The 51,032-nt window shown below is 49.6% G+C and overlaps 2 protein-coding genes across 2 annotated transcripts in view; both read left to right on the forward strand.

Moving 5' to 3' along the window:
- Nucleotides 1-204: 204 nt before the first annotated feature.
- Mroh7 (maestro heat like repeat family member 7) lies at nucleotides 205-45,445 on the forward strand. The gene is made up of 24 exons (XM_032901088.1): nucleotides 205-247; nucleotides 5,443-5,477; nucleotides 6,659-7,837; nucleotides 12,823-12,887; nucleotides 15,767-15,850; nucleotides 17,038-17,117; nucleotides 17,349-17,478; nucleotides 19,227-19,322; nucleotides 19,947-20,051; nucleotides 20,180-20,315; nucleotides 23,342-23,454; nucleotides 24,196-24,372; nucleotides 24,746-24,900; nucleotides 27,246-27,384; nucleotides 27,599-27,789; nucleotides 32,646-32,783; nucleotides 33,558-33,672; nucleotides 35,624-35,764; nucleotides 36,410-36,589; nucleotides 37,044-37,199; nucleotides 37,860-37,982; nucleotides 42,324-42,426; nucleotides 44,462-44,524; nucleotides 45,044-45,445. The coding sequence occupies exons 3-24, from the start codon at nucleotides 6,733-6,735 to the stop codon at nucleotides 45,286-45,288; spliced, it is 3,840 nt and encodes a 1,279-aa protein (XP_032756979.1). The 5' UTR covers nucleotides 205-247; nucleotides 5,443-5,477; nucleotides 6,659-6,732; the 3' UTR covers nucleotides 45,289-45,445.
- A 1,432-nt stretch (nucleotides 45,446-46,877) lies between these two features.
- Ttc4 (tetratricopeptide repeat domain 4) overlaps nucleotides 46,878-51,032 on the forward strand; it is a 16,160-nt gene continuing 12,005 nt past the window's right edge. Inside the window, exons 1-4 of the mRNA XM_032901099.1 lie at nucleotides 46,878-47,104; nucleotides 47,624-47,741; nucleotides 49,160-49,321; nucleotides 50,822-50,899. Of these exons, the coding sequence (XP_032756990.1) occupies nucleotides 46,994-47,104; nucleotides 47,624-47,741; nucleotides 49,160-49,321; nucleotides 50,822-50,899 (469 nt within the window). The 5' untranslated portion in view covers nucleotides 46,878-46,993. The remainder of the gene's footprint in view (nucleotides 47,105-47,623; nucleotides 47,742-49,159; nucleotides 49,322-50,821; nucleotides 50,900-51,032) is intronic.

Here is a 51,032-nt window from a genome sequence, read left to right on the forward strand (position 1 = left end):
GTATAAGGTCACGGGAGCTGTCCTGGGGTTCTTTGAAGCCCCCCCAACCCCGAGAAGCAGCTTTCATTTGAGTCAGGTCCTGTCTAAGTGTAATTGGGGAGCTCTGAAGACACATTTCTCTTTTTAAAGATTCCTTTGTTCCTCTGCATTGTGTGGGCAGGAGCAGGAGTCTTATTGGCTGGGGGACTTCCGGATCATGGTGACCTCACAAAGACTATAAGCCCAGCCTGGGCTGGGGGGAGCCCAGGTAAGTTGAAGGGTGGCTTTGGGACAGTACCAAGGGTAGGGCCAGCCTTCCCAGCCTCCACAAGGCAGTCACTACCTAGACCCCAAGCCCCTGCTAGGTAAAAGTCTCCCCGTCTGGCTCTAATTCCACAGTTCTTACTCCACACCTTTGGATTAAAGTTGAATTTTCTGTTGCCATGTGGATGCCCCAGGTGGAGGTAACACACCAGCAGCTCAAGGCTCACAGAAAGCTATTTGTCTTGAGAGCGGAGCGCGGGAGAGTAGAGAAGGTGAGGGGCAGACTAGGAAGAACCAGAGGGGGCGCCACAGACCAGGGGTGGGGTGAGGGTGCAGAGGGCCCGGGACCAGAGCGCCCCCTTCACTTGCCCAGGCTTCGAAGGATGGGGGTGTGGATGGACGTTTGTGGAAGGCAGGGTGTGTCCTGAGTGGCCGAGGAAATGATAATCAAGAAGGTGCTGTTCCCACTGAGGGGTCCCTAAAAATCTCTGTGGTACTGTCAGGATGGGGCTGGTGAGTGAGGGTTGAGAAGCCACTTGCTGGGTACTTACACAAATCACCAGCTCCCTGAACAGTCTCAGTGTGCAGGTAAATGAGGGCATTCATCCATCCATCCATCCATCCTTTCATTCATCCATCCATTCATCCATCCATTCATTCATCCATCCATCCATCCATCCATCCATCCATTCATCCATCCATTCATCCATCCATCCATTCATCCATCCATCCATCCATTCATCCATCCACCCATCCATCCATTCATCCATCCATCCATCCATCCATCCATCCATCCATCCATCCATCCATCCATCCATCCATCCATCCATCCATCCATCCATCCATCCATCCATCCATCCATCCATCCATCCATCCATCCATCCATCCATCCATCCATCCATCCATCCATCCATCCATCTCCTGATCCATCCATCCATCCATTCATCTGAATGGTTTCTGAAGACCTCTCTGTGCCAGGCACCGTGTTGTGTTACGGAAAAACCAGGAGTAACAAGATGGACAACCGGTTCATTTTCTAGGATGGAGACTTAGAAAACAGAGATCCACCTCCATAGAGGGATTGGTCACAGAAGAAGGTTCCTCAGTAGCACTTGGGATCTCAGGAGGATTTTCTGGGGGAGGGAGGCATCGAGCTGGTCTAAAATGTGGCTGTGTTAGGCTGGAGGCAGATGAAGGGCTTGAAGGTGAAGTGGGGAGCTGGGGGGACCTCGTGGGAAGGAGAAAGACATTGAAAGGTTCTGTGGCAAGAGAGAAGCCAACACACTGAGACACCAGAGAAGTTGAGAATGGCTGACAAGTGGGTTTAAGGCCAGGACAGGGGCTGGATGGGTGCTGGAGAGGTGGAATCTCCTGTGTTCTCAAGGCCCTGCTAAAAGAAACCCAGAGACCCATGTGCAGACTCCTCCCTGCCGTCAAATTGCTGTGCACCCATAGGTAATAATACTGTCAAGGTATTTCCTTTTTAATGGTGGCCGGGCTTGGTGATGCATACTTTCAATCTCAACTCTCAGGTGCTCAGGCAGGGGGATAGCCTGTTCAAGGACAATCTAAGCTACATAGTTTTAAAGGCAGCCTGGCTTGCATTGTGAAACCCTGTCTCAAAATAAAAAAAAAAAATCAAACCAACTAAACAAACATAAAAAATAAGAAAGCAGTAACTTTCCTTTGGCTGTTGTCTTTAGTATTTTGGGCATGGACTTCTTTAGGCCTGTCCCAGGTTTGCTCCCTCTTTATGAGTCTAGATGCCTGTGTTGTCTACTTGGAATATTTTCAGCCATTATTACTTGAAATACTTTTCAATGTCCTTTCTCCTCCTGGGACTCCTGAGTGTAGAGTGCTAGACACTTGTTATTAACCTCAAGAGTCTGCTGTTTCCTCTGTGGCTTATTTAAGTGGATTTTTTATATTTCTTATAGATTATTGTTTATTGGGAAATGGTCTCACTATTTAGTTCTAGCTGGTCTGGAGCTCTCTAGGTAGAGAAGGCTGGCCCCAAACGCACTGAGATCTGACTGCCTCTGTCTCCTGAGTGCTGGGTGTGCACCACCGTGACCGGCACATTGTTTTTACTTTGTATGTGTGTATGTTTGACCTGCATGCCCATGGAGGATGAGGGAGTCGGAGCTTCTAGGGTTGGAGTTACAGATGGTTGTGGTCACGTGGTGCTGGGAAGCAAATATGGATCCTCTGAACAACAGTCAGTGCTCTTAATTGTCCAGCCACTGCTCCAGTTCGCAGACATTTGTTTGCTTGTTTGTTTGTTTGTTTGTTTGAGTTATGTAATCCAGGAACTTGCTGTGTATCAGAGGGTGACAATCTGGCCCCTCTGGTTCAGCGCTGGCATACAGGCCTGCACCACCACGCCTTCATGGATTAAGCAGGTCTTAGGGATTTGTCCTTGGGTTCAGGATTCTGTCTTCTGTCTCTATGGACTACTGACTTCATCAGACAAACTTTTCAAATTTGGTTACTGGGAAGGAAGAAGTGGGAGACACTAGAAGATGTGTTTCAGTGATACTGGAAGAGCACAGGCGAAGGAGATGCACAGTGTATTTTATTTTATTTATTTTTTTGAGATAGGGTCATACTCTCTATCATAGGGTAGCCTGGAACACATTATGTAGCTCAGGCTGGACTCGAACTCACAGTACTTCTACTTTTGCCTTCCAAGTATAGGTGTGGGCCACCACGCCCGACTTTGTTGTTGTTTGCAACCAGGTCTTAGTAGCCCAATGTGGCCTTGAACTTGTGATCTTCTGTTCTCTTCCTCCTGAGCATGGGAATCACAGTGCTGTGCCAGTACTCCAAGCTCTAAGAAGCTAGATCTTAGACGAAGTTTTGTTTGTTTTTAGACAAGGTCTCTCGATGTAGCCCAGCCTATCTAGGGACTCACTGGGTATTACAGGTTGGCTTTGAACTCAAGTTGATCATTCTACCTCGGTCAACTAGTTCTGGGATTACGGGTGTGCCCTAACGTGCCCAGCTTTTTATTAAACGTTCTCTCTCTCACGCACACACAGTAGCACACTCATATAGAGATCGCTGAAACAGGAACATTCTGGAAGGCTACGTTAGGACTTTGGTTGTGGTGCTGGTGTTGCATACACATGAATATATCCAAACTCATCAAAATATGCACGTGAAACAAACACCACATTTCTTTTTGTAAAGCAAGGTCTTGTGTAGCCCATACTGGCTTTGAAGTCCAATCTTCTGCCTCTGCACCTCTCAAGTGCTGGGATTACAGATGTGTGACTGTCTCTGCTCCTCTTTCTGTTAAAGACTAATTTAAAAAATATTTTACGCAAATGGATGTGTTGCCTGAATTTTGTTTGTACCGTGTGTGTGTGAAGTGTGTGAAGTTTGTATCGAGGCCAGAGGAGGGTGTCCGATCATCTGGAACTGGAGTTAGAGATGGTTCTGAGCCGCCATGAGGGCACTGAGAATCAACCCTTTGGAAGATATCCAGTCAGTCTCTTGACTGCTGAGCTGTGTCTCTAGCACTGCTGTCCTCCCCCTCCCCGCACACCCCCTCTCCCCGCTGCTGCCCAGATGTTTTTGAGGAGGGGTTTCTCTAAGATGCTTGTGACTGGCCTGGAACTTGCTTATGTAGACCAGGCTGGCCTGGAACTCACTGAGACCGCCTGCCTTTGCTTCCCAGATGCCAGGATTAAAGGCATGGGCATCACACCCTGTTTCCCTCCGCTCCTCTCGATGAGCAATTCAGTGTAGTGGAGGGCAAGCCTTACACTCTCAGGACTCTCTGAAGACGTGTTTTCCTGTGGCAGGATGGAAGAGGAGGGCTGAGGGAGTAGAAATATGTCAGTGAGCGTTGATCTGTCCTGTCAACCTGGTCTTTGGAAAAGGGAGGGAAAGCCAGGCTTGAGACTGTCTGTCTGCTGGGCCCAGGTCCTACTTACTGCCTTACAGGTCATACTAGTCTGTATTACTCCAGGTCAAAAATGCCTCCCTTTGATAACTATGGTGTGCACATGCATTCGCGTGCACACACACACACACACACACACACACACACACACACACATGCACGCACGCACTCACGTGCAATGTGATTATGAGATAGAAAAAAAAGGTGCCGAGCGAAGTGTAGGTCTCTCATCAAGTAAAAGGAGGAAAAGTTATAAGTACAAAATCAAGACCAGGGCTTTGGCAAGGGACTTAACATCCAGGAGCCCAAACGTTTTCAACTCCTTGGTTACAGGTGAAACAGATTTTGGAGGCAACGGTAAGGCTATTCTTCCTGCTTTGCAGGCATCAGACTGACATTGAAAGGAGTTAACATGGCTCCCCCTGGCACCAAGGTCCTGACTGTCACAGCTTTTAGCAAAGGGGAATAGAAATATTCCTTTTAATAAAAGAAAGCCTTCTGCAGGCTCACACGCCCTGCCAGAAACCATAAGGTCTCTACAAGACAGGGAACTATTGAAGGGCACGGGGCTGCTGGGGAAAAGCCTCCTGCCCAAACCATTCGCTCACACTAGTAAGAGGAGCTGATCTGTTAACTTGGGACCGCATGACATCAGGTGTATATGGCCCTTCCAAAGCCAAGCCATTTAGACACAGGTTGGTGGAATGAACAAATGATCCAGGAGCCAGTATGTGAGTGAATAAGAAGTGAATGGGGAAGAAAGGGAGCTAGTGAAGGAGTGGACGAGTGCAGCAACGTTGAAGAAGGCAAACTGAGAACTCAAGCTGGATCGCGTGCTCTCTGTGTGCAGGCGCTATGCCAGACACCACAGAAGCCAGCAGTGAGCAAGGCAGAGATGGTGCTTGTGGGCATCGAGTGTCTTGCCTGGTAGGGAAGCCAAGATGTGTGTGCTAGGAGAGGAGAAGCCAGCGGGATGGTCTGAGCGCTGACAGGCAGCCCCCACCTGTTTAGGGAACCTTCAAGATTTAAGTGGTAGATGGGGTGGGGAAATGGAAGAGAGGAGCCCAGCCTGTGAGAGACCCAGACCTGCAGTGGTGGAGTGGGAGATGAGGAGGGTTTTTAAGGAGGGCCCTGCAGGGTGATACAGAGGACCCCTTTAGGTGCTAACAACTGGGGACTCTGTTCTAAGGACAATAGGAAGCCATAGTTTAGCCAGTGGGTGGGTGGCATAGAGATGGTCTTAGTCTCTCTTGCCCTGACAGGATTTCTTTTTTTTTATGCCTTTCTAGGGGCCCACTCCTGCTTAAGAACACCATGCTGTCTGGTGAGCTGCTCTTACAGATCCTATGGGGGAGGGTGGCCGGGAGGTGGGATCAGATGCCAGGAGATTGGGGAATTCACCCACAGTTAGATTGGTGGGCAAGTAGGTTCCGTTTTCCTGACTGTTGCACGTTCTCTTGCCAGGTTGTAGGATGGATGTTCTGCTTTTGAGACTCTAGGCTGTGATCACATGCAGAATGGTTTACTTATGGATTTGTCCCAAGACTCAGGGATCCTTGTCGGTACTGAGGTCACATGAGGTTGGCTGAGAATCAGATAACCCATACTGAAGGGTTTTTTTTTTTTTTTCTGATTTAATTTTTACTTTTTTTCCCCTCAGAGCTGAGGACCAAACCCAGGGCCTTGCACTTCCTAGGCAAGAGCTCTACCACTGAGCTAAATCCCCAACCCCCTAATTTTTACTTATATGAGTACACTGTAACCGTCTTCAGACACACCAGAAGAGGGCACCAGATCTCATTACAGATGGGTGTGAGCCACCATGTGGTTGCTGGGAATTGAACTCAGGACCTCTGGAAGAGTAGTCCTGGAACTATCTCTCCAACTCCCCCATAACAAAGTTTCTTATTCTCATTCAACCTGTAAGCGGGGGAGATTGCTCATTGGCCCGTTTATTGTGACCAGCTTGTGTGCTTGGCACTATCTGGGAGTTAGAGATGCTCCAGAATCCAGGATACCCATAGTTCCCTCCTCCTCTCACCTCGTTCTTTCTCTTCCCATTCTCTCCGTTTGCCCCTCTCTTCCCCTTCCTTATGTTCTGTTCTCACTTACACTTTTGGAGATGGGATCACACTGATAGCCCAGGCTGGCCTTAGACTATCCTCCTGCTTCAGCCTCCCAAATGCTGGGGTTATAGGTAGGAACCACCATGTCTGGCTAGAATAACTGCAGCTTTTGACACCGAGAGCTTGTCTCTGACAGGGCTCAGTCAGTCATTAGTATGAAGGGGTAAGAATTATGGTAGGAGAGCTGAGCTTGGCAAGGGATAGCGGGAGGTACCAAGCCACAGGCCATGCATGTGTTCAGGACATGAGGTGGTGGGGGGCAGGATGTGGTAGGTGGTCCACGCCAGGGAACGAAGAGAGAGGGAGGGGACTGGAGAGGCCCTCATCTATGACAGGCACAGGACAGGTGCTAGCAGGCTGTGTTCATTTTCTCTCTCAGGAGTGCTACAGGGAGCCCCACAGTCAGCAGCTGGAGAAAAGGGACAGTGGCCTTGAGAGGCCTCCAGACTGGACATGGCCCTGAGTCGGGGTACTAGTCTCATTCTCCATGAAGACCCCGAGAAGACACCAAGTCCTAACTCCTGTGAGGTTCCAGGAATAATGTCCAACACCACACCTAGGCCCGCCCCAGACCTGACCCTTGCTCCTCTCCCAGCACATGGCGTGGCTCTCACTGCAGCCCTTCATCCAGCCCTAAGTCCTGACCCAGAGGGAGTCTCTGGCCCAGTGCCTAATGACATCTCCAGCCCCAATGCCAGTGGAGCTGTGACCCCATCCTCCATCCAGATCAACACTGCAGACACTGATGACCAGAGTTTGGACCACACCCCCAAGCCCAACTTGGCAGGCACTCTCTGCCCAGACTCACAACCAGTTCCAAGCCTCAGCTCTACCCAGGCCACTGTTTTGAGTCCAGAGAATTCTATTAAGCCATTGTCTGAGGATGTCCCCAAGTCCTTCTCAAGCAAGGTTTTTGGTTTGGGTCAGAGTAACTCTAATCCTTCCAGGCCTGAGCCAAACCTATATATCAGGGCTCTTTCCAGAGAAGCCTTGGTCCGGAGTCACACTATCTCCAGGCAGAACTCACAGACGCCTCTTCTTCTCCCCTCTAACACGTCTTTGGATCGTGTGCACTCTGGGAACATCTCCAAGGTGAACTTGGGCAGAGCTCAAAACTCAAATGAGGCCATCACGTTGACTTCACACACTATTTTTGCATCTGTTTCTAAAGAAGCCTTGAGTGCGTCCTGGAACACAGGTTCCAAGGGGTCCGTCAATGTGACTTCCAACAGCCAACCCAGGTCTGGCTTAAATGTGACAGTCACCCATGCTTCACATGTCAGCCTGATTCCTGGATCCAGCGAAGGTCTCAGCCTGCACTCCAGTGCCCAAGTACCCAACTCCACCCTCTCTCCATCTTCCTGCATGACACTGATCATGGGCTCTGAGTCTCTGAGCATGGACTCCAGCTTCGTGGTGACTGACACCTCCACCCTGACCCTAAGCAGCCATCGGGATTATTCTGAGGACAACAGCATCCGCACCATGCCCCTGGAGGAAAATCTGGGAAAGTGGGACAGCCTGCAGGGTGTCACAGCTTTCCGAAGCCCCCCTGAGGGTGAGTAAGGAAAAGGAGGTAGCCTTGAAGGACTATAATTCAGAACCATGTGAGTGTGGGGAGGGCAGTGGAGAGGAATAAGAAGGGAGCCTCTGGCTGTTATAGCACAGTGGTAATCACCATGCCCTCTAGCCAGCATCTTGGCCAACTGCATGACTTGGGAGTTACTCAGACTTCTTGGGTGTCAATTTCTTTAACTGTAATATGATAATCCTTTTTTTTTTTTTTTTGGACAAGGTCTCACTGTGTAGCTCTGAGTGACCTGGAACTCATAGAGATGCTCGGCTTCTGTCACCTCAGTGCTGGGATCAAACATGTGTGCCACTGGGCAATGGTCCTTCCAGTCTATCCAAATCCTGAGCCCACTCACTGGTCATATGCCCCATTTAAAATGTCTTCCATTTTCTTTATAAATGTCAACCCTTACTCCTAGGCTAAAGTTTGACCAGAGGAGCAGGGAGACTCTGGGCTCTGCTCTGTCGCCTGTGTAGAGATTTGAGGAGTCTGCTCAGGCCCTGGCCTCAGAGCCTACAGCTCCCTGCTGATATGCAGGAGGTCTGTGCTGTACAATCTCGCAGTTGGTAGTTCTCTCAGTTCTCTCATATTTTATGGAGACAGGGTCACATGTAGCCCAGGCTGGCCTGAAACTTGCTACATTCTGGAGGATGAACCTGAGCTCCCGATTCTCCTGTCTCCACATTTCAAGTGGAGCGATTACAGGTGTGGCCACCACATCTGGAGTAATCAATAATTTTTTATGTTTCTGCACCAATGCCATATTGTGATGTGATGTGTGTGTGCGTGTGTGTGTACAGAGGTCAACCTCAGGGGTCTCTCCTTATGAGCCATTCACCTTGTGTTTTGAGACCACCAGGGTCCCTTGGCCCGGAGCTCACTGAGTAGGCTAGGGGCTGGCTGGCTAGGCAGCTCCAGGGATTGACCTGTTTCTGACTCCCCAGCACTGAGATTACACACACAGACTACCATATCGACTTTTTACATGGTCCTGACGATTGAACCCAGGTCCTCATGGTTGTACGATGAGCGCTTTACTGACTAAGCTATCTCCCCAAACCCCATATTGTGATTCGAAGAAATTGACTTCTAGGCCTCATGGTCCAAGGCCGTGATCTTGGCACTTAAGAGGTAAAGGTGGAGAGAGCAGGAGTGTGTGGCCTGCCTGCGTTATATAGCAAGTTCAGGGTTTCTAAGTTGAACACATTGCCTATGTGGCCAGGAATCCCCTTCTACCAGCTGAGGCTGAGGTTACTGGCAGGCCACCTTAGTCTCCTTGTATGCATGTGCTAGGGATCTGAACCCAGCAAGTGCTCTATCCATGAAGCCATCTCCAGCCCCTTAATGTGTTTAAAACGATTTTTTGAAAGCTTACAGAACAGTTGAAGACACATTAAAATCTTTCTTTTTGAATCACTTGTTTGTAAGCTGCCAAATGACGCCCATCACCCCTAAATGTTCAGCACGTTTCTTACCAAAAAGCACACGACGTGAAGACCGTAAACAAGGCATTGATGTTATGTCGCTCCGCTGAATTCTCACACCTTACTGAAGTGGCCACTCTCCCGTACTTAGCCCATGTTCCAGTTCAGAGTCTCGAGATCCTGTCTGGCCTGCCCCATCTCCCTGGTCTACCCTGCCGTTCATTTCCTCGATGCATGTAGGGTCGTGGCTAGCTCCTCCTAAGATGCTGGTCCTGGGCCAGGTCATTTGGTAGAAATGGCCGTGTGACACATTGGCTTTTCTCACTGGGACACCTCTGGCGGCTCATGGTCTTGATTTTTTTTTAACTCTGAAAAGTGAATTTATTTTAAAAAGTTTTGCTAACACTTTGTAAATTTTAATAATTTCCTCAAGTTTAATAATAGTAAACTTAATTTCCTAAATGCTTCTGTGTTAATCAAAAGAACCGATTAAATGTTTTCAAAGGAGTCAACAAACTGCCAAGCCTAGAAAAAGGAAAATGCTAGTGTCACAGACCTCAAAACCTGACAGACACATGAGGTACATAGACACACACATGCACACGCACGCGCACACACACACACACACACACACACACACATGCATACACACATACACACACATACACACACACACACACCAGGCTAGTCCTCTACCCCAGTCTGCTTGTTCATATAACCAAGGTTGCCTTTCCTATCACCGCTTCAGAGGACTCATTAAGAGGATGCACAAGTTTTAAGAGGGTCTTGTTGTTTCAACAAAATCCCTGGCAAATGTGACTAACAGAACACAAGTTTGTTCAAGGGTACAGTTTATCAGAGAAAGGGAGGAAGTCCCAGTGGTCAGAGGCTTGAGGTCATACTGCATCCACAGGCAAGAAGCAGAGTTGAGACTAGTAGAACATCCTCCAGGGCAGGAATAGATTCAGTCCTCAATGCTGGAGAAAAGGGGGCACAAAGGGTGATAAATTATTACCCTCGGCTTGCTTTCCTTTTAGTCAGTCTGGAGCCCTAACCGAGTTCCGTCATAGTTCTGCAAACATCTAGTGGGGGTCCTCCCACCTCAGCTAACGCAATCCAATAATCCCTCACAAACGTGCCCAGAAGCTGTGTCTTTAGTGACCGAGGGTTCTGTCAAGTTGACAGTATAAACTATCCCAAGTTTACACCTTATCAGTTTTACACCTAATTATATCTGTTAGGCAATGTCTGTCTGTGCTTTGTCCCTGTAGACTCATGGCCATCTCGTCAGACAGAGCGAGTCCATTCCAACTTCAAAAGTCTACACGGGCTTTAACAGTTTCAATATCATTTAAAAGTCCAAAGTCTTCTGATACTAGAGCCAGTGCCTTAACGGTGACCTTCTATAAAGGTACAGACGAGTTCGAATACACAGTGGCACAAAGTAACTGCTCCCACTCTACAGAGAAGGTGAATGGCAGGAAAAGATCAGACCAGAGCAGGACCAAAGACCAATGGGCCAAATACCAAATCATACAGTTCTATGTCAGCCTCCGGAGCTCTTGATGGAATAGTCTGGGCTCCAAAGGACTCAGTGGTGGCTTTCTCCAGCATTCAGTGCAGTCTTCTCTTGAGTCAGCTCTATTCCCCCCCCCCATATATTGGATTTTTAATTTACATTTCAAATGTTATCCCCTTTCCTATTCCTGTCCGTAACCCCCCTATCCCATTTCTCCTCCCCCTTCTTCTCCCACCCATCCACCCACCCTTTCCTGCCTCCCCACCCCGACATTCCCCTACACTGGGGCATAGAGCCTCGGCAGAACCAAGGGCTTCTCCTTCCATAGGTGCCCAACAAGGCCATCCTCTACTACATATGCAGCTGGAGCCATGGGCCTGTCCATGTGTACTCTTTGGATGGTGGTTGAGTCCCTGGGAGTTCTGGTTGGTTGGCATTGTTCTTATGGGGTTGCAAGCCCCTTCAGCTCCTTCAGCCCTTTCTCTAACTCCTCCGTGGTTTTGATTCTTTCCGGATGCTCACCTTCATCTGATAAGGAGGCTGCCTCCTGCTCTCCACTGAATAGCCATTGCTTTTTCCTTTAAATATCTTGTGAGCTTTTAAAACATAATTATCCCGCTTCTCCGAACTTTCAATGCATGCATGAGTTTGTGTTGTCTGCTAGTTTAAAGGCTGCCAACCAGTTGCTATCATTAGTTATGTGGATCTCGGTTTCCCTTAGTTTTTTTTTTTTTTTTTTTTTTTTTTTTTAAAGATTTATTTATTTATTATATATAAGTACACTGTAGCTGTCTTCAGACACACAGAAGAGGGCATCAGATCCCATTACAGATGGTTGTGAGCCACCATGTGGTTGCTGGGATTTGAACTCAGGACCTCTGGAAGGCAGTCATCCTTAACCACTGAGCCATCTCTCCAGCCCCCACGGTTTCCTTAGTTTACAAGCAGAACTTTCTATAGGTAAGCATGCATCTTCCTCCAACATACTCCATCCATCTGAGCTCTCTTCCTTGTTTTCTGGGGCCAGATAGCCCAGGCTCACCCCAGACCTCCCTGGAACCTGGCATTTTCCCCAGGAGCCCTGTTGGTTTCAGCAGAGGATGGCAGTTAGAAGCCAATGTCCTGTACCACTTGTGTTCTCTTCCCCTTCGGCTCAGTCCTCCAGCAGCCTCTGGAAGTTCAGGCCAGATCCTCCTTGAGTCCCAGCTTCCCACATCCTGGTGGCTTTGACCCCAGGTGGATAGAGATCTGTTTTCCTCCAGGGTCCCTTTAAACAGAAGGCTTTTATTGGTGGTCCTCAGCTAAGTCCCCATCACTGGTCCTGTCACTTGGTACTTTAGAGGACCAGCACTCCCATGGGCCAAGCTTTGGTTGCAGACCCATCCCTTTTTGAAAAGCAGAGCGGGCAGGGTAAACGCTCACAATTGGGACCCACAGGAAAGACAGGTAGGTGGTCCTTCACTCAAAGCAGCTGACAAAACAGTTGTCAGCCACTGTAGTGTCTATGGACGGGATAAGTCCTGAAGGGCAGGAACAAGTGTTCCGGGAAGATATGTTTGCTCTCTCTCACTGACCCTGGAGGTCAGGAGAGGCCTCTGTGAGGAATGGCAGGCAAGGTGAGGCCTGACAATGGGATCCCTAGGGAATGGGCAAGAAACAACAGCCGGAGTGAGAAAAGCACTCAACCAGAAGCCCGCCTGGAACTGGACAGAGACCAGTGTAGACATAACCAAGGAGAGAAGAGAGAGCAAGGGAGATAAAGCTGGGGCGATGGACAGGGAGCCTGACCAGGCAGGGCCACCACAGCAGGAAAGACTAATGGCATGGAGTTTCATCGAAGGCTTTGGGGGTTGTGGAGGAGGGGTGGGGGCGGAGTGACACAAGCTGATTTACATTTTCCCAAGCTTTGCTGGTCTGTTGAGAAGTAAGGATGGGAGGGACCCAGTGGGGAGGAGCACTGGGAATATGGCACTCTGAGGACACCACACTCTCTGCCCGCTCTCACTGAATCCGTGACGTGTGCACAGGAACCTCAGAAGATGTGAAGACGAATGAGTCAGAGAAGAGAGACCATGACAACGACACGGCTCTGGTAAGCTCCCCTCCCTCTGGTCTCCCCCTAACCGGCTGGCATCAAGCTTGTAGCAATCCCCCTGGCTCCACCTCCTGACTGGTGAGACGACAGGTTTGTGTCACCCTACCCAGGCCACAGCCTGCTTTCTTGGGCTGGCCTGGTCCACCCGTCTGCTGCAGCTCTTCTTCCTGGGATCTCAGAGCTGTCCGACGTCCCGAGTGCTCACCAGCTTCTCTTGTCCATTCACCTCCGCCGTAATTCAGTTTGCATCCCTGTGATGCCCGACGGGACAGTTTAAGGGAGGAAAGGTTTAACTGGGCTCACGGTTTCCCAGGGTTTTCGACATCATCACAGTGGAGAAGGCAGGACGGCGCAGCCCGGTTTATGGCAATGGGAGTGTGTGTAAGAAACTGCCCATCCAGAAGAACAGGGAGCAGTGACAGTGAGGCAGGAAGTGAGCCGTGTCCCGGAGGCCTCCCCCCAGGGACTGATTTCTGCCATTCAGACCCTACCTCCTAAAGGACCCTCAGCCTCTCCTAATAGCATCACGTCTGGGGTGGGAACATTCCAAACAGGAGCACGTGGGGGACATCTCAGATTCCACTCATAGCAGTCTCTCCCATAGAGTCTTCCAGGAGCCGGGAAGCTTTGCCCGTCTAGTAGCAGAGCAGTGCTTGGCACAGAGTAGGTTCTGAATAAACGTATTTAACCATGGAGGGACTTGTGGGAGGGGCTCTGGAAGGTACAGAAAGGCTAGAAATAGCTTTACTGAATAAATAATCATGCCCAACCCAGGTCTGGGCCGCGCAGCTGAGATGGCCAGGTCAGTAGGGGCAGACATGAGCTTGACTCAAATGTGGATGTGGTCATGAATGAGGATGTGAGTGAGCCCGGCAGTCAGGAGCAGCCTTCTCATCTATAGAACGGGCTTGGTGGAGTCGAAGTGAGGACCTGTCAGATGCAAGCTCAGTGCCAGTATAGGGAAGGCAATGACTGCCTCCATTCAGAGAGCTAATCCCAACTGCAGGCACAGACTAGCAAGCCGACATTCCAGTCTGCAGAAATAGACCTTTTCTCTTATTCTTCTTTTTTTTTAAAGATTATATATATATATATGTGTGTGTGTGTGTGTATATATGTGTGTGTGTGTATATATATATACATATACAGTATATATATATATACAGTATATATATATATATATATATATATATATATATATATATATATATATTGTAGCTGTCTTCAGACACACCAAAAGAGGGCATCAGATCCCATTAGAGATGGTTGTGAGCCACCACGTGGTTACTGGGAACTGAACTCAGGACCTCTTGAAGAGCAGTCAGTGCTCTAACCACTGAGCCCTCCCTCCAGCCCTGTCTTATTCTTGTTACTCAGAACTCAGCCTGAATGTCCACTCACGTGAGCAGCTGTCTCTGGCGAATCATTCTCGGTTGGTCCCCTTCCGCCTTTCTGAACTGGGATTAATAACCCTTGCAGCTCAGCTCAGTCGATGCTGGGAGAGGGGGAAGGTTTCAGGGGGTTACCTTCTCCTGGCCGCAGTTCGACTGAGCTCAGCTGGGTGGTTCATCCGTTCTACGTTGCACAGGCAGATCACTTTGGAGGCTGAAACTCGATTGTCCCTTTCTTGCCAGGCCCCCTCTCTGCATGGGCTCCTTCCTCCTTAGATTAGCCTGGGTTTCCTTCTGGCAATAGGTCTGGGTTCCAAAAAGGGAAAGCGTGTTCTGGGACAAACCCAGACATTCATTCCTTCTACAACAATCGGGTGGCTGGAACTGGAGGAGATTTGTCCACTGATAGGATTCATTCAAAAGAACTTGAGGCCATCATTATCCTTCCATATTCTGTATCAGAGCAAGGTAGTTTTTTCCTTCACTGTGTAATGTTAAGTGATTCCTTTTTATGGGCTCTTGTCTTCCTCCTTTAGATGATGGGGATAATGGATTGACACAGGCTAATGTGCTCTTCTTTCTCTCAAGTAGCAGAATCCCTTCGTGTGATTAGACTTTACTAAAAGGCTTAGAAGCAGTGTTACTGATGGTAGAATTTCAGGTTGAGGTGTATGGACCCTTTCTGTCCCTTGGTTGGTTAGTGAGGGAGAGGTGCTTTGTAGCCCTTCACATCTGCTCCTCCAAATGCAGAGCCCAGGAGCCATCATCCTCCTACCTCACCGTCAAGGTTTCCCACCAATCTTCATCCACCCAAACGCCCCCTGCAGAAAGATGTCCCTTTCCTTGGGCTGTGATCGTTTTAATTGTCAGTTTGATAAAATCAAGAATCGCCCGGGAAGAGAGTTTCAAGGAGAGATTGCCTAGGTCATGTGCATAAGTCTGTGAGGGATTGTCTTGATATTATCAGTTGAGTCATGAATCCCCACCCACTGTGGGGTAGTACCATTCCCTAGGCAAGAGATCCTGAACTGTCCCAAGGATGGAAAAAGTGACCCAGCGCCTGACTACATGCATCCTTAGTTCTCTGCTCCTTGACTGCGGGTGTCACGTGACCACTAATCTAAAGCTTTCATCCTGTGACTTCTCCACCTCTATGTAGGGTCTCCTTACGTAGCTCTGGCTGTCCTGAAACTCACCCTGGAGGCCAAGCTGAATTCAATTCACAGAAACTCGCCTGCCTCTGCCTCCAAAGTGCTGGGGTTAAAGGCGTGCCTCACTCTGCCAGGTTGTGTTGGGGTGTTTGATCACAGCAACAGGAACCAAACCGAGACATGAGCCAGTGCCGGGGTTGGGTGGCTGGGGAAGAGCTACCTCAGTGAGCTGTAGGTGTTGGTTGGTTAGAGGGTGCTGCATACGCTGCCTAAGGGGACGGGCAGGACCCAGTGGCAGTCTCACTGAGTGGTTCTGCTTCCCTCTGGCCTGAAGGTAGAGAACATCATCTCGTACCAGAAGAATCAGGACGAGGTGGAAGTGACGGGAGAAAAGGAGACAACTGTGAAGATGATGATGGTACGGGAGCCGTAGGTGGGACTGCGGTCCTGGGGTGGAGTTCTGAGGGTGACAGCTGGGGTGAGTTGGGAAGAGGACAGGGACAGGAGGGCAGGCACTTTGGACTCGAGGCTCAGTTCTACCCACTTCTCACTGCCCACACCCGACAAGAGGGAGTATGGACAAGTTATTTCCCTCCTCTGAGCCCCACTTTCCCCATCTTACAAATGCGTGTGCTTATGCCTGTGTCTTTGCCTGTGGGAAGACGCAACCCAGTGGCTTAGTCTACTGTGTGGTCTGTGCAGCTGCGAACAGTTATCATTCCCTATTCCCTCACCCGACACCCCCCCCAAACCCTGCCTGATGGCAGCTTCAGAAGGTTCCTAAAGCAGTCAGTCTCCTCTTAGTGACTCCCACCGACAACCACGGAGGCTTACATAGTTATATTCGGTTTTGTGAACCTGAGAGAGAGAGAGAGAGAGAGAGAGAGAGAGAGAGAGAGAGAGAGAGAGAGAGAGAGAGAGAAGTTAGGGGGCTAGCTCAAACAGCAGTGTTTGCCTCACGAGAGGGTTCCTGAGTTTGAACCCCAAAACACACATGAAAAACAGTCATGGTGACACACATTTATAATCCCAGTGCTGAGAAGACAGAGACAGGCTCTCTGGCCAATCGGACTAGTCTAACAGACTAGTTTTGGATCCTAGCAAGATCCCTTGCCTCAGAAACCAAGGCTCGTGAATAATGATACCCTCTGGCCTCTGCACACATGTGCATATGAACACACACACACCTTGCATACATATCTGCCCATACATGCTACCTTACAAAACTGACACTCATTGAACCTCTACTGTGTGTAGGTATTAGATACGAAGCAAAAAAATAGGACATTTGAGGAATTTGATTAGACAACTCTCAAGGCCGTGCCTGGAGCTTCTTACTCGGGTCAGTTCCATGGTTCAGCTGTCAGTCACCAGAAGGGCACCATGGGAATTATCCTCATTGTTCTCTCTATCCGAAAGACACAGGTCAGAGCAAAGAGTGTTTCCAGTGGTCTTGAACTGGGCTTGACATTGATCTGGGCAGAAAGCTGGCTCTCCTACCTGTCCCGTGGGAGAGTGTGCCCAGGCCAAGGACCCCATGGCCTACTGTCAGAGCCTGGAAGTCAGCTACGACTGGCTCTCACTGTCTCTGTGGTCCCCATCCAGAGAAAGATTCAGGAGGAGCCGCTGGATTCCCTTTTGAGTCCTGCTCGACGGCAGGCCATGGAGATCCTGGCACAGCTGAGGTATCTCTGTCTGCTCTCTTCCAAGCTTTGCCCCTTCTCACAGGCCTGCTCACTCCGAGCCTTCCCCCTCCCCCTGCCCAGTCTCCATGGAGCTGTTGCTTCCACACCCATGCTCACACCTCAGCGTGCCCTGTGTAATCTCCGGTGGCCTACCTAAGTCATGTGTCCTCTTCTGCACACTGCATCCTCGGGCCCTTCCTCACTCCACACCTGGCATCCCGTCTCTCCCAGTCACACCAAGCCTATCCTGAGCGTGCGGGAGAGGGTAGAGCTGGTGAACACCTGTGTGCGGAGCGTCTTCTCACTGCCCTCGGTGCAGGCCATGCAGGAGAAAGACGAGTCCAAGGCAGAAGTCATCCAGGTGAGTTGGACCCTCCTGGAGGGTCTTTAGCTGTGGGGCCATCCTCAGAAAGGACAAGTCACAGGGATGAGTGGGGGCTTTCTATAGATAGCTCCCTTACACCTTGGCTGAGTGGCCTGGAGCAGCTCACCTCGCCAGGGTCAGTCTGAACAGACGCTTGATAGCTATTCAGCAGAAGAGTGAATGATGCAGTAATGGCCCCCTTAGGAGGGCCCTGTCCACTTGTAAGCCCTGTCCTGTGTCAGAGATATAGACAGATGCTGTAAGACCGTAGGAAGTGGGCAGGATTGTAGGGTAGTACTGAGGACTGTGCTGTATCGAAGAAGACTGGGGAAACTGGGCAGATCCTGGAGAACAGAACCTCAAAGGGGGGTTGGCAAATGTCTTTAAGCCTCTGCAGAGTTAGTCCTGGAGGTACGAGAGCAGGGGATCCTTAGGCATAAGATACAAGGAGAGCTAAAGTCAAGCGGGAGGCTGAATGAGAGGGGGTCCAGCTGTTCAGCTGCCCTTTCTCTCAGCAGGTATTAGACACGTTCCTCTCCAAATCCCTGTGAGAGTCTTGCAGTAGTGTGAGGGTGGAAGAGATGGATGCCATCAAAGAACCAGTCAAATCCAGAATCTCAGGAGTAGTCAGTGCTGCATGCATAAATTATGGGGTATCAAAGAGAGTATGGGATGAGGGGCACTGTGGAGGGAAGATGGTTTCCTGGAAGAGGGTGGCATAGAGAACCTGTACAGAACCCATACCAACTGCCAGGATGACAAGAAGCGATGTGACTAGAGCCTGCAGGGTGAGACAGGACCTCTGAGAAGCGAGCTGTAGAATGAGAAGGGGTGGGGCCACACAGACAGATAGCCTCTAGGGTCTGGATTCTCACGCTGGTGCCCTGAGAGGACCCAAGGTAATGGTCAGAAACCTTGCTGTGGAAGCAACAGGCAGCCCTCTTGTAGTTACAAGTATTGCCAGCAGAGGGCAGTGGTGTCTAACAAGCTGGGCAGTAGAAAGGAAGTGGGAGGTAGCGGTCGTAGGGCTTGCTTGATGGTTGTGGTGTAACCCTAAGGGCCACTGAAATCAGGGAAGATTCCAGTGTAGAATCATAAAGGGGATAGACTTGGGAAGTCCACCTAAGGAGAGGACATAAGAAAGACGAGGGTCTTGCCAGAGCTGATAGAAACCACCACTCAGCCTTGTCTGTGCTTATAAGGCAAATTCAGGACTGGTATGGCCAAATGGGGAGGAATCTGGGCAGAGGGGACACAGCTTCCCTAAGGGTAGCTCGGGGATCTACGTGGGCCTAGAAGAAACTGTTCAGCCAAGAAGCGGAACACCTTTGAGAGAAGAGCCTGATTGGCCTGGCAGCTCTCCAGCTTTAACAGTCTTTGGAGACTTGGCCTTTTAGGACTCTTTGTTCCTTGCCCTGTGACCTTGGACAAGGATTCCTGGATTGGTAAATGAGAAAAACAATTCAAAGACAAAATGATGGGAGGATGCTCAAATTACAGGCACCCGTCTGCCTTGTGTTAGGCAATGAGTGCCTGGCGTCTCTTTCTCCTCCCTCTGGTAGGAAGTCCAGGGACACTAATCCCCAATTTGTTGCTAAAGAAATTAGGTGAGGCACAGAGGAGGGCCCAGAAAACAGCTTTTATGTGTCCAAGTGCATCCTCCTCTTGAACCCCCCAACCCCGGGGTGTCGGGCTGGAGGTTGTGCTGGGGGCTCCCAGCAGCTCTGTCCTCCTCCTGTCCACAGACACTTTACCACCAGACCTTGGATTCCTTGCAGAAACTTCTGAATGCCCTCTTTATTGAAGACCCCACTCCTGCTGGGCTGAAGAGCATCCTGGAGGTGCAGGGCACGGAGGCTGGGGAGGGGGAGGAAGGGAGAGGGAAATAGGAAAATGGCTTCATACAACTGGGAAGTGAGCCCTGAGAGTGATGTCATCTTAAGCCGGTGCCCTGCTTCTGTGCTGTATTTTATGTTGTTTTACTTAGTTTTTGGGTAGCATTGAGGATTGGACCCAAAAACCCTTGTACCTGCTAGGAAAGGACTCTACCTCTGAGCTGCGGTAAAGGCTCGCTTCTTCTTTTCCAGTTTATCTGTGCACAATGTCACACTGAACTGCCCAGTACTGGCTCGAGCTTTTGATCCTCTTGTCTCAGCTTGCCTGAGTCGCTGGGATCATAGGCCTGAGAGTTCAGTCCTTTTGCGGTCTGCTATTCCCCTATAGCTTCCCCCCAACACCCTGCAGCTACTGCTCTTGCCCCACCCCTTTCTCCAAGCTTTTCCCTGTCTCTTTCATCTCTCTTCATTGACCCCACCTCTTCCTTGGCTCTGAGTCCTCTTCTCAGAGGAGGAGGAGGACTGTGGCAAATTGCCTTCTTACTTCCTCTGGAAGTTTCTTGCAGGCTTAACCATAGACAGCACGAGCTGTCAGACAATGGTAGCAGAATCTCTCCCTTGTCCCCACAGCCCCTAGGGCCCTGGATGAATTCTGGGAAAGTGCACGAGCGAGCTCGGGCTGTGAACAGCAATGTTTCTGTGTTGAACCATACGCTCGTGACCCTGCCCTTCTTTGTGAGTATTCCTGGAGGGGTGGACACTCCGGTGACTTCTCAGTCGACCCTCTGTGGCTGGGCAGGTAAGTCTTCTTGCTCTGCACTGTGTAGCTACAGACTCCCTCCCTGTGATTGTGACACTAACAGGTATCCTCAGGGTTCCCAACGCTGGGTCTTCTGCTGGGGAGGCTCCTTCTTCGAATCGGGGATCCTGATGAAGAGATCGGCCGGGAAGCTCTGGATGGCATCACCATCCTCTACACCATCTTGGATCTCCAGAAACGTATGCCCAAGTCAGGTCCCTGGCCACTGCACAGCTGGGGAGAGGGGCCATGGTGGTTCAGTTGGGCTGATGGAGGCAGGCATCATGGGTCAGATGGAGATTGGGAGCTGATGGGAAGCTCCTATCTCCATGGAACCAGGGGCAGAGATACAAACTAGCCACTGTTTTTAATGTTTTTTTAAAAAAAGATTTATTTATTTAATGTATAATGTAGCTGTCTTCAGGCACACCAGAAGAGGGCATCGGATCCCATTACAGATGGTTGTGAACCACCATGTGGTTGCTGGGATTTGAAACTCAGGACCTCTGGAAGAGCAGTCAGTGCTCTTAACCGCTGAGCCATCTCTCCAGCCCCTAATGTTTGTTTTTAAGATACGATCTTACTCTATAGCTCTGGCTGACCCCCAACTTTTAATCCTCCTGACTTACCTTCTCAGGTACTGGGACTACAGGCACGTACCGCCCTGTGTAGACGGCAGTTCTATCCTGACAGAACTGGCCTTCAGTTAGCTGAGCTTTCCCATATTGTTCCAACCTTATTCTCCTTCCCAGGGCGCCATGTGTACGCAGGCATGATGGCCCGATGCCTTCTTCTCTGGTCTTTTCTACTAGACTGTAATGCCATGAGTGTAAGCAAGGATTCTCTGGTCTTTCTGAGTCTAGCCGTGGGCTGGCATCTGCTATTATTCAGTGGCTATGCATGGGAGCTAATGAAGACCAGGTCCTACGTTAGAATCTGGAGCCTGTAAGTGAACGAACGTCCCGAGATTAGGTTTCAGGGAGCTCCTGAGATGGTCTGAGCCTACGGTTCCCAGGGCTACACAGGTCAGCTGCCTCCGACCTCACACCTTTCTTTCTCCTTAATCCCGATTCTGTCTCAACCAGGAAACCTCGGCTGGTTTCTTAGTTTCTCCTGACTCTGGGGGCAGAATGGCCTGCATATCAGATCTTGGACTTTCCCAGCTGGCTGACCTCTTCTGTACATTTCTCTGTAGATTTCCTCATCTGTACAGGATTATGGTAGAGTGAAATTCATAGCTTATTGAAATATTAAATGGTATTCTTCATACACGTTCCTGGGAAGAGACTAGCTCAGGGTCCTATGTCATAGGCATTCATCAAATAGAACTCTCTTCTCTTCATGTCCCCCGCTTTCTGGGATATGTCTGGGTCCCTGCTCTTTCTCATTTCTAGCATTTGGGGCAATGTTTCTTAAGAGATTCCTCTCCTGGCCTGGAGGCATTCATGGCGAAAGGTAGGCTATGATGTGATCAGCCCTAGGACGGGGATTGTATAACTCAAAGTGAGGCTGCCAAAGACGGCTGGAAATGTGGGATACCCAGATTAACTTAATCCACATTCAGTGGACACCGATTAATTTCTAGTGTTATTGAGTATGCTCTGTCCTGCTGATATCCAGGTTGAACTGAATGCCTTGTATTCTTTGGGAGAGCCTCAGGCCACAGTGACGCTGGAGAAGGAGAGCATTAGCTTGGGTTGGCCATCTGTGGAAAGTGAAGGGCCTTGACTGGAACTGGTTCTGCCTGCTCACAGAGTGCTAGCTCCTTTCCTGCCGCCAGAGCATGCTCTGTGTGCTCACACAGCCTTTCTCGGGCCCAGGCTTTGTGTAGATTGAGCACATTCAGGCCTGACTTTGACACAGGCATAGTCCTTAAGTGTGTTTCCTTCCACAGATGACCCAGAGGCCCTCCTCTGTACCAGGCCTTGCTCTAGATCTGGTTATACAGCTTTGAAAAGAGATTCATTAAGCGCCCCTCCCTTTGGCTTACCTTCTCATCGCTAAGAAACAGACAATAGGCAAAACAAACAGGAAAGCACTGAGGAAGTCAGGCGATAAACTCTGGGGACAGACAGACAGTTTTCAAATGCTCTTGCCAGTACCAGGCACATGCTGGCAATTCCAGCACTGGATGGGAAGTGTAAGGCCATGCTGGACTGGAGACCCTGCCTCTATGAACAAATAATATGGATTAGATACGGTAGTGCACACCCTCAGCACACAGAGGGTGGAGGCAGAAGGCTCAGGAGTTTAAGCCATCCTCAACCGCGTGGGGAGTTTGAGGCCAGACTGGATTATGTGAACCTCTGTGAATAAACAAAAGCAAACAAAAGCAACAATAAAAACACGGCCACCGACACAATAGCATCGTATTATAAAGCTGTGGACATTCAGTGGTTTACAGTGCTTACCCATCGTCTCTCAGGACCTGGGCTCCATCTCAGGACAAAGTGGAGGAGGAGGAGGCGGGACTGTGACACACCTTTAATCCCAGCACTCTGGAGGCAGGGGCAGGTGGTTCTCTGTGAGTTCAATGCCAGCCTCCTCTACAGAATGAATTTCAGACCAGTCAGGGCTACATAGTGAGAATCTGTCTTTTACAAAAAAGGCTCCTGCAGACCAGAATAGCAGTAACAAAATGAAACAGATAATGCCTTGGGCTGAAGCAGCAGGAACTCTCACACTGCTGCTGGAAACAGGACTGGGAAACTGCCTCGTAGATCTTGGGAGGGTGAGCCTGCGCCCACTGTGCGTTCTCTCCTGGCGCATCCCTGGCAGAAGCATGCATAGATTCATCGGGAGGCATGCCATGTGTTCGCAGCAGCACTGTTCAGGGGGCTGGCAGCAGCCAGAGGCGCGTGCCAAGTGAGACAGGCATACACGCTGCAGGCTCTCCCAGCACGGAAAGCTGCTCCACACTGGGAATGAAAGAGAGCCAGTGTTGGAGCTGCAGGGTGGAACCAGACATGGGGGCGATGTTATGTGAGTCCATGAATGCAAAGTTCAAAAGCAAAGAACTCTACCGAGGGGTTCAGAAACCAGGGTCAGTGGTTGCCCTGGGTGCCGAGAAGAGTCAGAGGAGGGGCTTCCGGAGCGCTGTCTGTGTTGCGTCTTGACTTGTTACTAGCTATCTGCATATGTTCACTGTGTGCTGGTGAGGTGGGCTTAGTGTACACCGCGAAACAACGGTCAGTCAGGGTTCCTCAGAAGGCTCCTCCTGCTGCAGGGACCAAGAACAAGGAAGAGATCAACAAGAAGGAGCTGTATGAGACCAACAAGCGCTTCCTGGGGCCCTACAACCCTGTCAGCCCGTGCCAGAACATTCTGCGTGTCATCGCGGTGACTACCAGCAGTCCCAGCTCCCAGGCCAGGAGGGGAGGGAACCCGGTTGCCACTAGGAAGGCCACTAGGAAGCATCCTAGGAAGGACACCTTCTCCAGCTGCACGGCCATCCTGGGTGCCCTCCTCCCTCCTCCCTGCTCTATGTTCTAGCCCAGTGCTTCTCAACCTGTGGGTCGTGACCTCTTTGGGGGGTCGCATATTATCTGTCCTGTATATCAGATATTTATATTACAACCCGTAACAGTAGCAAAATTTCAGTTATGAAGTGGCAAAGAAATAATTTTATGGCTGGGGGTCACCACAACAGGAGGTATTAAAGGGTCACAGCACTAGGAAGGTTGAGACCCACTCCACTGGTCTAGCCCATGACTTTGCTATCCCAGGCACTTGCCAACCAGTTCTGGGTGCAGGGGCCACAAATCCCTTGCTTACTTTCCTCCTCCTCTTCTTCCTCTTCCTCTTCCTCCTCCTCCTCTTCCTCCTCTTCCTAAAGTTGGTCTCAGATCCCCGGGCTTGCATAACCTCCAGCCTCCCAAGCAGCTGTGGCTTCAGGAGCTCCTTGGCACCTGGCTATCCCTCTAAGCTCCTCTCCAGTGGCTCTAACATTCACGCCTTAGAGAATGTGTGTGGTGCTTGGCACTGACCTCTGCGAGCTAGGTGGAGTCTGTGCCTCTCTCTATGTGTCTTGGGGGACCTGCCCTACTTGGCAGCATCAGTACATCTGCATCTATGTTTCAGGAATTTGGAGACTTCCTGGGGCCTCAGCAGGTACGGGACCTGCTGCTAGCAGCCTTGGAAGGCCTGAAGGACATCTCTGAGACCCAGGGCAAGGACTCCATCGAGATGATGCAGCTGGCTTCTGAGGTCATGCTCAGCTCAGTGCTGGAGTGGTACCGCCACAGGGCGCTGGAGGTGGTAAGGCCTCTTGGAGGCAGAGTCTGGGATACCCCCAGGTGTGGGAGAGAGCTTCATTCCCAGAAGCCTGCTTATCCTGGGATAGCCTTCCTGCCCGTGGACAGGGCTGGAGCTGAGCAGTGGTCTAGGAAGGAGTCTGCACCACCCCTGAGAGAACCCAGATGGTTGGTAGGAGTGGGTAGATCACTCCCAGGGGAGCAGCAGGCCCCTGGCCCGTCTCTCTTCCCATTTCCCTCCAGCATTGAGCCTCCTCTCCCCTGTCTTTTTGACCCCCTGTTGGTCCTCTACCCTAAGTCCTTTCCATCTACCCATCTGCCTCATGCCCCTCTCTGCTTTCCCAATGGGCCTGCCACCTGCTCACGGCTATCTGCAGATCCCAGAAATCATGCAGGGCATCTACATGCAACTGAGTCACATTCAGGAGCCTCGGGCACGTGAAGTGGCTCTGCTGCCCATCTCCTTCCTGGCCAGCTCCTTCATGACTGAGGTTGTGGTGGCTCTGCTCATGTGCCCCCTCCCACTGGACAGGTACCAAGCCAGGACACTCCCGTTCTATATACCTCAAAGGGTTGAGGCAGCCTTGTCCTGGGCTGAGACACTCTTCCTACACAGAGAATCCCTGTCCTCCCCTGCCCCTTCTGCAGCCTGTGGTACTTATGACAGTCAATAGGCACTCTCTCAGCACCGCTGGGTCTGTACTGAGTATCCAGAGTCTCTCATTCCTGACTCAGCCCTGTTCTACAGATGTGAAAATGAGGCTGGGGAGATGTTTCTTGGCTTCCATACCCACTGAGGTATTGCTAGACTGAGGATCTAGGCTCAGGTCCAGCTGACTCCAAAGCCTGGAGTTCTGGTAGCTGCAGCTGTTGGGTAGCTCATACCTTCTGGGCTTCAGTTTTCCTGTAGGAAAACTGCCCCATAGTGTGAGCAGGTGGCCCCTGGCTCACTGCCTCCTTGGAGGTCTGTCTGGGATGGAGAGGAGGCTGGTCAGATGTTAAGTGACATGTCTTTCTTCCTTTAGCCTGTTGGACACAGCCTTTCAGCCCATCCTTTCTCTGAATAAATGAACCAGGGAATCAGCCTCTTAGGATGGTTTGTCTCTGAGTAAATGTGGCATCGTATGCAAAACCGTGCAAGAGGGGTGTGTGTTAATAGGGACAGACAGGTCAGTCAGAGCCAAGATCTGTGGGGACCCTGAGGGCCAGCTATAGAGCCTAAGAAGTTAGCCATTATAGCTGCTCTGCCCACTAGGGGGATTCTCTCTCTCTCTCTCTGTCTCTCTCTCTCTGTCTCTGTCTCTCTCTGTGTCTCTGTCTCTCTGTGTCTCTGTCTCTGTCTCTGTCTCTCTCTCTCTCTTTCTCTCCTCTTTCTCTCCTCTCTCCTCTCTCTCTCTCTCTGTGTGTGTGTGTGTGTGTGTGTGTGTGTGTGTGTGTGTGTGTGTGTGTGTGTATAGAGGGAGAGGAAGAGGGAGAGAGGGTAGGGTGTACTTATTTTGTAGCTCAGTCTAGCCACAAACTCATAGCAATCCCTCTGCCTCCTATTTCAGGTACTGGAATTATATTAGGCCATTTTTTCCCCTTTCCTCTCCTCCTCCCTCTCCTTTCCCTCTTCCCCTTTCTTCTCTTTCCCCTCCTTTTCTTCTTCCTCCTCTTTTTCTTTCCCAGTGCTGGGCATTGAACCCAGGGACATGCTCTCCAAGTGCTCTACCACTGAGCCATAGCCCCAGGGGGGCTTGTTTTGTGCTTCACTAACAGTCACTAGATTACCACTAGTCACTAGACTAACAGTCACTAGATTGTCCTGACTGACTTGATGCTCCTTTTGTGGGTCTGAAATCCAGGGCCCCCTTCCCTTTTGTTCCCTACATGCCTCATTTTCCTCTTCAGGTCTCAGGCCTGGGTCGGGAAGTTAGCTTCCTAGGAGAGGAGGAGACCCAGGGGAGTCACAGGGACCAGAGTCTCCCACATGGGCCTTGTTTTCTGCATCATTTTAGAGACTAGCCAAGCTACTACAAGGGTCACAATCCCTGGGGACCCATGCTGTGGCTGTCTCATTGGCTCTTACAGTTAATTGATAGTGCCCCCTCATCCAGATGTGATGAACCAAGCAGCCATAAACATGACCATCTTTACCATAAGCAGCGTTGCCTAGCAACATAGTTGAAATACTATCTTTATTGGGTTTCCAGGGGAACAGAGCTGGGAAGAGAGTAGAAGGTTCAGATGCTCCTGTATTCAGGCAAAAGGTTTCATTAACCCTTTAGCTCATTGTCAGCTGCACAGCAGGAGTCTCTCCTGGGGCTGCTTGCTCCTCCGGGGTGGGTAGCTTCCTGCAAAGGGCCAGGGGTTGTGCTTCCTGAGAGTCTGTGGAAAGGGCAAGACCCAGGCCCCAAAGGGCTCTGTGGCTTCCACTCTGGCTCCTAGGAGGCGGCTTTAAAGACACCCGATGCAGTCTTAGCTAATTAGTAGGAGCAGCATCTTGGGCTGATGGTTTTTAGTCTCCCTGAGCCTCCACTCTGCCTCTGTAAAATGGGAATAACACTCTCTAGAGAAGGCGGTGACTTTGAGCATTTCTAAGTGTCTGCATCCGTATCCGCAGTGATTTGCTTAGTGTCTGCCTGGTGCATGCCGTCGGCTCTAATGAGTGTTTGCTGCGGTAATGCATGAGAGCAAAGCACTTGTTCTGAGACCTGGAACCTGGAAGTAAGGTTTTCAATCACTGCCAACTTCCTGCCTCACAGAGAGTGTTTTCGGGATCATTCCTTGTGGGCAAACTCACGAGGATCATATCACTGGCACTGAACGCCAGCCCCCGAAACCGTTTGTTGTCTGGGGACCCCTGCCCCAGGCAATACTATCCTTCTTCCTCCTTAGCAATGGGGCGGAGATGTGGAGGCAGCTGATACTTCGAAAGCCCAGCTGTGACGTCCGAGACCTGCTGGATCTGCTCCTGACTAGCCTAAAGGAGAAGCCCGTAACCAAGAAGGGTCGGGCCTCCATTGTGCCCCTGGCGGTGAGGACCAGACACCCTGCCTTCCTTCCCTTCCACCCCACTCAGCACAAGCGCTTGCTGGTAGGGCCCCATCTGCCAGAGCGGGTAGGAGCCATTTTCTAGGCTGGATTAGAGAACCTTCAGTCTCAGTCTCTCAGAGCAATAAGCTAGGCTTTGGCCAGCAGCGCTGGGAGGATGGACTGGGTCAAGCCACTGGCCTCCCCTCCCCTCCTAGGCAGCCAGTGGCCTGTGTGAGCTCCTGTCCGTCAACAGCTGTGTGGGCCGTGTGAGGCGCATCTACCCTCAGCTGCTCCTGGCTCTGCTCATTCAGGTGCATTACCACATTGGCCTCAACCTACCCAGCCGTGTGGCTCCTCGAAAGGATTCCAAGGACGACATACAGCCTCCTCTCTTCGTACCTGTACGGTAGGCCCCTCGTCTCCAAACCCTGCTGTTCTTGCAGCAGAGAGGGCAGCAAAGGGCCCTCAAACATCTTATGTATAGACATTAATTCTAGCACCAGAAGAGGATGTAGAACATACCCCTCTTCCCTTTTTAGATAGGAGCTCATGTAGTCCAGGCTGGTCCCAAGCTTGCTGTGAAGCTGAGGATGATCTTGAACTTGGGATCCTCTTGTCCCCATTTCCTAGTCACTGAGCTTATAGGCGTGCACACTGTACCCAGTTGATTCTATGGATCAAACCTAGGGCTTTGTTCATTTTGGATAAGCATTCTCTACCAACTGAGCTACCTGCCCCCAACCCCTGCCACCAGAAACACATGTTATTTGAGCCACACGATGCTTCCATGACTGGTTCTCAAACCCTTTTCTGCATTCCACCACTCTGCTCAAATGGTGTGAAGGAATCAGTTGTCTGAGAACCTTTACCCCTTACTATCCCCAGAAGACACGCTTGTTGTGTTAGATGTCTAGACCAGGCCCACCAATGTTCTTAATTACTCATTGGAATATAATGTATGCACACCAGGGGAAAAGAGACATTAAAATCAACTAACTCTCTTTTCCCTATCTTTACCCCAGATACCTTCCCAGAAGATAAGCAGATTTTTTTCAATGCCCTTTCGGGGTAGTTAGTGTAGCTGAGCCACACGGGTTTATAGTCTGCCTTTTACACAGTGCTAGCCTGTGACACAGGTGCACATTCTCTCCTATCATGTATCAAGTCCTGGAGACCTTCATACATACAGCTGCCTCCTTTTTTTTGACAGCTGCAGAGCATCCTTACGTACAGAAACCCACCTACTGTAATGTATGCAGCCCTCCTCCTGATTCGGGCACTCTTCTTGCTCTTTGCAATTGCAGATGGCACTGACATGAGCTCGCTTGTGTAGATGCGTGTAATTGTATGTGTAGGATGGACTCCTGGGGGAGGGTGGAGCGTCAGTGAGCTTCTGCATGGCGATACTGAAACGGTGCAGAAATGCATGATGGAGAACATTCCTGACCAATGAGTGATGAAAGTGTAAACGAAGCACTAGTGAGCTGCTCTGCAGATAAAATTGCTGCTGTCGAGCCAGAGTTCCATCCTCATGACCCCCATGGTGGGAGAGAAAGAGAGAGAGAGAGAGAGAGAGAGAGAGAGAGAGAGAGAGAGAGAGAGAGAGAGAGAGAGAGAGAGACAAAGAGAGAGAGAGACAAAGAGAGAGAGAAATTAGGTAAAATGTAGTAATTCCTGTCCCATTTACCAGTGTGCACAGAGGAAACTGTCACCAGTGCTCATGGCTTGTGCAAGTGCTTACATCCCCACATCTGTTCTAGGGCAGTGCACAGCAGAACATCTCTATCTTTGCTAATCTGTGTTGCAAAAGATGGATTTGTCTTTTTTTTTTTTTTTTGAGACAAAGTCTAAAAGGAGTCATGATTCTCCTGCCTCATATCTTGAGTGATAGGATGGCAGGGTTCTACCACCACACCTGATGTGTTGAATGCAGGTGTTTGTGAGTGCGTGCATGTGTGTGCACACATATGTATGTGTGTGTGCACCCTTGCATGTATGTGTGCACCCGTATATGGATATGTTTGCACATGAGTGTGTACGTGTATACATGTGTGTGCATGTATGTGTTTGTGTGTGTGCACCTCTACATGTGCATGTACACAAGTGTGTGCCCGTGTGTGTGTGTGTGTGTGTGTGTGTGTGTGTGTGTGTGTGTGTGCTGGAGTTTTAGTTTTCATTTCTCTCATTTGAATGAAGGCATTTGTATTCCCATTTATGTGAGCAAGCTGCCCTTGCCCATTCATATAGGACTGCTGGGGATATTTTTTTTTAGTAATTTGTTTTTTTAATTAATTTTTTCATTTTTCCTATTAATATGGTGGAGAACTCATTGTATTAATAAAATAAACTATTGGTTATATTAAATTTGGTCACTTAACCTGTGATTTTCTTTTCTTTCTTTTTTTTTTTTGTCATTCAAAAGCTAAATGTGGGGTTGGGGATTTGGCTCAGTGGTAGAGCGCTTGCCTAGGAAGCGCAAGGTCCTGGGTTCGGTCCCCAGCCCGAAAAAAAAAAAAAAAAAGAAAAAAAAAAAAAAAAAAAAGAATTAAAAAAATTTTTTAACAACAACAACAAAAAAGCTAAATGTTTTGCATGGTGGGCTCGTCACTTTCCCTTTCTTGTCCCTCTGTGTTGAACTTACAGAAGCATATTTAGAAGGACAAAGGACAAGCTGTGTGCATCTGGAGGCCTTAGATGGAGAGTGATCTGTCTGTCATCTGTCTGTCTATCTATCTATCTATCTATCTATCTATCTATCTATCTATTATTTATGCTCTGGTTTTGGTAATAACTTCTTGGCTGGTCTTTTCTTGCCCCCTAAGAGCTGGGTGGCTGATTTATGCCTAACTGCTGTGAGTACTAATAGCCTGACACTCCACTAGAGAGACAGACACCCACCCGCCATCTGTGTGCCTGCTTTCAGCTCCCCCTGTGCTCACTGAGGCTGTTAGGTTCCTGGGAAACTGAGCAAGAAAGGAAGGGGTGCCACAGCCACAGGAGGAGGAAGAGCACAGAGGGAAGTGAGGAAGGTCATGACCTCCAAGAGAGGTTTTAGCTCAGCTAAGACACAGGGCCATTGGACCACTGGAAGGAAGACAGAGTGCCTACCTACCCATAGCCAAGGTGACAGTCCACCCTACGCCCAGCACAGGACAGCACATCCTCTCCACAGACCAGGGATAGCTCACCTATCCATAGTCCAGTGAGAGTTCACCCTTTCCACAGCACAGCATAGCCCACCCATCATACAGCACGGTATCAACTCACCCACGACCCAGTTCCAGCCCATCTTACCATAGCATGGCAAAAACCCACCCTACCTTCAACACAGCCTGGGTGGTAGTAAAGGCAGAGGTGTCAAGTGCCAGGCTGATGGGACCAAAGGGCCCCAAGATGACCCTTGGTGTAGAACAGTGTCCCTAAGAATGCATCCACCTGGAACCTGGTTTGGAAGAGCAGTCTTTAAGGATGGAGTTACTCTAAGGAGATAAACTTGCACTAAGTAGGTGGGTCCTGAATTCCATGCCAAGGTCCTTGTGAGAAGAGCTGCTCAGGTATAGACTGGAGGTAGCTTTGGAGGAAAGAGAAGACGCAGTGCTTCTCCAAGCAAAGAAACTGGTGCACGAAGCAAAGGGTCTTCTCCTAGTTTCTTCAGGGCAGCACAGGCTCTTGTATTTGAAAGTACTCCGTCACATGCCCTGCCTCTGGTATTTTGAGACAGGTCACTCTGGCTGTCCTTGACTTCGGTCCTTCTGCTTCTCCTTCCTGAGTGGTGGGATTGCAGGTGCCTGCCACCAAGTCAGTCTTAAAATTTGTCTTGAATCCCCCGAGCTAGCAGCTCTCAGGACCATGGGAGTTATGTCTACAAAGGCGTCTTGAGTTCTCCAAGTAAATGTTTATGTTTCTGGGGAATGATTCCACCCATCATCTAGTAACAGTTTATAATCTCAGTTAAGAGCCTCTGGTGATGTTTGTCAGTGAAAGACTGAGTCTATCGGTGGTGGGTTTAGTGCTGTAGAGGCCATGGGAGCGGAAGAATGGAGCAGATAAACAGGACGGACTAACGTCTTGTGCAAGAGCCAACTTTATTCAGAGCATCAGACAGTTTCTACTCCATGGGTTAAGAAAGATCACATGAGGGGTTGGGGATTTAGCTCAGTGGTAGAGCACTTGCCTAGCATGCGCAAGGCCCTGAGTTCGGTCCCCAGCTCCGAAAAAAAAAAAAAAAAAAAAAAAAAAAGAAAGATCACATGAGCAAAGTTCTCTTGAGTTCAAGCAATATGCAATCACAAGGACAAGCTGCATGTATCAAAAACCTGCTTCCCACAGAAGCATATCCAGGATAATTTAAGCATTTACTTGAATACCAACAGTAAGCAATGTTGATTAACCTGAAGTAAACTCACTCCCATCCACAACACCTCAGAGGAGCATGAAAACACAGTCCAAGAATAATTCTGTATCTTGAAGAAATGGAGGTCACAAGACTCTCGTTTTCTCCTGAGCACTTGGCATTCTCCTCACATGACTGTATTCTTGGACCATGTTCCAACACCAGTGGTTCCCCTAATACTGAAGAAGAGCCTCACGTGTTGCAGGCAGCCCGATGTATGCTACACACCATGAATACACACCATGCTGCTCACACAAGGCCACCACTGCTAGAAACCTTTCTCAGAATGTAGCCCATCAGTATATGGCTAGTGACTTCCCACCTAAAGTGACAATAGTCTGGGTTAGACATCCAATTGGTTTTTAAGGCAGCAGCAACCCCGAGGCTCCCCGAACTCACTTTAAATCTCTGAGCTCTGCTCAGTTACCTGAGTGTGATAACTTCCCACATCTTCTACTAGGCATCCAGATGGGAGGCTACGTGAAGGGTCCTCAGGCAAAAAGGGACTCAGGCACCAACAGGAGAGCAGAGGGGACTGTCCCAGAGTCTGTTAAGATGGTCATGGCTTAATGGGACTGGAGAAGGGGAGAGGCAAGACATAGAGCACCAAGGAAGCCTGATGGGCCAGCTAGCTCCTCCATTAAGCAAGTCCCCTGAAAGGGAGGGTGGAAGGGGATTTTGCCTCTGTTTCTTTTACTGTTCTGAGAGCAGCATGTTCCTTGTAAGGAGTCACCCTCTGTGGACCCAGTGCCCACTGCTAACAATAGTGAGGTGGAGGGGAGCTTGCGGGAATCGATGGTAGCATTGGCAAGAGGGTTTGAGTAGAAGGTACACCATGGACAGGAGACTTTACCCCCTTGTCTTGGCAGCTGGATGGTGAAGGTTGTGAAAACCCTGCTACTGAAAATGGGCTGTTCTTACGAGTCTGCGTTTCTGGAGGAGCAGGGTGGCTGGGAGCTCATGGGGCAGGCAGAGAGCCACTACCGGGCAGTGTCCCTGCTGGCAAGGTGAGTGAGGTGCGGTACCTCAGTGGGGTAGGGTGGGGCAGCCTGGGACAGGGTGGACCCTCCAGATCTCCAAACAGACCTAGGCTTGCATCTCTGAATGATGGCTTTTTCCCCTCTCTCACTTCTTCTCTGCAGCTTGGGGAACACTGTCCTCTTAGTAGAGAGTAGAGGGCATCACTAGTGTGAAAAATGACATCCACTTTTGGGAGGCAGACTTGGTTATAATGTTTCCTTGAGTTCATAGATCCCTGAAATGACAGCATTAACTCCTCTTTTTAGCCTGGTGGGATGGCTTAGTGGGTAGACATTTGATGCCAAGGCTGCAGACCTAAGTTCAGTTTGCTGGACCCACGTGATGGAAGGCAAAACCCAACTCTTACTAGTGTTCTCTGATCTCCACATGAGCACTGTGGTGTGCACATCCAATCATGTACTCATGCACACAAACTCAAATACACATGCATGCCCACTCACATACACATGCACACCCACTCACACATGTACACCCACTCACACATGCACACCCACTCACACATGCATACCCACTCACACATGCACACCCACTCACATACACATGTATGCCCACTCACATACACATTCGAATTCACACACACACACACACACACACACTCCCGTTCTCACAAGTGACTCTGAGCTAACCCCCTGGAGGAAAGGCTGGGGTCACAGAAACCCAGGTGACTCTGGCTGGCCAAGGTTTGCTGTGTCACCATCAGACCTCCAGCTGCTGGGACCTGAGGGTCTACTCCTCCCTAGGGCCATGGTTCACTACTCCTGCCAGGAGCTGTGTCGCATCCTCTACCTGCTCATCCCGCTCTTGGAGAGAGGCGATGAGAGACACAAGATCACAGCCACCGCCTTCTTTGTGGAGGTAGATCCTGGGGCCCTGTGAACCTGGTGAGGGTTAGTCAGGGCCTTGAGTCACAGCCTGGTCATTTCTCCTGGGAAACAGCACTTTACACTTTCCAAAGTCTTCCCAGGACCTTCATTTCTCTTCAATATGAAGGTTCCGTGGCGTCTCCTCCTTTCCACACTCCAAGACTCCCCCCCAAAACCCCAGGCACCCATTAACCTCTCCTGGGAACCACCAAGTGTCAGGCCCCAGAGATGCAACTGTGAACTCGACTTCACCCTGGCCTTGAGAAGAATATCCAGTTATAATGTGGGGTGTTAGAGCTGGGGGTAAGTCATGGGAGAATAGGAGACTGGAGGGAGGGGTCTCAGGGAGAGTGTCGTGAAGGAAGTGACATAATCAGAGTTAGTGTGGCAGGAAGTGCTGGGCAGGTTCAGGAGACCAGTCAGGAGTTGGGAAGGCCAGCGCAGAAGGGCAGTGCACACGCACAGCAGTGGCTGACGTTTATTGAACACTTACTATCCTCTCCACTTGCTCTTGGAGCTTTCCAGTAGTTGATTACATCCTCCCTTCATCTAACCCTCCCTCAAATTTCATAACTTAGATACTAGTCCATGGCTCGATTCAGAGGAGGCAACTAAGGCCCCAATGGCAGATCCAGGGTTCAAATCCACACCTTTAGCTCTAACTCTTCCATGCCTCTCTCCCCCACTTCGTTTATTGTGGTAAAATCCAGTCCAGCATGGGCTACATTCAGACTGAGACCTTATCTCAAAAGCTAACTTCATTATCGACACTATATAGGAGATGTGGCTCCCTGGTAGAGGGCTTGCTTGGCACATGTAAGGCTCTGGGTCTGATTTCCAACATTGTAAGTAAAAAAGATAGAAGTTACTTTTCTGTGCCTCAGACCTGGTCCACAGCTTGGTGTATAGCAGGCCTGAGTAGCTGTGGTGGACATGCAGAAGCCAGCAGGTCCTTCCTCCCTCCCCTCTCCTCTGATTAGCTGGTGACCCTGCCCTCTTCACCAGCTTCTCTTGTCCCCAGTACTCTCATGTCCTAGACATGGTTCTCCATGGTAGCAGTGGCTGTCAGCCATGGAAATAGAGAGGCAGTGAGAACCAAATCCTATTGGTTGCGGAAGGAAGGGAGGGTATAAGGCAGAAAATGGGTGCTGATGATGGCGCTAACCCCACAATGGGGACACGGAACAGAAGCAGTCTTCATAAGAGGAGGAGCCAAATTCTGTCTTGGACTTGATTCATCTAACAGACACATGTTCCACCCCAAGGCTTAGGTTGAGCGATGGCTCAAAGAGAATTGGCCGAGTTTCCGTCCTGTAGGAAGTCCCTGGATGTCTACAGGGACAGGAGGGCAGATTGAGTGCTGAGGTTCCTAGTTGCTATGACAGGAATATGCCCAGAGTTTCTGAGAGTCAGGGAGGAGAGTTGAACCTGGGGCAGAATTTTGAAAGGAGCCATGCAAGGTATAGGAGTGAGAGTATATGTGGCTGCCCTAGTGTAAGGGGGTCCTGCTAGTGCTGCCCTAGCATAAGGGGGTCCTGATAGCACAGAAGGAATGAACTGGCCTGGTCATGGGGGAATGATCGAAAATGGTGGGCTAGTGTAGGTGTGTGGTCAGCAGGGTATACAAAGAATGAGGGAGGCCAGAGGAGTAGATGGGGCCAGGAGCTGGGTTATGGGGGAGAGAGAGAGAGAGAGAGAGAGACAGAGACAGAGACAGAGAGACAGAGAGACAGAGAGACAGAGACAGAGAGAGAGAGGAAGGAGTGGGGAGAGTGGGGGAGAGCGCTTTGGCATTCCCGTTATTTTCTGATGAATATTAAGTGGAAACCACTAGCAAAAAGTTTTCCAAGCCCACAGCCTGGGGAGGTGGAGTCTCGGAGTCCCAGGGAGATAGTGGGCCATATACCCCTCAGCTCAGGAGTCAATGCCATCTGCTCTCTCAGCTGTTCCGCATGGAGCAGGTGCGTCGCATCCCTGAGGAATACTCCTTGGGGCGGATGGTAGAAGGCCTGAGTCACCGTGACCCCATCATGAAAGTGCTGTCTATCCGGGGCCTGGTCATCCTGGCACGCAGGTCTGAGAAGGTGAGTGGAGGGGTGAGGAAAGCCAAGCCCTGCCAGCTCCTGGGCTGTTCTGCTGTTAGAGTCTCTCAGAGGCTGGTTGTGGCTGGAGTCTGAGCCTATCTCTGCTTGCCTCAGTGGTCCCATCTATAAAATACCTTTGCCATCACAGTCCTACGCATGGTAGTGTTTCTCAACACCTCCTTATCTAGGTTTCGCACAGTGCCCCTATAGGCCATGTGTAGAATGGCAGTAATGATTCTTCCCTTACCCGTCAGGAGACTGAAGTCCAGAAGGGTGGTTTAGGCTTAGCATTGTAGAAACTGCCCCTTTTTCTCTACTAGGTACCCTTGCAGCTTGTGACACAGCTGGGATGAAGGGGTAACATGGACTCAGATGGCTAACTTGTGACGTAGAGTATCATCCACCTGGGGCCAGTAGAGGGGATAAGCCTCCAGCAACCCAGCCAGAGGGAATCAGGGAGACAAAAGAAGGCTTAGGGAACGGCAGGAGGTGGAGGGAGAGAGTTCAGAACAGATAGCAAGGTACGGGCAGGGCGTGGAGGTGAAGATAGAGTTGGGCCGCCCAGGTCTTCTTGGTGAATGGGGGACTGGCTCTCCTGTCTACTGGTCCAGGCAGAACATGCTTCTCCGTGCTTCTCTCCCACAGATGACCAAGGTGCAGGGCCTGCTGCCTTCCATGGTGAAGAGCCTGAAGAACATGGACGGGGTGCTGGTGATGGAGGCTGTCCATGACCTCAAAACCATCTTCAAGGGGCAGACCAAGAAGCTAACAGACAACTCAGTCTACATAGAGATGCTGCAGACCCTGCTGCCTCACTTTATTGACGTAAGGCATCGGGAGTGAGTAAGGGAGGGCCAGCCATTGCCTGGGTATTGCCCATCTCCTCCTTCACAAATGGGGCCTGGGCAGAGCTGGTTCAGAGTAGAGGAAGGGGCACCTCAACCCAGCTGCTTCTCCAGGAGGGAGCTCCTTAGTGATCTTTTCCTAGAGAAGGTGGACTTACAGCCACTGGTTAGCCTAGTGGAGCACTTTTTGGCAGTCCCACCGAGGGGGACATTTTCCCAGTTGACACACAGTCATCTTTAGAATATTGGGGCCTGGGTAGACAGAATGGTGAGCTAAGTGAGGAGGGAACTGGCCCACATCAGCCCCAACAGGCAGCCTGGGCTCTTCTCTCTTTGTGACAAGAAGGTCCTTTGAATGAGGGAAAAGAAGGCTGTGGTGCCTCCTCCTGGATGAGAGGGCCCCCATCCCACCCTGAGCTTCCTGTTTGTCCCAGGCAAGAGAAACAGTGCGGACTTCCTGCATCAACACATACGGGAAAGTGGTTAAGAAGCTCCGGATGCCCCGCACCCAAGCCATGGAGGAGCAGCTGACCAGCACGCTGATGCCCCTGCTATTCATCATACAGGAGGGCAATGCCAAAGTGAGCCAGGTGAGAGCGGAAGAGCTGTCAGGTCCTGAAGGACACCTCCCTTATAGAGCCAAGCCAGCATTGGGGCCTCCATGGAAAGCTGACATTTAGTCTGGCCGGGTGTGCTCTCTAGAGGCATCTTGGACAGAGCCCCCCTTCAAATAGCTAACTTCGCTTGTACCTTTTCTTCATTTACTATGTGTGTATGTGTAAATGCATGCATGTATGTGTAATGTATGAATGTGTATATGTGTATGTGTGCATGCATGTACGTACGTACGTACGTGTGTATGGTGTGTATGCATGTATGTATCTATGTCTGTGTATGTCTGTGTATGTATGTATGCATGTTGCATGTATGTATGTGCAATACTGAGGATTGAACCTTAGCTAGGCTTCATGCATGTAAGGCCAACACTACCACTGAGCTACAGTGCTTCTATTTGCACCTTTCAAACAGGAATTGGTTTTCCAAAATCCAATTAAAGAAATTGTGTGGTGGTGGTGGTGGTGTTCTCTTTCCAGAGCGACATGGGCTCTGGGACCTGAACTCAGGCTGCCAGGATTGAGTGCTAAGCACCTTTACCTGCTGAACCATCTCATCAGCTCCCAAATTCACTTTTTAAAGCATTTCCCCCTGGAATTCCACACTGCTGGTATTTTCTTCCTATTGGTCTGCAGAAATGTGTGAAGACCCTGTTCCGATGCTCTTCCTTCATGAACTGGGAGTTGCCAAAAAGGGCTTACAGCCAGAAGCCCTGGGACAACCAGCAGCAGACAGTGACCAAAATTTGCAAGTATCTGGTGAGTGCTTCCTGTGTGTTCGCTGACTTTCGATCCACACTCTGCCTGCCTGGTGGTTCATATCACTTTCTACAAGCTATTGGGTCTTGAACATCTGTCTCTATCTCTCACTTCTCATCTAGGATTCCCCTCTGAATCACTCCATACCTTCAATGGCTACCATGCTGCTGGAGATCTGTCTGTCTGTCTATCATCTATCTATTATCTATCTACCAATCTACTCGTCTTCCTACATATTTATCTCTATCTATCTATCTATCTATCTATCTATCTATCTATCTATCTATCTATCTATCTATCTATCTATCATTTATCTATCTAGATATCAATCATCTATTTGGACTCTCTCTGTACTCCACTCATCCCTGTGTATGTGGGGGTTGGGGGGTTAGGTAGGGACTGAATCCACGAGCTCATGTGTGTCAGGCAAGTACTCAGTCACTGAATTATAGCTCCAGCCTGTCTATACTGTATCTTCTGTCTAAAGTGTTTTCCTTTCTTTTCCATTTTTAATTTTTTTTGTGTGTGTTTTATTTTGTGTTGTTGAGGTAAAGTTTCTCTGCATAGCCCCTGACTGTTCTGGAACTCCCTCTGTAGACCAGGCTAACCTCAAACTCACAGACACCTACCTGCTTCTGCCTCCCAAGTACTGGGATTAAAGGTTTGCACCACCAACTCCTGGCCTTTTTAAACTTTTTGAGAAATGGTCTTACTATGTATCTCAACCATAGTAAGGCCTGGAACTCAGTGAGTAGCCCAGGCTGGCCTTGAATTCACAGTAATCCTCTTGTCTTAGCATCTGAGCACTTAGATTATAGGTTTGTGCCACCACGCCTGGCTTCTGGCTCCCTTTTCTACAGTAGAAATTTCCATGCAGTGTCGGACAGATGGGAGTCTTATCAGGATGTCTACAGGGTGGAGGTGCTGGGGGAGGGGCTTGGGGGTGCTGGGAAAGCTGAGTGCTCACCTGGTCAGGGTAATTTGCTGTGGCCTCAGAATGGCTTGGGAGGTGCTCTGTGCTGAGGAATGGCATTTGTGGTCATTGACCTCATATTGCTCAGTGATCTCTGTGATAGCTGAGCAGGAAGTGAGCCACATACACTGTGAAGGTGTCATTGTGGGTCATTGAACACCTTGGGGAGGTGTGCCATCTATTCCTACTCTCCCCTCCCTCCCTGTTGTCATGGGACCTGGGAGATTACTGTTTAGGGGGAGGGGGTTCAGGAGAGAGTCCTGATGGCATCAGACCCTGTGGAAGAAACGGGTGGAGGGAAGGAGAAGGGAGGGGAAGGGAGGGGAAGAGAGGGGAGGGAAAGGGAAAGGAGGGGAAGATAAGGGAGGGGAAGGGAAGGGAGGGGAAGGGAGGGTGAGGAGGAGGGAAGAGAAGGGAAGGCGAGGAGAGGGGAGGGCGCGGGCCGCAGAGGATAATGTGGAGCTACGATAGGGTTGCAGGAAGTTCTCAGACAATCCTATACCATTTTTTTCCAACCTGGAGCCAGAGACCAGGGCTCAGGTCATTTTTGTTTTGTCGTTGAGACAGGATCTCACTACAATTGTCCAGGAAGTCCTTGAACTCTTCAGAATTGAGTGATCTTAGCTTCCTAGACAGCTGGGGCCACATGCCTGCATAGCTGAGGTTAGATCTTTATACTTTAGGATCTATCTGTAGCTGGGTCCCAGGCATGATAAAAAAAGGGACGTGACCTTGGCCCAGGCAGTTTTCAGCCCAGCTACATCCTAGCCTGGGAATGAAATGAGACCTGGATGGCTACCAATCCAACATGAATGTCCAGAGGAACAGATGGCCATCAGACTAAGCAGAAGGCCAGATGCCCCTGCGGACTTGTGGTCTCTGTAACCAGCACCCACTGTTACTGCCATCACTTTACAGAGGGAACAGGAAGTGTCGAGAAATGTTTGCTAGGACCATTAATTCAAATACCTGCACTGGCTGGTCACCTCGGTGACATGAGTGTTGTGGGAGCAAGGAAAACCACACCTCATCAAAGGCAGGAGCAGAGAGCAAAGGCTCACCAACATGGGCCCCTCTTGCCACAAGAAAAGCTAGAAACCTACAATTTTTTTTACAAGATATTAACACTCAATTAAACTTTTTAAAAAGTATGCTTTGAGGGCTTTTGAGGCAGTGGATAGCTCAACTGGTAAAACACTGGTTTTGCAAACCCCTGGGCCGGACTCAGTTCAAGCTCCCAGAACCCATGTAACAACAAACCAACAGCAACAGCAGCAGCTGCCTGGTGAGGTGATACACATTTGTACTCTCAGCACTGGGGAGGCTGAGACAGCAAGGTCTGGGACTCACTGGAAAAGCAGCCTAGCTTACATGACAAGCTCTGGGCCAGTGCTCAAAAAACCTACGGGAGAGGACCCAAAGGACAGCAGCAGAGGTCATCCTTGGGCCTCCTTGTACACGCACCGACATATCTGATTTTTTTGCTTCCTTTTCTGCAATAGAATTTCCCAGGCAGTACTCCTAATGACAGAGTACTCCTGTATATGTCTGTGCACAGCCCCCAACCCCTGTACATACATTCACTCTTACGAACACAAAATAAAGCACTGGGTTAAGCTGGGTATAACCCTTGCACTTGAGAGGCTGAGGCAGGAGGACTGCTATGAGTCTGAGGCCACCTTGTGCTATAGAGTAAGACTGTCAGAAAAAAAGAAAACCCATATAAAAACATCATCGTGCCAGGCACTGCTCTGTAGACTTTGGGTTGCGACTGTTGGTTTGTGACATCCATGGCCAATCCTACAGAATCTCACTTTCTTCTTTGCTTTTGTGGCCATTAATAGCTCTGTTCACAAAAAACGTTAACTTCCAGGGCTGAGTACAGCTGCTCAGTTAGAGTAATCAGCCTACTAGACATGAGACCCTCAGCCCGACCCTTCGCTCCTTATAAACCCAGCTTGGTGGTGTGTATGGTGCTGCCTACAGTAAGCCAGCTCGGCCTACATGAAACCCTGTCTCAAAAAAAAAAACTATGAGGAGGTTAACCTCTAGTTGTAGTTTTAAGAAGGGACCGGTGACTTACTGTTAATTATGTAATCAGCTATAGTTCCTACATTTATTTATTTAGCACAGTGATTCTCAACCTTCCTAATACTGCGACCCTTTCACACAGTCCCTCATGTGTGGTAACCTCCAACCACAAAATTATTTTCATTGTTACTTCATTGCTATAATTTTGCTACTGTTACAATTCATAATGTAAATATCTGTGTTTCCCAATGGTCTTGGGCTACCCCGGGGTCCTTTGATCCCGAAAGGGATAATGATCTACGGGGTGAGACTAGTTGATCCGCCAGTTCCTGGCCACCAGCCCCAGTACAAGCTCTTAGGAGTCCGAGCTGAGTGAACGTTTTCCTTAGCTTGGAAGAGCTCCATGCACAATGGTTTGAAAGGGTGTAGACACTTACAAGCTAAGGTTCCGGGTGCCATGGCTGAGGATGGGCAGGATGCTGCAGAAGCTTGACGGATGAGTGTCCCTGAGGGTCATGGAAGGCTTCAGTAGGAGGTGGCATCTGAACCGAGGCTTGAAGGATGGGAGGCAGTTTATCAGGTGGAGAGGGGAGGGTACTCTAAACAGTAGTCGTCCCCATACAGGGCATAGAGCGGGCTGTGGCAGGCCATGTCCTTGCTGCAGAGCATTGTGGGTATAGCAGTGGAGGCTGTGAAGGGAGCTGTCAGACTCAGTAAGATGGGAAGGTTTTGCCTGCCACTCCTGGGAGTTCAGACCTGGGCCTTGACCCGCAGAGGTTGTCAGCAGGAAAGCAAGCAGCTTAGTTTTCTTTTTCTCCCAGCATCCTCTTAGCTGAACAACTGCTCCTAGTTCTCTGCACCAGGGCCCCCGGAGTTCTGTCAGGTTCTCTTGCACAAAGCACTCTTTGTCATGCCACTCATGAATGAGTGTTAGCATCCTAGCTCCCAGGGTAAGAGGATGCTTCATTTGGCTGTTAAGACTCTTCTTTCCTCCTGCTTATCCCCATTGTTCTGCAGCTCCAGTCTTTCATCCTGGCCAGCCCAGTTTCCCTTTGCCTGCAATTCACCCATGCCATCTCTGGTGGGGATCTGTACTGTGGAACTTTTCCTCCATTACACCAGGGAGATGGGTTGATAGGAGACCTGGGGATGGTGTGCCATTAGAAGTGATGATTGTGGTTAGATAAAAAGGTAAAGTCTCATGGGACCTTCTGGGCAAAGATCTGTGCAGTGAGGATGTTTAAGTGTCGGAATCTGTACAGAGCTTACAGGCAGAAGAGTTGCCCCAAGCTCTGAGGTAGTGGGCCCAGCACATTGGGTGTTTCTCTTTGCTCTAGGTGAGCTCTCACCGAGACAGCATCTTCACTTTCCTCAACCAGAGCCTGGAGTATGCCAAGAATTCACGGGCCTCCCTCCGGAAGTCCTCTGTTATCTTCATAGGTAATCTGTTTTGACATAACAAGTCCTGTCACCGAACCTCTGCCTGTGCTCCTGTCTGACTTTCCCATAATTCTAATATCTGGGGCAAAGATCAGTTACAAATTCTCTTTGCTTAGGACTCTTCATAAGACCCTTCTGATGGCATCTGGGGCTGCCTCTCCCACCCCAAGATACTACATTCATTATGTTATAATTTCATTCTCCCCTATCCAAATAATCACTGTCCCTTCACCAGAGTCAGAGAGGCCTGGAGGTGATGACTTCTGTAATATGATAATTCTTTTAGTATATATTTTAAATTCACTTGCTCTTTCTCAAACTCCATTCACCCATCCACTCATCCATCCACCCACCCACCCATCCACCCACCCATCTACCCATCCACCCATCCATCCATCCATCCATTCCCCATCTACCCTCCCACAAAATCCACTCTCCCATCCTTTTATCTACCTGTCCACCTCTCTGTCCATCATCTACCATCTATCCATCCACCCATCCGACCACTTACTGACCCATCTATCAGTTTGTACACTCCCTCATCCATCCACACTCCCACCACCCCTTCATTGGTTTATTGAGCTGATGGAGTGAGTAGGAGTGGGGTGTAGAGGATCGGGGGGGAGTGACTGCTAACATGACCGACGCCGGGAGAGAGGAGCAAGGCCAAGGACACATGGCATATCTCTGAACTAAGGGGCTAGTCAGAGGCAGCCCCTCACATGCTCATTTCTTTCAATTTTGTTCTAAGCCAACAACATCTAAAAACATTAATGTTTAACACCTAATGCCAAGGCCTGTGGCCACCTCTGCCTTTAGTCAGCTTCTGGAACAATGTAGAACTTCTTACCTCCTTTGGGACACAGATCTCTTGTGAGGCTCAGAAGAAAATTACACTTTGTCTAGAAAATGTATATATACATTAATTTTGCATAGAAATTTAGGATCCTCAGAAAGTCCCCCCACTCCAGAATGGATATCAAATTAAGAAATTTATCATCTTGTGGGAGAAAGGAGGCCTGGAGAGGTCGCTTAGCATCTTGGCATGCATTAAACCCTGAGTTCAATCCTCAGACCCCCAAACATATGTAAATATATGATTCATAAGTCAAAAGTAGGGCTGGAGAGATGGCTCGGTGGTTAAGAGCACTGACTGCTCTTCCAGAGATCCTGAGTTCAAATCCCAGCAACCACATGGTGGCTCACAACCATCTGTAATGGAATCCTCTCCTTGTATGTTGAAGACAGTGACAGTGTACTCATAAAATAAACAATAAAAAATACGTTTAAAAAAATAAATCAAAAGTAAAGTAAAAACCAGTGTATACAGACCCAGTGTATATACAGACTCAGTGTATACAGACCCAGTTTTTTCAGGCCTGGTGTATATAGACCCTGCGTATATAGCTAGTAAGTCACTGAGACTCTGAGATACTCTAGGCAAGGCTCAGCCTGGGGCAGGGTCAGAAAGGACTTCATGGAGAGCCACTTTCTGAATGGAACATCCAAAGACAAACAGGAATCCCCAGGAAAATACAGCAGTAAAGGCGTGCTGGGAGGGGTAGGGTATAGGCAGGACCCAGACACCTTGGGAGGCAGGTACACAGAGCAGGGACAATAGGAACTGAAGATGTCCCGTGTCTGAGAGCCATCAGGATAGCTCCTTGATTAGAGCCTCCGCACCTCAGAGATTCCCTAGTAGCTGTGCCTGGCAGATGCACAAGACTGGCAACTCAGATGCCCTGGGGAAATGGGACAGGGAGGCAGGACTTTTCCCCATCACAGACAAGGAGGCTAAGGCCTGGGCTAGGGTGACACTGATGATCAGCTGCACCCAGGATCTGTGCTGTCTTGGTTTGCTCCTGCCCACTGGACCAACAACCTTTCTGGGACTCCTGTTGGGAGTCTGTCCTCAGGTCATAGTGAAGCCTGCCTTTCAGGCCCTCATTTAAGGGGCAGGAAGATTCTCTGAGGACATCTGGTCCAAGAGTGGGAGGAGCAGGTATCAAATGCCTTCACCTCTTGGATTATCCAGGGTCCCTGGTCCCCTGCATGGAGAACATGATAACTGAGGAGCGGCTGAATGAAGTGAAAGCTAGTAAGTCACGACCTGGGTTGGCAAGATGCTGAGGGAGTGGGATCCTGAGCAGAACCACAGTGGGTAACAGGAAAGCAGAATCGTTGTGTGTTAGGGCAAGAGTCTTAGCTGTGCTAAGGTTTATCTATAGTGAGTGCAGTGTTAACTACTGTGGGAGTCACCCAGAGGCAGCATGCACAGAACCCTGGGGAGCTTGTAACCTCACTAAGCAAATGAGGCTCAAAAACAAGGCCCCAAACCATTTAGTGCAGGGTGTGCAGTTTAAATGCTTAAGAGGGCACACGTTCATTTTGCCACCGAGACAGCTGATGGGAGGTAGGCTGGGGAAATCCAGGAAGGCTTCCTATATGAGGTGGAATTTTCATACAGGCTTTGAAAGATACAGCAATCTGGAGGGCTGGGGAAGTGCTTCAGAAGGTGTCTAAGCCAAAGCTAGGAGGTGGGAAGAAAGGCTGGGTTCTGATCTCTTCCTAGGGAGGACCTTTGTCTAAACCATCTCTTTCTCTTCCTCCAACCCAGCTCTGGATATCTCGAGACACGATCCAGAAGCATCCGTGTGTATCTATGCAGCCCAGGCCCAGGATCAAATTATGGCCAGTTGCTGGCGGAACTCTTGGCCACTGCCCTATGGGGATTCGTGGGTGTGTGACCCATCCAGTACACACCGCTGGAGCTCCAGCTGTGAGAACCTGCCCACTTCCCACCAACGGCGCTCCTGGATCATGCAGGCGTTGGCCTCCTGGAAGATGTCTCTGAAGCAGTGACAAAAGCCCCAACTGGATCTCTGTTAGACACTGTGTGGTCAACCTCTCCATCCAGATGGCTTCCTCACAAGAGATCCCCCGAGCCCCTGTATAGCCCTCACTCTGACAAGTCTGGGAAAAGAGCATGGCCTTCATGTGCTGATTCACTTGACAGTTACAGATGTGTGCTGGCTGTTTTGTTCGCTTTGTATCATGGGGGGCTGAGGCTCAGAGTCGTGAAGTGCGTTGACCAAAGCTACTCGGGGGGTCACCTGGACGTCTTAGTCTCCCCTTCCCTGGTGATAAGAGCACAAGGGTGATGGTTTGGGTGGCTCTTGTGGGAAGGGAAAGAATGATGAGACTTCCCACCTATGACATCATGCATATTCAGGAACCCTGTCTCCCAGTCTTACCCTTGACTCTTCATCCAGTTTGCCTAACACTAATGCAAAAATATCCAGAGACATTTTTGGTGTTGCCACCACAAGGTGGCAATACTACTAACACCTGCTGGGTAAAGACCAGGTGTCAGGCACACTTAAATGCCTTAGGGTGTACAGCACCGCCCCCACATCCAAGTGGTTCTACGGTTAACATTTGTTAGAGATGAGCTCAGCAGGGAGGCATGGGGGTGGCATCCAGAGGTTGGGTGTGTCAGCTGGACTGACTTGGCAGGGAACAGACTTCTCAAGGAGGTTTGGAAAGATGACCGATCACATTTGGTCATCTGTGGGTGGAGAGCAGGGTACACGGGATCAAAGACCATCTTCAAAGTCCCAGCAAGAGGGAACCTGGAAAAAGAGAGGTGCAAGGGCCAGGCCCGAAGGCCATGGAGACTACAGAGAGGTAGATTTCATCCAGAGAGCAGTGGCGAGGCATGGTAGGGTGCTGAGAAGAGAGATATGTGAGCAAATGTCAGCTTCAGAAAACTCTTCATTGGGCATAGGAACCCCTGGGCAAGGCTGGTGGGGCAATAGATTGATGTAGCTGTTTTGAACAAGAACCTGTTACTAGTCAGTAGCGATGAACTTATCAATAATATCAACCCATGGATTCTACTTGTGGGCATACATCTTGGGGTAATCTTCCCACAGGATCATGGGGGTATCTATGAAGACCTCCATTGTCATATTATCTATGAGGTGAGGTGAGCAAGCAGGCTGGGTACCCACCTTGTAGGGTAAGCCCCATGGAGGTTTATGTGCAGTTATAGGTAGCAGGGGTGTTTGGAGACTTCAAACCTTGTGCCAGTGAAAAAGTATTTGTATGCACAAAATTTTGTTTTATTTGAAACAGGGTCTTGCTATGTAGTCTAGACAGTTCTTGAACTTGTGGTTCTCCTACTAAACCTAAGTGCTAGGATTACAGGCAGATGTCATGTGGCCTGGCTAAGAAGATGTCACCTTTTCAGAACATTTATAAAAAAGACATACAAACATCAGAAAGGATATGAAGAGTTCAGATACAAAAGGGAGTTTACCTAACCACTCACAAACGCGAGAATAGGTGGGCCAAGTCAACTGTGCCGGTGGATGGGTGGGGCTGGGAGGTAAGGGAAGCTCCAGGTCAGGCCACACCTCCAGACAGGCCACGCCCCCACACACGGCGGAACTCCAGAGGCATAGCCACGCGCAGCCCGGACAGCAAAAGGAAGGGCACCCCTGCCGCCGGAAGGAGCGGCACGTTTCTTGGCCCCCAGATTGAAGTGCCGAAGTTGCGAGCTGCCATGGAGAGTTCTGATCCTGACCCTACAGATGACAGTTCCATGGACGCGTTCCTGGACAAGTTCCAGAGCCAGCCTTACCGCGGCGGCTTCCGCGAGGACCAGTGGGAGGAGGTGGGCCGCGGGGCTTCTGGGGTAGGAGCTTGGTTCTCGCGGCTTGGTCACTGCCAAAGAACCTGTGGCTCCTAGTTGAGTGCCAGAAACCACCGGCCTCGAGGTTTTGAGAGTCTAAGTTGTCAGTGCATTTAAGACCACAGGGTTTGGTAGGCAGCCCTATTACACACGACCACCTGGTTCTGCTGCCGGATGGTTCCTTACTTAGAAAGTTGTTTTACCTGCGGCACCCAGGTTACATAAGGTTAGGGTAATGATGAAAGGAGATGGTGAAGGTGATTAGGAACTTGAAAGCGCCCGATTGAAGGCGATTGCTGTCACGCATGGAGAGTGTTGGGAATCAGGATCCCACACTCCAGTTTAACACCAGAGAAGCTGGGGCTTTTATAGATCCAGCCAATCCTGAGTATTTGCATATCATGATCAGGGAGAAAAAAAAAAAAAAACTTTGATGTTGTGTCCTGGGAATGGATCTAATCTGTAGACAGCACTAATGTCATTTATTATTTTAAATTCTAGGAATTTGACAAGATCCCCCTATTTATGAAAAAAGCGCCATCAGAAATTGATCCCAAGGAGTTTCCTGACTTGGCTTGCCTCCAATCGATTATTTTTGATGATGAGCGATCTCCAGAAGGTATCTTATGTGACTAGCATTTCTTTTGGGTCTCTGTTGAGTTAAAGTATTACGGCTAACGTGCCAGTGTTCGCTCCACACATCCTCCTTTGGATACCCGCTGAATAATGTACACAGCTCCAATGAAAAACCAGATCGTTCTAACGAATCAGGAAGGGTGTGCTATAAGTACACCGATACTGCAGTGGGCACTGTTGGAGCGCTGTACTACAGGGGCAGGCGTGGGCTCCTGGGTCTGCGTCTGAACTGAATCTTAATAGTTTTGTAGGCTCTTACCAGAGAGGAGGGGAATTTGCATTTCAGTGAATGAAACAACGTAAGAAAAGGATTAGTATAATTTTCTCAATAAAAATTAAAGTCCTTCAAAAACTGGGATAAATGTACACGTACGTGTACATGCGCGTGTGCAGAAGTTGAACCCAGAACCTCACACATGCTACATAAGTGAGCTATAGCCCCCTTTAAAACCCTTTGTGTGTGTATGTGTGTATGCACATATGGAGATCAGAGGATAGCCTGGTGAGGTAAGTGCTCTTTTACCATTACACATGTTCTCTTAGATCCAGCTCCGGTTGTCAAGCTTAGGGGCAAGTACCTTTACCTGCTGAGCCATCTCTCTACACCATCTTTAATTCCCCTCTTAAAAATAGCATTTATAGCTGGGTGGTGGAGACACACGCCTTTAACCCCAGTACTCGGGAGGGGAGACAGGCAGATCTCCCGAGTTTGAGGCCAGCCTGGTGTACAGAGCGATTTCCAAGACAGCCAGGGCTACACAGAGGAAACCCTGTCCCCAAAAAACAAACAAACACACCCCCCCCAAAAAAAACCAGAAAAGCACTTAGTAACATACCTCATGAATTCTTTGTAAGTGGAGATAGCATTAGGCTTGCATGACCTTGTATTCTATATAGATGCTAATTTTATCATACCATTCATTTGGATTTTTCTTTCTGTGTTAGCTCCATCTCTTAGATTTATCATATATGTGTTAGCCTTTCTTTTGCTGTGCTAAAAGACTGAAGAAATGAATGTGGGGAAAAGAGGGTTTATTTTAGATTATAGGTGATAGTCCCTCACTGAAGGAAGTGAACTCAGGAACTGAGGGGCAGGAACTGAGACAGAGACCATGGACTGCTGCTTCCTGGGGTTGCTCCCCTTGCATTGTTCAGCTTGCTTTTTATACAACCCAGGAGCACCTGCCCAGGAGCTGCACTGCTCACAGTGTGATGGGCCCCCCACATCAATCATTAATCAAGGTGGAGGCATTTTTTGTTTGAGGCTCCCTTTCCTGGCTGACTTAGCTCGTGTCGAGCTGATAAACCCTAACCTGTGCAATATTACAGTAGTGCATGACAGAGGTTTTCAGTGAGCTTTCTAAAGGGTATGACATGCTGCTTACTCCCTCCTCTTTGCAGAGCAAGCCAAGACCTATAAAGATGAGGGCAATGACTACTTTAAAGAAAAAGACTATAAGAAAGCTGTGGTTTCCTACAGTGAAGGACTGAAGAAGAAGTGTGCAGACCCTGATCTGAATGCCATCCTGTATACCAACCGGGCAGCAGCACAGTACTATCTCGGTACGTAATCATGATGACTCAGCTCTCGTGTGTGTGTGTGTGTGTGTGTGTGTGTGTGTGTACAAGGTGTGTGCGTGCGCTCACGCAGGGTAAAGGTTAGCCTGTCCTTCTCAGGAGCCATCTACCTTGTTTTTGGAGGTAGTCTCTCATTGGCCTGGAGCTTTTTCTGAGAAAGTTAAGCTGGCTGGCCAGCAAGCCCTGTGGATCCATTTGCCTCTACTTCTCCCAAGCATATGCTGTTACACCTAGCATTTTTATGCGTGTGCTAGGGGTTGACTCAGGTCCTCATGATTGCTCAACAAGCACTTTACTGACCGAGCCGTCTCCCCAGCATAGCTTTATTGTTTCTGAAGAATTCACTTATAGGGCCGAAGAGATATGTGCTCAAACATCAAGAGCATTTGCTGCTGTTCCAGAGAACCCCAAGATCCCAGCAGACACAGCAGGCTGCTCACAACTGCCCACACACACAAAACACACACACACACACACACACACACACAGTCTGTAAAAAAGAAAGGAAGAATTTACACTAGCTTATGCTTTTAGTCTTGCAACTTGGGAGGCAGGAGCAGGTAGATCTAGGAAATTTCTTAAATTGATGCTTTTCTTAATTCTGCGTACTGTTTTCTGTTTTTGGAAATTGTGGCTGCTGGTGCTCTCAGAACCAAGTGGGAGAATGGGGCTGGGGTTTGTATGTTTAGTTCTTCTTTACTGAATCACCACCATGCTCAGGGCTTCCAGACCAGACACTGCCTAGAATAAACCTCCAATCTCTCAGGTTTGGGAAGTGCTGACTTCCATCAACAGTGGAGGGTAAGGCGTCTGGAAATCTGATGGCCTTTCAGTCTGCCTCTGCCCCCATCACAGAGGCCTCGGCGCCTTTGTCCTTCTGTACTGTGGCCTGGTAGCACAGCGCTTTCCTCTGCTTTCTGTTTTCAAGTCCGTGCCTTTGCTTTCCTGCTTTCAAGATGTACTCTGTGTAAGTGTCTGGGACCTATAAACCTCAGCTACCTGGAGAATGAGGCAGGGGGACCCCAAGTGTGAGTTCAGCCTAGACAATTTAGTGGAACCGTCTCTCAAAGCTCCATACCAGCAGGAGATAACTTAGCTTGCTTCTTGACACTGATCCTTACACATTGGTCAGGTACTTTTGAGGATAATTTCTAGAACACTGTTGGTTCACAGTGCTAGCTTACTCTCCAGTGCACCTGACACTGATCTTTCCCACGTCCTCGTCAGTTTCAGTTGACCTGAGTCTTCAGCCACTGGTAACACTGACATCTTGTCTCAGGCTGACTAGCCATTCTGGCTCCTCTGGCCTGCCTGATGCTGTGCACTCTTTAGAACCCGATGAGCACACCTGTGCCTGTCCAGCAGTGTGTTCAGTTGTTCTGACTTCCTGACCCTTGTCTGGAGTTATCTCTGTCAAGGCTGTGACTTTGTGGAAGCATTTTGATGGGAAAACTTACCTTCTTTTACTTAATGGCGTTTCATTAGGCAATTTCCGCTCTGCTCTCAATGACGTGCTGGCTGCCAAGAAGCTAAAGCCTGATCACCTGAAAGCCATCATACGAGGTGAGTCTCTAGGAGCCGCACGGTGGCCATCATTTGGGAAAACTGGCACTTTACTCTGCACCAAAAGCTGCCATTGAAGGCTTGGCTCTTGTGTGCTGGGGACTGGGAAGTCACCTTAGTCCTGCCGTCTCCA

This window comes from Rattus rattus, chromosome 1 (genome assembly GCF_011064425.1).
Source record: "Rattus rattus isolate New Zealand chromosome 1, Rrattus_CSIRO_v1, whole genome shotgun sequence".
Classification (NCBI taxonomy): domain Eukaryota; kingdom Metazoa; phylum Chordata; class Mammalia; order Rodentia; family Muridae; genus Rattus; species Rattus rattus.

Bases quoted from the DNA above. Each gene is read 5' to 3' on its own strand.
- Mroh7 (XM_032901088.1), top strand. From the start codon at position 6,733: ATGGCCCTGAGTCGGGGTACTAGTCTCATTCTCCATGAAGACCCCGAG. The intron at 23,455-24,195 runs GTGACTACCAGC...TCTATGTTTCAG, and splicing joins ACATTCTGCGTGTCATCGCG to GAATTTGGAGACTTCCTGGG. The intron at 44,525-45,043 runs GTAAGTCACGAC...CCTCCAACCCAG, and splicing joins GCTGAATGAAGTGAAAGCTA to CTCTGGATATCTCGAGACAC.